General features: G+C 49.3%; 1 protein-coding gene across 1 annotated transcript; it reads right to left on the reverse strand.

Annotated features, from left to right (window-relative positions):
• Positions 1–19884: 19884 nt before the first annotated feature.
• LOC119974342 (multidrug and toxin extrusion protein 1-like) lies at positions 19885–59114 on the reverse strand. Its single transcript, XM_038813114.1, has 13 exons — positions 58860–59114; positions 55138–55294; positions 51372–51473; positions 48739–48807; positions 43112–43260; positions 39793–39835; positions 34098–34142; positions 30471–30568; positions 30257–30354; positions 25803–25916; positions 24591–24658; positions 21530–21638; positions 19885–20036 (listed from the first exon to the last, which is right to left on the reverse strand). The coding sequence occupies exons 1-13, from the start codon at positions 58919–58921 to the stop codon at positions 19885–19887; spliced, it is 1266 nt and encodes a 421-aa protein (XP_038669042.1). The 5' UTR covers positions 58922–59114.
• Positions 59115–65020: the final 5906 nt, after the last annotated feature.

Raw genomic sequence — 65020 nt, forward strand, 5'->3', positions numbered from 1 at the left:
GTAAATCACTGTCAGAAAAAAAGTTACTTGTACAATCACGCAAATGAGTATTCCGGACCAGAAACCTGCAAAATAGTAACGGTGCAGTGAGTACGGAGACAAATGAAGTTGAGTTTTCCTTCCGCCTCTTTTCCTCTGTGGAATATCTCATCTTTATCAGATAGCTGGTGTCAGCCTGCACAGAGCGACTTGTCCCCATTTGGCCTCCGCACCCCTGGAATCCATAGTGAAGAGTTAAGAGAGGGGTCCCATGCCTGATTAGCATGTAACGATCTGTGTTGGAAATGATGTGGAGATGCCGGCGTTGGACTGGGGTGGGCACAGTAAGAAGTCTTACAACACCAGGTTAAAGTCCAGCAGGTTCATTTCAAATCACTAGCTTTCGGAGCACTGCTCCTTCCTCAGGTGAATGAAGAGGTAGGTTCCAGAAACATATATATATATATATATATATAGACAAAGTCAATGATGCAAGATGATACTTTGAATGCGAGCATTTGCAGGTAATTAAGTCTTTACAGATCCAGAGAGAGGGGTAATCCCAGGTTACAGAGGTGCGAATTGTCTCAAACTAGGACTGTTGGTAGGATTTTGCAAGCCCAGGCCAGATGGTGGGGGGTAAATATAATGCAACATGAATCCAAGGTCCCGGTTCAGGCCGTACTCTTGTGTGTGTAATTTGGCTATAAGTTTCTGTTCGACGGTTCTGCTTTGCCGCGAGTCCTTAAGACCGCTTTGGAGAACGTTTACCCGGAGATCAGAGGCTGAATGACTTCTTCCTGTGTTGGAAATGTACGTGTGTGAAAGTTGGACGAGACCCTTGACTCGTTCAGCTGTGATAACTCACTTCCAACATCTATGGTTAGGTGAGAGGTGGCCATGAAATCAAGGTACCCTCTCTAATTGTTCAATTATCAATGTGTTAGCAACTGCATCCTTTGGCAATGACATTATTAAGCCAATTGCATTGTTAAAGGCAGGTGATGATCATTGGCAGAGCTAAACAGTTGGGTGTGGGGAAGTAGACTGTTACTGTGGGGGACATTGAAAAGAGCGCGAGAGGTAAGACAGCCGGGACATTGAAAACAGCGCGAGAGGAGAGACAGCCGGACATTGAAAAGAGCGCGAGAGGAGAGACAGCCGGGACATTGAAAACAGCGCGAGAGGAAGACAGCCGGGACATTGAAAAGAGCGCGAGAGGAAGACAGCGGGACATTGAAAACGCGAGAGGAGAGACAGCCGGGACATTGAAAAAGCGCGAGAGGTAAGACAGCCGGGACATTGAAAAGACGCGAGAGGAAGACAGCCGGACATTGAAAAGAGCGCGAGAGGAGACAGCCGGGACATTGAAAACAGCGCGAAGGAGACAGCCGGGACATTGAAAAGCGCGAGAGGAAGACAGCCGGGACATTGAAAACAGCGCGAGAGGTAGAGACAGCCGGGACATTGAAAACAGCGCGAGAGGAGAGACAGCCGGGACATTGAAAACAGCGCGAAGAGAGACAGCCGGGACATTGAAAACAGCGCGAGAGGTAAGACAGCCGGGACATTGAAGAACGCGAGAGGAGACAGCCGGGACATTGAAAACAGCGCGAGAGGAGAGACAGCCGGGACATTGAAAACAGCGCGAGAGGTAAGACAGCCGGGACATTGAAAACAGCGCGAGAGGAGAGACAGCCGGGACATTGAAAACAGCGCGAGAGGTAAGACAGCCGGACATTGAAAACAGCGCGAGAGGTAAGACAGCCGGGACATTGAAAACAGCGCGAGAGGAGAGACAGCCGGGACATTGAAAACAGCGCGAGAGGAGAGACAGCCGGGACATTGAAAACAGCGCGAGAGGAGAGACAGCCGGGACATTGAAAAGAGCGAGAGGAGAGACAGCCGGGACATTGAAAACAGCGCGAGAGGAAGACAGCCGGGACATTGAAAAGACGCGAGAGGAGACAGCCGGACATTGAAAACAGCGCGAGAGGAGAGACAGCCGGGACATTGAAAACAGCGCGAGAGGAGACAGCCGGGACATTGAAAAGAACGCGAGAGGAGAGACAGCCGGGACATTGAAAACGCGAGAGGAGAGACAGCCGGGACATTGAAAGAGCGCGAGAGGAAGACAGCCGGACATTGAAAAGAGCGCGAGAGGAAGACAGCCGGACATTGAAAACAGCGCGAGAGGAAGACAGCCGGACATTGAAACAGCGCGAGAGGAGAGACAGCCGGGACATTGAAAGAGCGCGAGAGGAAGACAGCCGGGACATTGAAAACAGCGAGGAGGGAGGGGACATCATGAAAGCGCGAGAGGTAAGACAGCCGGGACATTGAAAACAGCGCGAGAGGAGACACAGCGGGACATTGAAAACAGCCGAGAGGAGAGACAGCCGGGACATTGAAAACAGCGCGAGAGGAAGACAGCCGGGACATTGAAAACAGCGCGAGAGAGAGACAGCCGGACATTGAAAACAGCGCGAGAGGAGAGACAGCCGGGACATTGAAAACAGCGCGAGAGGAAGACAGCCGGGACATTGAAAACAGCGCGAGAGGAAGACAGCCGGGACATTGAAAACAGCGCGAGAGAGACAGCCGGGACATTGAAAACAGCGCGAGAGGTAAGACAGCCGGGACATTGAAAAGACGCGAGAGGAGAGACAGCCGGGACATTGAAAACAGCGCGAGAGGAGACAGCCGGGACATTGAAAAGCGCGAGAGGAGACAGCCGGGACATTGAAAACAGCGCGAGAGGAGACAGCCGGGACATTGAAAACAGCGCGAGAGGAAGACAGCCGGGACATTGAAAACAGCGCGAGAGGAGAGACAGCGGGACATTGAAAAGCGCGAGGAGAGACAGCCACATTGAAAACAGCGCGAGAGGAAGACAGCCGGGACATTGAAAAGACGCGAGAGGAGAGACAGCCGGGACATTGAAAAGACGCGAGAGGAGAGACAGCCGGGACATTGAAAACAGCGCGAGAGGAGAGACAGCCGGGACATTGAAAAGAGCGCGAGAGGAGAGACAGCCGGGACATTGAAAACAGCGCGAGAGGAAAGACAGCCGGGACATTGAAAAGCGCGCGAGAGGAGACAGCGGGACATTGAAAAGCGCGAGAGGTAGACAGCCGGGACATTGAAAACAGCGCGAGAGGAGAGACAGCCGGGACATTGAAAACAGCGCGAGAGGAGAGACAGCCGGGACATTGAAAACAGCGCGAGAGGAGAGACAGCGGGACATTGAAAACAGCGCGAGAGGAAGACAGCCGGGACATTGAAAACAGCGCGAGAGAGAGACAGCCGGACATTGAAAAGAGCGCGAGAGGTAAGACAGTCGGGACATTGAAAAGCGCGAGAGGAGAGACAGCCGGGACATTGAAAAGAGCGCGAGAGGAGAGACAGCCGGGACATTGAAAAGCGCGAGAGGAGACAGCCGGGACATTGAAAAGAGCGGAGAAGACAGCCGGGACATTGAAAAGAGCGCGAGAGGAGAGACAGCCGGGACATTGAAAACAGCGCGAGAGGTAAGACAGCGGACATTGAAAAGAGCGCGAGAGGTAAGACAGCCGGGACATTGAAAACAGCGCGAGAGGTAAGACAGCCGGGACATTGAAAACAGCGCGAGAGGTAAGACAGCCGGGACATTGAAAACAGCGCGAGAGGAGAGACAGCCGGGACATTGAAAAGAGCGCGAGAGGAGAGACAGCCGGGACATTGAAAACAGCGCGAGAGGAGAGACAGTCGGGACATTGAAAAGCGCGAGAGGTAAGACAGCGGGACATTGAAAACAGCGCGAGAGGAAGACAGCCGGGACATTGAAAACAGCGCGAGAGGTAAGACAGCCGGGACATTGAAAACAGCGCGAGAGGAGAGACAGCCGGACATTGAAAAGCGCGAGAGGAGAGACAGCCGGGACATTGAAAACAGCGCGAGAGGAGAGACAGCCGGGACATTGAAACAGCGCGAGAGAGACAGCCGGGACATTGAAAACAGCGCGAGAGGAGAGACAGCCGGGACATTGAAAACAGCGCGAGAGGAGAGACAGCCGGGACATTGAAAACAGCGCGAGAGGTAAGACAGCCACATTGAAAACAGCGCGAGAGGTAAGACAGCCACATTGAAAACAGCGCGAGAGGAGAGACAGCCGGGACATTGAAACAGCGCGAGAGGAGAGACAGCTGGGACATTGAAAACAGCGCGAGAGGAGAGACAGCCGGGACATTGAAAACAGCGCGAGAGGAGACAGCCGGGACATTGAAAACAGCGCGAGAGGAGAGACAGCCACATTGAAAAGCGCGAGAGGTAGACAGCCGGGACATTGAAAACAGCGCGAGAGGAAGACAGCCGGGACATTGAAAACAGCGCGAGAGGAGACAGCCGGACATTGAAACAGCGCGAGAGGAAGACAGCCGGGACATTGAAAACAGCGCGAGAGGAAAGACAGCCGGGACATTGAAAACAGCGCGAGAGGAGACAGCCGGGACATTGAAAACAGCGCGAGAGGAGAGACAGCCGGGACATTGAAACAGCGCGAGAGGAGAGACAGCCGGGACATTGAAAACAGCCGAGAGGAGAGACAGCCGGGACATTGAAAACAGCGCGAGAGGTAAGACAGCCGGGACATTGAAAAGCGCGAGAGGAGAGACAGCCGGGACATTGAAAACAGCGCGAGGAGAGACAGCCGGGACATTGAAAACAGCGCGAGAGGAAAGACAGCCGGGACATTGAAAACAGCGCGAGAGGAGAGACAGCCGGGACATTGAAAACAGCGCGAGAGGTAAGACAGCCGGGACATTGCAAACAGCGCGAGAGGTAGACAGCCGGGACATTGAAAACAGCGCGAGAGGAGAGACAGTCGGGACATTGAAAACAGCGCGAGAGGAGAGACAGCCGGGACATTGAAAACGCGAGAGGAGAGACAGCCGGGACATTGAAAACAGCGCGAGAGGTAGACAGCCGGGACATTGAAAACAGCGCGAGGAGAGACAGCCGGACATTGAAAACAGCGCGAGAGGTAAGACAGCCGGGACATTGAAAACAGCGCGAGAGGTAAGACAGCGGGACATTGAAAACAGCGCGAGAGGAGAGACAGCGGGACATTGAAAACAGCGCGAGAGGAAGACAGCGGGACATTGAAAACAGCGCGAGAGGAGAGACAGCCGGGACATTGAAAACAGCGCGAGAGGAGAGACAGCCGGGACATTGAAAACAGCGCGAGAGGTAAGACAGCCGGGACATTGAAAACAGCGCGAGAGGAGAGACAGCCAGGACATTGAAAACAGCGCGAGAGGAGAGACAGCCGGGACATTGAAAAGCGCGAGAGTAAGACAGCCGGGACATTGAAAAGCGCGAGAGGAGACAGCCGGGACATTGAAAACAGCGCGAGAGGAGAGACAGCCGGGACATTGAAAACGCGAGAGGAGACAGCCGGGACATTGAAACAGCGCGAGAGGAGAGACAGCCGGGACATTGAAAACAGCGCGAGAGAAGACAGCCGGACATTGAAAACAGCGCGAGAGGAAGACAGCCGGGACATTGAAAAGACGCGAGAGGAGAGACAGCCGGGACATTGAAAACAGCGCGAGAGGTAAGACAGCCGGGACATTGAAAAGCGCGAGAGGAGGACGCCGGGACATTGAAAAGCGCGAGAGGAGACAGCCGGGACATTGAAAACAGCGCGAGAGGTAGACAGCCGGGACATTGAAAACAGCGCGAGAGGAAGACAGCGGGACATTGAAAACAGCGCGAGAGGAGAGACAGCCGGGACATTGAAAAGAGCGCGAGAGGAAGACAGCGGGACATTGAAAAGCGCGAGAGAGAGACAGCCGGACATTGAAACAGCGCGAGAGGAGACAGGGGACATTGAAAACAGCGCGAGAGGAAGACAGCCGGGACATTGAAAACAGCGCGAGAGGAGAGACAGCGGGACATTGAAAACAGCGCGAGAGGAAGACAGCCGGGACATTGAAAACAGCGCGAGAGAGACAGCCGGGACATTGAAAAGAGCGCGAGAGGTAAGACAGTCGGGACATTGAAAACAGCGCGAGAGGAGAGACAGCCGGGACATTGAAAACAGCGCGAGAGGAGAGACAGCCGGGACATTGAAAAGAGCGCGAGAGGAGAGACAGCCGGGACATTGAAAAGAGCGGAGAGGTAAGACAGCCGGGACATTGAAAAGAGCGCGAGAGAGACAGCCGGGACATTGAAAACGCGAGAGGTAAGACAGTCGGACATTGAAAAGAGCGCGAGAGGAGACAGCCGGGACATTGAAAACAGCGCGAGAGGAAGACAGCGGGACATTGAAAACAGCGCGAGAGGTAAGACAGCCGGGACATTGAAAACAGCGCGAGAGGTAGACAGCCGGGACATTGAAAAGAGCGCGAGAGGAACAGCCGGGACATTGAAAACAGCGCGAGAGGTAAGACAGCCGGGACATTGAAAACAGCGCGAGAGGTAAGACAGTCGGGACATTGAAACAGCGCGAGAGGAAGACAGCCGGGACATTGAAAACAGCGCGAGAGGAAGACAGCCGGGACATTGAAAACAGCGCGAGAGGTAGAGACAGCCGGGACATTGAAAGAGCGCGAGAGAAGACAGCCGGGACATTGAAAACAGCGCGAGAGGAGAGACAGCGGGACATTGAAAAGCGCGAGAGGAGAGACAGCCGGGACATTGAAAACAGCGCGAGAGGAGAGACAGCCGGGACATTGAAAACAGCGCGAGAGGAGAGACAGCCGGGACATTGAAAACAGCGCGAGAGGTAAGACAGCCGGGACATTGAAAACAGCGCGAGAGGTAAGACAGCCGGGACATTGAAAACAGCGCGAGAGGAGAGACAGCGGGACATTGAAAACAGCGCGAGAGGAGAGACAGCCGGGACATTGAAAAGAGCGCGAGAGGTAAGACAGCCGGGACATTGAAAACAGCGCGAGAGGAAGACAGCCGGGACATTGAAAACAGCGCGAGAGGAAGACAGCCGGGACATTGAAAAAGAGCGCAGAGGTAAGACAGCCGGGACATTGAAACAGCGCGAGAGGAAGACAGCCGGGACATTGAAAACAGCGCGAGAGGAGAGACAGCCGGGACATTGAAAACAGCGCGAGAGGTAAGAGCCGGGACATTGAAAACAGCGCGAGAGGTAAGACAGCCGGGACATTGAAAACAGCGCGAGAGGAGAGACAGCCGGGACATTGAAAACAGCGCGAGAGGCAAGACAGCCGGGACATTGAAAAGAGCGCGAGAGGAAGACAGCGGGACATTGAAACAGCGCGAGAGGTAAGACAGCCGGGACATTGAAAACAGCGCGAGAGGAGAGACAGCCGGGACATTGAAAACAGCGCGAGAGGTAAGACAGCCGGGACATTGAAAAGAGCGCGAGAGGTAAGACAGCCGGGACATTGAAAACAGCGCGAGAGGAAAGACAGCCGGGACATTGAAAACAGCGCGAGAGGAGACAGCCGGACATTGAAAACGCGAGAGGTAAGACAGCCGGGACATTGAAAACAGCGCGAGAGGAGAGACAGCCGGGACATTGAAAAGCGCGAGAGGTAGACAGCCGGGACATTGAAAACAGCGCGAGAGGAGACAGCCGGGACATTGAAAACAGCGCGAGAGGAGAGACAGCCGGGACATTGAAAACAGCGCGAGAGGAAGACAGCGGGACATTGAAAACAGCGCGAGAGAGAGACAGCCAGGACATTGAAACAGCGTGAGAGGTAGAGACAGCTGGGACATTGAAAAGAGCGCGAGAAAAGACGGAGAGACAGCGGCGGACATTGAAACAGCGCGAGAGGTAAGACAGCCGGGACATTGAAAACAGCGCGGAGAGGAGACAGCCGGGACATTGAAAACAGCGCGAGAGGAGAGACAGCCGAGACATTGAAAACAGCGCGAGAGGAGAGACAGCCGGGACATTGAAAACAGCGCGAGAGGTAAGACAGCGGGACATTGAAAAGAGCGCGAGAGGAAGACAGCGGACATTGAAAAGAGCGCGAGAGGAGAGACCGCCGGACATTGAAAACAGCGCGAGGTAGAGACAGCCTGGACATTGAAAAGAGCCGAGATAAGAGACAGCGGGACATTGAAAACAGCGCGAGAGGTAAGACAGCCGGGACATTGAAAACAGCGCGAGAGGAGAGACAGCCGGGACATTGAAAAGAGCGCGAGAGAGTAAGACAGCGGGACATTGAAAAAGCGGCGCGTAGAGGTAATCAGCGCGGGACATTGAAAACAGCGCGAGAGAAGAGACAGCCGGGACATTGAAAACAGCGCGAGAGGAGACAGCTGGGACATTGAAAAGAGCGCGAGAGGTAAGACAGCCGGGACATTGAAAAGAGCGCGAGAGGAGAGACAGCTGGGACATTGAAAAGAGCGCGAGAGGAGAGACAGCCGGGACATTGAAAACAGCGCGAGAGGAGAGACAGCCGGGACATTGAAAACAGCGCGAGAGGTAAGACAGCCGGACATTGCAAAACAGCGCGAGAGGTAAGACAGCCGGGACATTGAAAACAGCGCGAGAGGAGAGACAGTCGGGACATTGAAAACAGCGCGAGAGGAGAGACAGCCGGGACATTGAAAAGAGCGCGAGAGGTAAGACAGCTGGGACATTGAAAACAGCGCGAGAGTAAGACAGCCGGACATTGAAAACAGCGCGAGAGGAGAGACAGCCGGACTTTGAAAACAGCGCGAGAGGAGAGCAGCCGGACATTGAAAAGAGCGCGAGAGGTAAGACAGTCGGGACATTGAAAACAGCGTGAGAGGTAAGACAGCTGGGACATTGAAACAGCGCGAGAGGAGACAGCCGGACATTGAAAAGAGCGCGAGAGGTAAGACAGCCGGGACATTGAAAACAGCGAGAGAAGACAGCCGGACATTGAAAACAGCGCGAGAGGAGAGACAGCGGGACATTGAAAACAGCGCGAGAGGAGAGCAGCCAGGACATTGAAAACAGCGCGCGAGGTAAACAGCCGGGACATTGAAAAGCGCGAGAGTAAGACAGCCGGACATTGAAAACAGCGCGAGAGGAAGACAGCGGCATTGAAAAGAGCGCGAGAGGAAGACAGCCGGGACATTGAAAACAGCGCAGAGGTAAGACATCGGACTTTGAACAGCCAGAGGAAGACATGGACATTGAAAACAGCGCGAGAGGTAAGACAGCGGGACATTGAAAAGAGCGCGAGAGGAGAGACAGCGGGACATTGAAAAGCGCGAAGGTAAGACAGTCGGGACATTGAAAACAGCGCGAGAGAGAGACAGCGGGACATTGAAAACAGCGCGATAGGAGAGACAGCTGGGACATTGAAAACAGCGCGAGGGTAAGACAGCCGGACATTGAAAAGAGCGCGAGAGGTAAGACAGTCGGACATTGAAAAGAGCGGGAGGGGACACATTGAGAGCGGCGGGGTGCCAGCGGGAGCAAAGATAATATAAGGCGGGAACCGGAAGTACGGCCCGCGGACTTCTGGGAAGGATTTTCTCCTAGCCAATAAATTGGTGGTGGAGAGATACCCGAGACACTACACGTGTAGTGTCTCCCACCCGGCGTCCTCCTCTAACCTAATAATAAGACCCATTGGGGTGAGCAGGTAAGTGCTATATTATATTATTATTTTTTTTATTTGTTTTATATTTGTTTACTAGAACTTGGTTGAAATTAAGTGGGATGGCAGGGAAGGTAGTGCAATGTTCCTCCTGCAGGATGTTTGAGGTGAGGGATGCCGTTTAGTGTCCCTGCTGATTTACCTGCAGGAAGTGCAGCCAGCCCCAGCTCCTACAAGGACCGGGTTATGGTACTGGAGCTGGAGTTGGATGAACTTCGGATCATTCGGGAGGCAGAGGTGGTCATAGATAGGAGCTTCAGGGAAGTAGTTACACCAAAGACTGGAGATGGATGGGTAACTGTAAGAGGGACTGGGAAGAAGCAGACAGTACAGGGACCCCCTGCGGTCGTTCCCCTGAGTAACAAGTATACCGTTTTGGATACTTGTGGGGGGGGGGGACTTACCAGGGGTAAGCCATGGGGTGCGGGACTCTAGCACGGAGTCTGTCCCTGTTGCTCAGAAGGGAAGGGGGGAGAGGAGCAGAGCATTAGTAATTGGGGACTCAATAGTCAGGGGCACAGATAGGAGATTTTGTGGGAGCGAGAGAGACTCACGTTTGGTATGTTGCCTCCCAGGTGCAAGGGTAAGTGATGTCTCGGATCGTGTTTTTCGGGTCCTTAAGGGGGAGGGGGAGCAGCCCCAAGTCGTAGTCCACATTGGCACTAACGACATAGGTAGGAAAGGGGACAAGGATGTCAGGGCAGGCCTTTAGGGAGCTAGGATGGAAGCTCAGAGCGAGAACAAACAGAGTTGTTATCTCTGGGTTGTTGCCCGTGCCACGTGATAGTGAGACGAGGAATAGGGAGAGAGAGCAATTAAACACGTGGCTACAGGGATGGTGCAGGCGGGAGGGATTCAGATTTCTGGATAACTGGGGCTCTTTCTGGGGAAGGTTGGACCTCTATAGACAGGATGGTCTACATCTGAACCTAAGGGGCACCAATATCCTGGGGGGGAGATTTGTTAGTACTCTTTGGGGGGTTTAACTAATTCAGCAGGGGCATGGGAACCTGGATTGTAGTTTTGGGGTGGCGAGAGATTGAGAGTAGAGAGCTCAGGAGCACAGATTTGACTTCGCAGGAGGGCGGTCAGTGTTCAGGTAGGTGGTTTGAAGTGTGTCTATTTCAATGCCAGGAGTATACGAAATAAGGTAGGGGAACTGGCAGCATGGGTTGGTACCTGGGACTTCGATGTTGTGGCCATTCAGAGACATGGAGAGAGCAGGGACAGGATGGTTGTTGCAGGTTCCGGGTTTAGGTGCTTTAGTAAAGTCAGAGAAGGGGGCAAAAGAGGGGGAGGTGTGGCGCTGCTAGTCAAGGACAGTATTACGGTGGCAGAAAGGGTGCAAGATGGGGACTCTTCTTCCGAGGTAGTATGGGGTGAGGTTAGAAACAGGAAAGGAGAGGTCACCCTGCTGGGAGTTTTCTATAGGCCACCTAATAGTTCTAGAGATGTAGAGGAAAGGATGGCGAAGATGATTCTGGAAAAGAGCGAAAGTAACAGGGCAGTTGTTATGGGAGACTTAACTTTCCTAATATTGACTGGAAAAGATATAGTTCGAGTACATTGGATGGGTCGTTCTTTGTACAATGTGTGCAGGAGGGTTTTCTGACACAATATGTTGACAGGCCAACAAGAGGTGAGGCCACTTTGGATTTGTTTTGGGTAATGAACCAGGCCAGGTGTTAGATCTGGAGGTAAGTGAACACTTTGGAGACAGTGACCACAATTCGGTGACCTTTACATTAGTGATGGAAAGGGATAAGTATACCCTGCAGGGCAAGAGTTATAGCTGGGGAAGGGCAATTATGATGCCATTAGACATGACTTAGGATGTGTAGGTTGGAGAAGTAGGCTGCAAGGGTTGGGCACACTGGATATGTGGAGCTTGTTCAAGGAACAGCTATTGCGTGTTCTTGATCAGTACGTACCAGTCAGACAGGGAGGAAAGGGTAGAGCGAGGGAACCGTGGTTTACCAAAGAAGTGGAATCTCTTGTTAAGAGGAAAAAGGAGGCCTATGTGAAGATGAGGCGTGAAGTTTCAGTTGGGGCGCTTGATAGTTACAGGGAAGCGAGGAAGGATCTAAAGAGAGAGCTAAGACGAGCAAGGAGGGGACATGAGAAGTCTTTGGCAGGTAGGATCAAGGAAAACCCAAAAGCTTTCTATAGGTATGTCAGGAATAAAAGAATGACTAGGGTAAGAGTAGGGCCAGTCAAGGACAGTGGTGGGAAGTTGTGTGTGGAGGCTGAGGAGATAAGCGAGATACTAAATGAATACTTTTGTCAGTATTCACCTCAGGAAAAAGATAATATTGTGGAGGAAATGCTGAGACCCAGGCTATTAGAATAGATGGCATTGAGGTGAGTAGGGAAGAAGTGTTGGCAATTCTGGACAAGGTGAAAATAGACTAAGTCCCCGGGGCCTGATGGGATTTATCCTAGGATTCTCTGGTAAGCCAGGGAAGAGATTGCTGAGCCTTGGCTTTGATTTTAGGTCATCATTGGCTACAGGAATAGTGCCAGAGGACGGAGGATAGCAAATGTGGTCCCTTTGTTCAAGAAGGGGAGTAGAGATAACCCCGGTAACTATAGGCCGGTGAGCCTAACATCTGTGGTGGGTAAAGTCTTGGAGAGGATTATAAAAGATACGATTTATATCATCTAGATAGGAATATATGATTAGGGATTAGTCAGCATGGTTTTGTGAAGGGTAGGTCATGCCTCACAAACCTTATCGGTTCTTTGAGAAGGTGACTGAACCGGTAGACGAGGGTAAAGCAGTTGATGTGGTGGTATATGGATTTCAGTAAAGCGTTTGATAAGGTTCCCCACGGTCGGCTATTGCAGAAAATACGGAGGCTGGGGATTGAGGGTGATTTAGAGATGTGGATCAGAAATTGGCTAGTTGAAAGAAGACAGAGAGTGGTGGTTGATGGGAAATGTTCAGAATGGAGTTCAGTTACGAGTGGCGTACCACAAGGATCTGTTTCTGGGGCCGTTGCTGTTTGTCATTTTATAAATGACCTAGAGGAGGGAGCAGAAGGATGGGTAAGTAAATTTGCAGACGACACTAAAGTCCGGTGGAGTTGTAGACAGTGCGGAAGGATGTTGCAGGTTACAGAGGGACATAGATAAGCTAGCGAGCTGGGCTGAGAGGTGGCAAATGGAGTTTAATGTGGAGAAGTGTGAGTGATTCACTTTGGAAAGAATAACAGGAAATGCGGAATATTTGGCTAATGGTAAAATTCTTGGTAGTGTGGATGAGCAGAGGGATCTCGGTGTCCATGTACATAGATCCCTGAAAGTTACCAACCAGAGTTGATAGGGTCGTGAAGAAGGCCTATGTGTGTTGGCCTTTATTGGTAGAGGGATTGAGTTCCGGAGCCATGAGGTCATGTTGCAGTTGTACAAAACTCTAGTACGGCCGCATTTGGAGTATTGCGTACAGTTCTGGTCGCCTCATTATAGGAAGGACGTGGAAGCTTTGGAAACGGGTGCAGAGGAGATTTACCAGGATTTTGCCTGGTATGGAGGGAAAATCTTATGAGGAAAGGCTGATGGACTTGAGGTTGTTTCGTTAGAGAGAAGAAGGTTAAGAGGTGACCTAATAGAGGCATACAAAATGATCAGAGGGTTAGATAGGGTGGACAGCGAGAGCCTTCTCCCGCGGATGGAGTGGCTATCACGAGGGGACATAGCCTAAATTGAGGGGTAATAGATATAGGACAGAGGTCAGAGGTGGGTTTTTTTACGCAAAGAGTGGTGAGGCCGTGGAATGCCCTACCTGCAACAGTAGTGAACTCGCCAACATTGAGGGCATTTAAAAGTTTATTGGATAAGCATATGGATGATAAGGCATAGTGTAGGTTAGATGGCCTTTAGTTTTTTTTCCATGCGGTTAAACATTGAGGGCCGAAGGGCCTGTACTGCGCTGTATCGTTCTAATGTTCTATGTTTCTGAGAATAAACGTCAAGCTTCAGACTCATTGCTTCACCATATACAATTATTGGTGAACTAGTTTTAATGGACACGGCTGTAAGATTACAGAGGGCTGTTAAACCCTAAGACAGCACTTCCATCTGATTGAGTCCTCCAGTACTGATCGGGAGATGGAATGAACGCTCCGCACTTCAAAGAAATGGATGGTGGGTGATAATGTGCCAATAAAGGGGAAAAAATTTAAATTCCTACCAAAGGCACCAAGTTTGCAGCAAACATCATTGCGATTCCAATGGGGAACCCAGTGAGGTAATATCCCACAGGTTACCGATCGCCCCCAGTTTCTGCTTGCCAGCTCCTCTCAGCACTCCACCGCTTACACTCTGTAGAGTAGACAAACAGAATATATTACAGAGATTACACAACACTTGCTGTGTTTGCACCAAAACCTAGTGTCTTAACAGGTCCTCCAATAATTCAGAGTCATGGGATTACACTTTGAAAAAAATGAAATGAAATCGCTTATTGTCACGAGTAGGCTTCATGACGTTACTGTGAAAAGCCCTAGTTGCCACATTCCGGCGCTGTCCGGGGAGGCTGGTACGGGAATCGAACCGTGCTGCTGGCCTGCCTCGGTCTGCTTTCAAAGCCAGCGATTTAGCCCAGTGTGCTAAACCAGCTCCCTGTGGGCTGGTCACCGGTGTTAATTTGGGAAATGCTCGCGTGGTCAAATCACTTTCTTGGACTGTTGACAGTAAGGACATTAAGATAATATAAACAGGACAAAGGCATGTGCAGGATGGACACAGGTATAAGACCACTTGTTTCCTGCAGGTGAAAACTTCTGGGTAAAATTGGATTGCATCGTACAAAGGAGAAATGAAAGTCCAGGTGTGATGTCAGGAAGTGTGACCAATAGAATCCGACAGCTGTGTGGCTGTGAGTAAAGATTTATGATATGATACAGATCCATTTAAATAAAAGGGTTAACAGTTAACAATAGTGAACAACTGAGATTCCATGTATAAGCTTGCTGCAAGACCGCGTGGTGTGCAGGTTTTGTCACCAACTTTGATTTCAAGGCCTGTATTTATTGAGACATTCCCTAACTGCAGGAGAAGTCAAAATTCCAGGTTTCGGGGTAGGGAAAGGGGATTGTACTTTGGAATGCTGCTACGGTGACTGACGTCTTGGGAAATTAGACTATGATCCCAGGTTGCTAAAGGGGTGACCGTTTTTTGATTTTAAAATGTTTTATCATCTTCTTTTAGGAATTTAGTGGACCCAATTAATTTTTTCCATTAAGGGCAATTTAGAACGTGGCCAATTAACCTACTGTGCACATTTGGGTTGTGGGAGGTGAGACCCACGCAGATACGGGGAGAATGTGCAAACTCCTCACGGACAGTGACCCAGAGCCGGGGATCAAACCTGGGACCTACAAAGAACAAAGAACAAAGAAAAGTACCAGCAGGAACAGGCCCTTTGGCTCTCCAAGCCTGTGCTGACCATGCTGCCGTCTAAACTAAAATCTTCTCACTTCCGGGGACCGTAACCCTCTATCCTCTCATTCCCATCCTATTCATGTATTTGTCAAGATGCCCCTGAAATGTCACTATCGTCCCTGCTTCCACCACCTCCTCTGGCAGCGAGTTCCAGGCACCCACTACCTCGTACATCTCCTCTAAACCTTGCTTCTCGCACCTTAAACCTATGCCCCCTAGTAATTGACCCCTCTACCCTGGGAAAAAGTCTCTGATTATCCACTCTGTCTATGTCCCTCATAATTTTGTAGACCTCTATCAGGTCGCCCCTTAATCTCCGCCGTTCCAGTGAGAACAAACCAAGTTTATTCAACCTCTCCTCATAGCTAATGCCCTCCATACCAGGCAACATCCATACCAGGTAAATCTCTTCTGCACCCTCTCTAAAGCCTCCACATCCTTCTGTTACTGTGGCGACCAGAATTGAATACTATACTCCAAGTGTGGCCTAACTAAGTTCTATACAGCTGCAACATGACTTGCCAATTTTTATACTCAATGCCCCGGCCAATGAAGGCAAGCATGCCGTATGCCTTCTTGACTACATTCCCCACCTGTGTTGCCCCTTTCAGTGACCTGTGGACCTGTACACCTAGATCTCTCTGACTGTCAATACGCATGAGGGTTCTACCATTCACTGTATATTCCCTACCTGCATTAGACCTTCCAAAATGCATTACCTCACATTTGTCCAGATTAAACTCCATCTGCCATCTCCTCGCCCAAGTCTCCAAACAATCTAAATCTTGCTTGTATCCTCTGACAGTCCTTATCGCTATCCGCAATTCCACCACCATTTGTGTCATCTACAAACTTATTAATCAGGACCAGTTCATTTTCAAAAGAAGAACAAAGAACAAGAAAAGTTACAGCACAGGAACAAGCCCTCTCGGCCCTCCAAGCCTGCACCAATCCAGATCCTCTATCTAAAACTGTTGCCTATTTTCTAAGGAACAAAGAAATTCCTCCAAATCATTTATATGTACTACGAACAGCAAAAGTCCCAGCACTGATCCCTGCGGAACACCACTAGTCACAGCCCTCCAATTAGAAAAGCACATTTCCATTGCTACTCTCTGCCTTCTATGGCCGAGCCAGTTCTGTATCCACCTTGCCAGCCCACCCCTGATTCCGTGTGATTTCACCTTTTGTACCAGTCTGCCATGATGGACCTTGTCAAAGGCCTTACTGAAGTCCATATAGACAACATCCACTGCCCTACCTGCATCAATCATCTTTGTGACCTCCTTGAAAAACTCTATCTAGTTAGTGAGGACACGGACTTCCCCTTCAAAAAACTGTGCTGCCTCCTGCTAATACGTCCATTTGCTTCCAAATGGAGTAGATCCTGTCTCGAAGAATTCTCTCCAGTAATTTCCCTACCACTGACATAAGGCTTCACCAGCTCTGTAGTTTCCTGGATTATCTTGCTACCCTTCTTAAACAAAGGAACAACATTGGCTATTCTCCAGTCCTCTGGGGCATCACCTGAAGACCGTGAGGATCCAAAGATTTCCTGTCAAGGCTCTCAGCAATTTCCTCTCTAGCCTCCTTCAGTATTCTGGGGTAGATCCCACAGGCCCTGGGGACTTACCTACCTTAATATTTTTCAAGACGCCCAACCTCGTCTTTTGGATCTCAATGTGACCCAGGCTATCTACACACCCTTCTCCAGACTCAACATCCACCAATTCCTTCTCTTTGGTGAATACTGATGCAAAGTATTCATTTAGTCCCTCAGCCATTTCCTCTGGCTCCACACATAGATCCCCTCACCTGTTCTTCAGTGGGCCAACCCTTTCCCTGGCTACCCTCTTGCTTTTATGTATGTGTAAAAAGCCTTGGGATTTTCCTTAACCCTATTTGCCAATGACTTTTCGTGACCCCTTTTAGCCCTCCTGACTCCTTGCTTAAGTTCCTTCCTACTTTCCTTATATTCCACACAGGCTTTGTCTGTTCTCAGCCTTCGAGCCCTGACAAATGCCTCCTTTTTCTTTTTGACGAGGCCTACAATATCTCCCGTTATTCAAGGTTCCCGAAATTTGCCTTATTTATCCTTCTTCCGCACAGGAACATGCCGGTCCTGAATTCCTTTCAACTGACATTTGAAAATCTCCCACATGTCAGATGTTGATTTACCCTCAAACATCCGCCCCCAATCTAGGTTCTTCAGTTCCTGTCTAATATTGTTATAATTAGCCTTCCCCCAATTTAGTACATTCACCCTAGGACCACTCTTATCCTTGTCCACACACTTTAAAACTTACTGAATTGTGGTCACTGTTCCTGAAATGCTCCCCTACTGAAACTTCTACCACCTGGCCGGGCTCATTCCCCAATACCAGGTCCAGTATAGCCCCTTCCCTAGTTGGACTATCAACTTATTGTTTTAAGAAGCCCTCCTGGATGCTCCTTACAAACTCTGCCCCGTTCATGCCCCTAGCACTAAGTGAGTCCCAGTCAATATTGGGGAAGTTAAAGTCTCCCATCACAACAACCCTGTTGCTTTTGCTCCTTTCCAAAATCTGTCTACCTATCTGCTCCTCTATCTCCCGCTGGCTGTTGGGTGGCCTGTAGTAAACCCCAACATTGTGACTGCACCCTTCTTATTCCTGATCTCTACCCATATAGCCTCGCTGCCCGCTGATGTGTCCTCCCGTAGTACAGCTGTGATATTCTCCCTAATCAGTCGCGCAACTCCACCACCCCTTTGACATCCCCCTCTGTCCCGCCTGAAACATCTAAATCCTGGAACGTTTAACTGCCAATCCTGTCCTTCCCTGAACCAGGTCTCTGTAATGGCAATAACATCATAGTTCCAAGTACTAATCCAAGCTCTAAGTTCATCTGCCTTATCTGTTATACTTCCTGCATTAAAACATATGCACTTCAGGCCACCAGTCCCGCTGTTTTCAGCAACATCTCCCTGTCTGCGCTTCCTCAGAGCCATACTGGCCCTATTCCCTAGTTCTCCCTCAATGTTTTCACCTTCTGACCTATTGCTCCGGTACCCACCCCCCTGCCACTTCCGGTACCCGCCTCGGTGCCACGAAGCAGCAAGTCTAACCATTGTGCCATTGTTCCGGCCCAAAGAGATGAAAGTTGATTCGAGGAAAAAAATAAAAAGTTCACAGAGTTTCAGCAAGAGGTTAAAGGCAGGATATCTATGTGTGTGTCAGGTGTGTATACATTTGTGAAGCTAAGGGTGGAGTAAAGGAGTATTGCGTCACCGTCAAACTTTCGTGTTTAATAAATGTCGTTTCTCTTGTTGCTAAAATTAGTTAGCGGTCCTGTGACTCTGTTCCTCACTGTCTTATGAGCTCGGGTTCCAGTCCATTCCATTCTTCCCACCGCTCTATAAGACCAACTGGGATTGGAACATAGAAAACAGGTGCAGGTGGAGGCCAATCGGCCCATCAAGCCTGCTCCGCCATTCATTATGATCATGGCTGATCATCCAATTCAGTAACCTGTTCCCGCTTGCTCCCCATATCCCTTTAGCCACAAGAGCCATAAGTAACTCCTTCTTGAAAACATACACTGTCTTGACCACAACTGCTTTCTTTGGGAGAGAATTCCACAGGCTCACCACTGTCTGGGTGAAGACATTTCTCCTCATCTTAGTCCTAAATGGTCCACCCCCATAATCACAGACCGTGACTTCTGGGCCGGGATTCTCCCCTACCCGGGGGGGCGGGGGGTCCCGGCGTAGCGGAGTGGCGCCAACCACTCCGGCGTCAGGCCTCCCCAAAGGTGCGGAATGCTCCGCACCTTCGGGGGCTAGGTCCGTGCCGGAGTGGTTGGCGCCACGCCGACTGGTGCCAAAACTGGCGCCAACGGCCTTTGACGCCCGCCCCCCGACGTCGGGCTGGCCAAAGGCCTTCGCCGGTTTGCGCATGCGCCGGTGCGTCAGTGGCCGCTGACGTCACCACCGGCGCATGCGTGGTAGGGGTGTTCTCTTCCGCCTCTGCTATGGTGGAGGCCGTGGCAGCGGCGGAAGAAAAGAGTGCCCCCACGGCACTGGCCCGCCCGCCGATCGGTGGGCCCCGATCGCGGGCCAGGCCCCGTGGGGACCCCTCTGGGTCCGATCGCCCCGCGCCCCCCCCAGGACCCCGTGGGCCCGCTCACGCGCCATCCGCCAATCCCACCGCCACCAGAGGTGGTTGAAACCACGGCAGCGGGATTGGCCTATCAGCGGCGGGACTTCAGCCCATCACGGGCCGAGAATCGCCGCGGGGGGCCCGCCGATCGGCACGGCGCGATTCCCACCCCCGCCAATTCCCGGGTGGTGGAGAATTCCGGCCACGGCGGGGGCGGGATTTCCGCTGGCCCCGGGCGATTCTCCGACCTGCGGGGGGGTCAGAGAATTTGCCCATGTTCTGGGCTCCCCCGCCATCCGTGAACATCCTTCCTGTATCTAACCCTCTCCAGACCTGTTCATATTTTATAGGCTTCCATGAGATCACCCTTCATTCTTCTGAAACTCCAGTGAATATAATCCTAACTGACTCATCCTCTCCTATTGTGTCAGCCCGCTAGTCCAGGAAACAGTCTGGTAAACATTCGCTGTACCCTCTTGGTTAACCTTATATACGTTCATCTGAAACTAAATCTGGTCAGTTGTCAAAAAGCCATGATAACCATTATTCACCTGTCGCAATTGTGATGACCATGATAACACTGCAATATAATGCACAAATAATAAAATACTCAACCGCTATGGAATCAAACAAATGAGCAATAATGCAGATTGGAATATTTCTGCAACTAACTGAAAGTTCACTGGAAAGTGAAAAAAAGGGACATTAGACAGGTTTCAACGGATTTTGAATCCATTTTGTAAATGTGTCTTGTTGAGCTTGTGCGCTTGTCGGAGGTGTTCCTTCACTAACTTGTCATTGGTGAAGATATAGCCCAACACGTCTTTTAATGATCCAAGTAAGATAGAATTTACTAAGGAGAAAAACCCTGGGGGAAAGAAAAAGAGTAAAATATGAGGTACTCTCGTTAAATAGTCCAGTTGAAGTTCCAAGTAACATTTTATTTAAGGACGTTACTGTTCACTGCTTCTGTTTACCCTCCCTTGTCCCATCAGATGACATCCCCCCCCCCCCCCCCCCCCCCCCCCCCCCGCTGTACTGGGTCAGCTCCCTGTACAGGTACAGTCTGATGGACCCTTGTCCCTAACCAAACCATTCCCGTGATCTGCTCCAGGATATCTCTCCCTGCTGAAGATTAGCCGGTGAATGTGACCACCATTTGACTGTGGTGTTGGGTTATCACTGTTGGGTCTGATCTGGTCTTAACCATCAGGAACTGCTTCCGTGACCAACCTTCCTCTCACTGATTCAGATTGCGGGGGCCAATCATAGAACAGTAACTGGCATCCTAGCTAACACGGCACAGATCAAGCACCAAACATGGGATCGCAATATATAGATGAAATGTAAAATAAAGCCCAGCATATGTGGAGGAAGAAACAGAGTTAGTGGGCAATATTTTCTCAGTTGAGGAGAAGTGGGTCAAATTCGGATCATGTGACCAAAGGTGGCGTGGTAGCACAGTGGTTAGCACTGTTGTGCCACAGCGCCAGGATCCCGGGTTCGATTCCCGGCTTGGGTCACTGTCTGTGCGGAGCCTGCACGTTCTCACCCTGCCTGCGTGGGTTTCCTCCGGCTGCTCCGGTTTCCTCCCACAAGTCCCGAAAGATGCGCTGTTAGGTGAATTGGACATTCTGAATTCTCCCTCCGTGTACCCGAACAGGCGCCAGAATGTGGCGACTAGGGGATTTTCACAGTAACTTCATTGCAGTGTTAATGTAAGCCTACTTGTGACTCTAATAAAGGTTATTATAATGGGCCATGGTGCGACATTGTCAGAGATCTTCTCTTCCTGAACAAATTAATATAAGCAATATACTATGGATGTGGGGGGTTGGCAGGGGGTTGGGGGGAAGGACTGCCACTACTCTTTGCAGAAGAAAGTTCTTCTGCCACATATCTTGAATCTTATGTCCCCTGGTTCTGGAATTCTCCACCAAGGGAAACTATTTTATTCTGTCCACTCTTTCTTTTCCCCTCACCTCTTCCCAACTTCTGGCTCACAGACAGGGACACTATCCACGTGCCAAAAGACCTCTACAAAGAATGCATTGCAAGTTCTTCAATAAAAGTAAATATAGTTTAAAACCATAGCCGAAGTGCCTTGTAGAACCATAAAGCCATTGAACCATTGTGTGTAGGCATGAGACCAGGACAGAATCAGTCTCAACTGAGATTACGGCATCAATTACTGCCCAGGCTCATACCCAAAGAATGTCCACTTGGGAAGGCTATGGATACTGTGAACACTTAAGGAGCTGTGTCTGAATGAGGAGCCAAGAGAACATTGGAGAGATTGTGAGGGCTCCATAATTCGAAAAATCACAGGTTTAGTCAGTGAGTTTAAACTGTTGGACTCACCAATGCAGCACAGAGCAACTTTAGCAGAGTTGACAGCCTGCTCTGGGTCATTGGCTCCCAGAGCGTTACCCACATGAACAGTTGCAGCCACACTGTATCCCAGAGGAACCTACAGGACAAAAAATTATCAATAATTACTTGCACTTCATTTTCCATTTCCTTCCCCCTATTTAATCTGTTGCTGATGGTAACTGCCCCATGAAATATAGCTGTGGTTGGAGTTATCGGCAAGCAGGTCAGGAATGTCAGAGGTCCACTGTCTCCTTTGTTGCCTGACCTCAGTTGGGAAGTGGTTGGTTTAACAATTAACCTCATTAACCCCCACCCCTTTCATCACCCTCCGGGTTTCTGAAAGGAATAAAAATCAGTTGGAGTTTCTGTTCCTAATTACTAACTGTTAATGGTCTTGCAATATGTGTCTTCAGCCATGCATTGGAGGCTTCCAGTCGTTAATAAAGAGTTTTATTGATGAAAGACAAAGGCAGTGAAGTAACAGGCACAGAACATGATACAACAGGTCTTAACACGTCTGTGTCCTGTTCCCAGGACTCCGTGCAAACTCCCCATTGGCCGGGGTGCATGCGCTCCTGTATGATTGGCCCCAAGCTGGTCACATGGTCCATGGAGCCCACACCCTTAAAGGAGGTGCGCTCTCACTCAATATTTCCAATAAATGACTGCCAAATGGGTGCAGGGCCTGTCCTGGTTGTGGCGCTGTTCTTTTCATCTTTGCATCCCACCTTCAAACCACCTTGTGAAACTCAATATAATCCCTCCATGGCTACCTCTGTTCTTCACCCTTACAACCAACCAAGAACTCTGTGCACCTTCACTTCTGACCTCTTTTGAATCGTCCAAGTGTATCACACCAACACTGCCGGTCATTACTTCAGTTGCCTTGGCTCTAATCTCTGCAATTCCCTCCCCGTACCGTGTGGGAAAGCCAACAGTTCAATTTGGCTGACACAATTTATTCCGCACATGAGGAGGCAGAGGTGGAAAGCAGCATCACAGTATAATATTGCAGTTTACTTTCGATACCAAGTTGAGATGCATGGCAAATAGAGAGAGGATACAGGAGATTGCAACGAGTGTAGGCAGGTTACCCGAGTGGGCAGGTAGATGGCAAATGAAGGTTAATGAGGGCAAAACTGGTAGCTGTACATTTTGAAACAAACATCAGGGAAAGGATATGTAATCAGATTGTTAACGCACGAGAGAACCAGAGACGTACAGAGTCTGGATAAATAGGTTTTAAAGTGTGGGAGCACATGAGAAATGACTGGAGAAAAACAAATGAGAATTTTTTAACAGCGACATATTGAACGTTAATTGATGTGGAAATTGGTTGGGTCACAACTAAAATATTGCATCCACCTGAAACATTGAATTAAAATTGAGATTTTCATTCCTGGAACAGAAAGGTTAGAGGAGAATCAGACCAAGGATTCTAAAAGTATGAAATGCCTTGAGACACTGGATGATGCAAATCCCTTGTTTCCAGTAACAATGAGGTGTGACTCATGATGAACCTTCCAAGAAGCGTTTTCAAAGGAAATGGTTATGAGAACAGAAGATACTGCTGAGGGAGAGACCATCACCTGAATCGGAATGGAATTGTGTAAGTATTAGAAAAACAACATCAAACCATGTGACAAAATGAGATGAGAGAAGATAGTTCCAGTTGTAGCATGGTAGCCTTGTGGATAGCACAATTGCTTCACAGCTGCAGGGTTCCGGGTTCAATTCCGGCTTGGGTCACTGTCTGTGTGGAGTCTGCACATTCTCCCCGTGTCTCCGTGGGTTTCCTCCGGGTGCTCCGGTTTCCTCCCACAGTCCAAAGATGTGCAGGTTAGGTGGATTGGCCATGATAAATTGCCCTTAGTGTCCAAAATTGCCCTTAGTGTTGGGTGGGGTTACTGGTTTATGGGGATAAGGTGGAGGTGTTGACCTTGGGTAGGGTGCTCTTTCCAAGAGCTGGTGCAGACTCGATGGGCCGAATGGCCTCCTTCTGCACTGTAAATTCTATGATATCTATGAAGAGCTAACTAGCTCACAAATGGGCTGAATGGCCTCTTTCTATGCTTGAGTTTGAATGATCCTTTAAAGGTCTGATTAACAACTTAACAAATTGATTTGTAGTATTATTGCAGGGACATTTCGATTGCACGCCTGAGTTGTAAAGGGCCCGATCACATAGAACGGATGAATCCATTATTGTAAGTGCAGTGAAATAAGGAAAGATACAGGGGCAGGTTTAGCTCGGTTGGCTGGTCAGCTGGTTTGTGATGCAGAGCGAGGCCAGCAGTGCGGGTTCAATTCCTGCATTGGCTGAGGTTATTCATGAAGACCCCGTCTTCTCAACCCTGCCCCATGCCTGAGGGGTGGTGATCCTCCGGTTAAATCAACACCAATCAGCTCTCCCCCTCAAAGGGGAAAGCAGCCGATGGTCACCTGGCAACTTTACTTTAAAATGAGGAGAATATTTCATGTCATGTATGTGATGATATGCATAAACAATCATGTATATAACGATGTAAATGACTCCTGACCAGAAGCAAGTCTGTGCCTCGAGGAGTTGGGAGATAGTCGTGTTAGTGGATTGTCATACTTGCAGTAGCTCTTGGATAATGAAAATCGCTTATTGTCACAAGTAGGCTTCAAATGAAGTTACTGTGAAAAGCCCCTAGTCACCACAGTCCGGAGCCTGTTTGGGGAGGCTGGTACAGGAATTGAACCGTGCTGCTGGCCTGCCTTGGTCTGCTTTCAAAGCCAGCGATTTAGCCCAGTGTGCTAATTTATCAGTATTAGCAGTTTGTAATAGATCTCTCATCGTTACCTCAACCACGCATTTATTTTATAATAAAACACTTTAACTAGTCAAGAACTAGACGTTTGATTTTGCATCATTCCTATTGGCCAAGCAGCAGAACATAACAATGTAATGTTCTTGGTGTTGAGACTAAAACTTTGCTCCCTTGTTGAGTTAAAATCGCTATGCCTCTGTAAACATGCATTAAGCAGGCAGTACTATATTTGAAACTACAGAAACTAGCCTTACCATGTAAGCCACTGTTACAATCATATAAAGAATAGAGTGTGCTCCAAGTTGAACTTCACTGATTGACCCTGTGAACAGGAAGGGAACAAACAGGAAATTAAAAGCAAACTAATATTAATAGAGAAAAATACACTTTGTGAAATTAACTTTTAATAAAGCCCAAACCAATTTTGTGTTCTTTAATGTTGTTGGAGAAGGGCAGGAGTTGCCAACCTCTGATGGCCCTCCCCTCAACTTTCTCCTCTCCTGGGACCTGCATGTGAGAGGGTGGGGAGCTGCCAGGGTTCCAGCTCTCTGCCAGTGTCGCTGTGAAGTCACTTCCAGGCTGCAATAAGAATGATCTGACAATGGCTTTCCCTCCAGTATCCTCCACCCAGCCCCCGGGGAGCGTTGTTTGATCTCCAAGCTGTTACTCCCAAGGGCAGTCTACACGTGAGTTCTTTAGTCCACCAAATTATAGCATTAATCCTTTAGGTGCCACATGCTAAAATAAATAATTTAGTTAATCATAGAACCCTACAGTGCAGAAGGAGGCTATTCGGCCCATCTAGTTAGCACTGACCCTCTGAAAGAGCACCCTACGTAGATCTACTCCCCCGCCCTGTCCCCATAACCCCGAAAATCCCACCTAAGCTTTGGACACTCAGCGGCAATTTATCACGGCCAACCACCGAACCTGCACATCGTTGGACTATGGCAGGAAACTGGAGTACCCGGAGGAAACCCACGCAGACATGGGGAGAACATGCAGACTCTGCACAGTCACAGGCAACAGTGCTGACCACTGTGTTATTTCTGTCGGTTTATGTATGTGGATTTGTAACCCATTGTCAACGTCACTGTTATAAGAGGGTAAGGATGTCCTTGCTTGACTCCCTCGAGTCAATCCTGTTAAGTAATGGATTAAGAGACATTCCAATTAGTTGCCTCATTTATGTCAAGTGTCCAATAATTGACATTGATGTGTAAAGGGGCTTCAGGTGGCCTTTGTGTCAGGTGATGTGATGAGAGAGTTTTGTGCAGAGTCTGTTGAAGTGAAATAAAGATGTTTGTGAAAAGGAGCAGAATATTTGACTCTTTATACAACAGCAGCTAAACGTCTAACAAACCCATTTGCTTTACATTTTGTTAGCTGACACCAGTCGCCATCTCATCCACTTCCCAAAAGTGAAAGGAGTGTTTTTCCTTGCCCCGGGGGGGTGGTTTATTTACCTAGAAGCAGAATTCCAATTTGATACGGCCAACATTCAGCACACACCATGCACAGGCTAGGAATCGCCAATCGTAGAAAGTTTCCCCACTCCTGCAGGCAGTCAGTTGACCATCCTACACAGCAAAAAAAAAAATGGATTTACAAGTTATAGAAAGTATTGGGGAAGCACATGAGGAGCAAGGAAGGTAGGAGAGACAGACAAAAACATCTATATGAACCAGCTCACTGCAGCTTGCACACTGGCCCCTGGGGGTTTCTCTGGCTGCTTCTGTCATGGAATGTGTCTACGTTAGGGGTGATCTTGTAATCTGTGGGAAAAAGCACTCACAGAAAGCATTGCTCTGCTGGCTGGCCCAAGTTATGTGAGGATACATTTGCCTGAGATGTCTGTACTGGTTGCTCTTGAGTACCCTTGTCTAGACAGACAAAAATATTGCTATTCATGCAAGCATCCATAGGAATATGACATAGTATGTTTTGGCAGAAGGAGGCCATTTGGCCCATCGAGTCTGCACCAGCCCTTCGAAAGGGCACCCAACTTTTTTGTTACAAATTTAGAGTACCCAATTCATTTTTTTCCAATTAAGGGGCAATTTAGTGTGGCCAATCCTATCCGGCTGCATCACAGCTTGGTATGACAACTGCTCGGCCCAAGATCGCAACTGCAGAGTGCGGTGAACTCAGCCCGACGCATCACACTAGCTTGCCACCCCCACATTGATTCTGTATACACCTCCCGCTGCCTCAGGAAGGCAGACAGCATTGTCAGAGACCCCCTCCCACCCAGGCATTGCCTTCTTCCACACCCTTCCATCAGGCAGAAGATACAGAAGTCTGAAGACCCGAACATCCAGACATAGGAACAGCTTCTTCCCCACAGCTACATGACTCCTCAACGACTCCCCCCTTGGACTGATCTGTTCCCTGTAAGAACACTATTCACGACGCCCTATGCTGCTCTTACTCATGTATTTGCTTTGTTTGGCCCCTTGTTCTCACTATAATCAATCACTGTTTGTCGATGTACCATTTGTCATTGTACTCTGTTGATTATTCTTTGTCTGCAATGTATGTACTGTGTACGTTCCCTTGGCCGCAGAAAAATACTTTCCACTGTACTTCAGTACATGTGACAATAAATCAAATCAAATCAATCCACCTAGCCTGCACATCTTTGGGTTGTGGGGGGTGAAACCCACGCAAACACGGGAGAATGTGCAAACTCCACATGGACAGTTCTGAGGCGGGAATTGAACCCGGGTCCCTGGAGCTGTGAGGTAACAGTGCTAACCACTGTGTCACCATGCCACATGATTCATTGATGTCCGGCAGGAACTTAGGAACAGGAAGGCAGGAAGGATGGAAATGGAGGTGGATTTACATTTAATGTGGCCCTGTGCTCAGCTTCTTTTCTGAAGCCCACCAACCCGGAACCTGAAAACAGAAGCCCACCCCAGTAACACTCTCTCTACCCCCACCACCCTCACGGACACTCTCTCCACCCACCTTTGATGGTGCAGTGGGAAATTCTGAGGTGAAGGAGCTGGAAGAAAATGTGTTGGCCATATAATTTCTCAATATCATATTACGTTGTTTTTCTATGCATTAATCATTTGAGTCCACAAACGTCAGTCAAAGTATGCTTCTTAATTTAAAAATATTAGCTCCGGTTGGCATTTAATTTTGGTCCATGGATCATTAATCTTTAGTATGGCTAGAATTTCACTATGCAAATGCTTAATTATGCAAATCAAGCCTATTAGAATTTTACTTACTAGCTATGAAACAAAACTGGATGAATAGAGTTAATATACAAATCAGCCATAATGACAGAGCACACACAAAGTACTGGGCAGCACGGTAGCATGGTGGTTAGCATAAATGCTTCACAGCTCCAGGGTCCCAGGTTCAGTTCCCGGCTTGGGTCACTGTCTGTGCGGAGTCTGCACGTCCTTCCCGTGTGTGCGTGGGTTTCCTCCGGGTGCTCCGGTTTCCCCCCACAGTCCAAAGATGTGCGGGTTAGGTGGATTGGCCATGCTAAATTGCCCGTAGTGTCCTAAAAAGTAAGGTTAAGTGGGGGTTGTTGGGTTACGGGTATAGGGTGGATACGTGGGTTTGAGTAGGGTGATCATTGCTCGGCACAACATCGAGGGCCGAAGGGCCTGTTCTGTGCTGTACTGTTCTATGACTGAGTGGACTACTCCTGTTCCTAAGTTCCTGGTAGATATCAATGAATGATGCTTGGCACATTTGTGCATGCGTTCCGGAATCTAGCCCTTTCAACAGTCAATTCAAAGTAATCCAGATCTCAAAAAACTATTAGTCAGCTAAATTAATGGTTTATCCAGTACCTTTATGATTTTCCACAGCATTCTAAGTTGAATATTACCAGGCCCAGCAACTTGATCAATTTTCAGTGCCTCAAACCAAGCTAAGGCCATTTATGCATTTACACCCGAGGAGTCAATATCTAAAGCATTTCTACCTACCACTGTATAATCTTCAATACTGAAAATGGACAATCACAGATTCCCCCCAGCCATGCTAGATACCACCTTCAAGAGATGGAGGCGGGATGGGGACACATTGACGGTCAGGGACATCTACATAGGGCAAGACTGGAAAAACTGACGAGGAAGTGGAGACTAGCAAAAGGACAGGAATTGACACATCTTCAAATAAAGCACTTCCTCCGCAAAGAGACAGTGGGGTACCCCGGGGCCCCAGAAAGCACACTACTAGAGGACCTGATAGGCACAAGCAGCGAGAAGGGGGGGGCTATGTGTGAAAATATACGGACAGCTACTGGACAGAGCCCGAACACCACTGGATGGGACCAGACAAAAATGGGAGGGTGAACTGGGGACAGAGGTAGGATGGGGACTCTGGAGCAAAGCATTGAGCAGGGTGAGCCCACTTCCTCCTGCGCAAGGCTTAGCCTAATGCAACTCACAAGAGAAGAGGAAGGGTGCTGAAGGGCTAAAGTGGGGGTCCTGTTTTCAAGGGCCGGTGCAGACTCGATGGGCCGAATGGCCTCCTTCTGCACTGTAAATTCTAAGATTCTGTAGAACATAGAACATTGTGTTTCTCTCTCCGGTGAGCTGGCGCACACCACTGCTGTAGGCCACAATGGCAATGGCGGCTGCCCCTTGAAAACTTGCAACAGCCAGCTTCGTCACAATGCCAGGATCGGCACACTCCTGAAAGAGCTGGACCACTTCTTGGATGCAAATGGGTCTCCCATACACACATACCCGAATTAACTCTCTTACTCCCACACACACACACAGATGGCAATGAGCCGTTTTCTACTGGGGTGATTGGGGGGGGGGGGGGGGGGGAGAGATGGGGGGGTGAAGGAGAGGTATGGGGTGAGGCAGGTATGGTGGTGGGAGCTGAGGAGAAGGTGGTTGGAGTCAAGAGTGTTAAATGCCTGAAATCCCACTTCCCACTGCCTGGGGAAGGGATTTACAGTTGCGCACCTCGAATTCCACCCCACCCATGTGACCCGTGTCCCGCTCGCACTTTCTCAGATTCACATTCCTGAATGCTGGACACCATCCCCCACTGTGCTCCCATCAGACACTCAGGGCTGGGTTCTCCCCCCCCCCCCCCCCCCCCCCCATTCCCCAACCCGGGGTTCCATACTGACGTCCTCGCAGGGCAGAAGCTCGGCCACAGGCATACCGTTCTGAATGAGTGAATGTCTCCATGGGGCCTGTGCGGAACTGAGAGACACAGCAGATCAGACGAGCCCAGCCCTCTCACATTTACTCGGAAGAGACTTTCGAATTGTGGCCGTGTTTACAATTTCTGTCTCTACCCGAATGACTATGAAAAACATCAATCAGAGGGCTCGCGTTTTGCAGCCCCCCCCCCCCCCCCAAACCTCGGTGTTTATTCCCTGTGCTAGGGCACAGTGTGTTTCATTGTAAATCCATTAGCACCGTGGTTAGCACTGTTGTTTCACAGCGCCAGGGTCCCAGGTTCGATTCCCGGCTTGGGTCACTGTCTGTGGGGAGTCTGCATGTTCTCCCCGTGTCTGCGTGGGTTTCCTCCGGGCATTCCAGTTTCCTCCCACAAGTCCCGAAAGACGTGCTGTTATGTGAATTGGACATTCTGAATTCTCCCTCTGTGTACCCGAACAGGGGCCGGAATGTGGCGACTAGGGGCCTTTCACAGTAACTTCATAACTTCATTGCAGTGTTAATGTAAGCCTACTTGTGACAATAAAGATTATTATGATTATTATTATTATAAATCCGCCCTTGGTAGGAAATACAGCAATAAATGAGGGCCCTCAAAAGAAGTCGGTGTTTTACACAGAGAGGGGACTGAATAAGACTGTCCAATATTTCTTTCCGTGAATTTCAATAGAATGGGGAATTGGATACTACAGTATTTTCATTTCACAACATTGCCCAAGGTGTGAATGACCCCCTCTGAAACCTACCTGGCCAGGTGTTAACGTGCAGCTTCTTCCATCGAATGTATCCAAACAGGAGAATAGCCTGACAGTACTGAGAGATAACATTGGCAGCGGCCGAGCCTCTGAGAAATATCAAATTGTCACATTAAAGATGGTTTCAAATGAAGACAGTGTCATCATTCAGCGAAAATGTCATTCATCAGACCTTTTGAAAATGTTAATGGTTTTTTCTACTTACTCCACTCCCAGTGTCAACACATAGAGGAAGAGATAATTGATTCCAGCATTGATGATGTTGGCTATGAAGCCAGTGACAATCTGGGGCATGGTGATCCCCTGGGAACAAAACGATAAAGTCATTGCTGGAATTACTCTTCAATAAACCAACATGGTGCATGGCATGGTGCCTGGATAGAGGGAAGATGGAGTACAACTGCTCCCCCAATGTCCATGTTTGGAGTAGAACGTCCACCCGATCTAAGATCCTTTTATCCTCACTTGCATCAGGTGCTTTGTTGGAACTTAAGTTTGTAGAATTGGACAACATTCCCGCGTTTGCAGTTAGCTCATCAAATTCATAGTCCCTGTGTTCCAGGGAGCCACTCCATCTCTCACTGCGCTTCCCCAGGGAGCTACTCCATCTCTCACTGCGCTTCCCCAGGGAGCCATTCCATCTCTCACTGCGCTTGCCCAGGGAGCCATTCCATCTCTCACTGCGCTTCCCCAGGGAGCCATTCCATCTCTCACTGCGCTTCCCCAGGGAGCCATTCCATCTCTCACTGCGCTTCCCCAGGGAGCCATTCCATCTCTCACTGTGCTTCCCCAGGGAGCCATTCCATCTCTCACTGCGCTTCCCCAGGGAGCCATTCCATCTCTCACTGCGCTTCCCCAGGGAGCCATTCCATCTCTCACTGCGCTTCCCCAGGGAGCCATTCCATCTCTCACTGCGCTTCCCCAGGGAGCCATTCCATCTCTCACTGCGCTTCCCCAGGGAGCCATTCCATCTCTCACTGCGCTTCCCCAGGGAGCCATTCCATCTCTCACTGCGCTTCCCCAGGGAGCCATTCTATCTCTCACTGCGCTTCCCCAGGGAGCCATTCCATCTCTCACTGCGCTTCCCCAGGGAGCCATTCCATCTCTCACTGCGCTTCCCCAGGGAGCCATTCTATCTCTCACTGTGCTTCCCCAGGGAGCCATTCCATCTCTCACTGTGCTTCCCCAGGGAGCCATTCCATCTCTCACTGCGCTTCCCCAGGGAGCCATTCCATCTCTCACTGCGCTTCCCCAGGGAGCCATTCCATCTCTCACTGCGCTTCCCCAGGGAGCCATTCCATCTCTCACTGCGCTTCCCCAGGGAGCCATTCCATCTCTCACTGCGCTTCCCCAGGGAGCCATTCCATCTCTCACTGCGCTTCCCCAGGGAGCCATTCCATCTCTCACTGCGCTTCCCCAGGGAGCTATTCCATCTCTCACTGCGCTTCCCCAGGGAGCCATTCCATCTCTCACTGCGCTTCCCCAGGGAGCCATTCCATCTCTCACTGCGCTTCCCCAGGGAGCCATTCTATCTCTCACTGTGCTTCCCCAGGGAGCCATTCCATCTCTCACTGTGCTTCCCCAGGGAGCCATTCCATCTCTCACTGCGCTTCCCCAGGGAGCCATTCCATCTCTCACTGCGCTTCCCCAGGGAGCCATTCCATCTCTCACTGCGCTTCCCCAGGGAGCCATTCCATCTCTCACTGCGCTTCCCCAGGGAGCCATTCCATCTCTCACTGCGCTTCCCCAGGGAGCCATTCCATCTCTCACTGTGCTTCCCCAGGGAGCCATTCCATCTCTCACTGCGCTTCCCCAGGGAGCCATTCCATCTCTCACTGCGCTTCCCCAGGGAGCCATTCCATCTCTCACTGCGCTTCCCCAGGGAGCCATTCCATCTCTCACTGTGCTTCTCCAGGGAGCCATTCCATCTCTCACTGCGCTTCCCCAGGGAGCCATTCTATCTCTCACTGCGCTTCCCCAGGGAGCCATTCCATCTCTCACTGCGCTTCCCCAGGGAGCCATTCCATCTCTCACTGCGCTTCCCCAGGGAGCCATTCCATCTCTCACTGCGTTTCCCCAGGGAGCCATTCCATCTCTCACTGCGCTTCCCCAGGGAGCCATTCCATCTCTCACTGTGCTTCTCCAGGGAGCCATTCCATCTCTCACTGCGCTTCCCCAGGGAGCCATTCTATCTCTCACTGCGCTTCCCCAGGGAGCCATTCCATCTCTCACTGCGCTTCCCCAGGGAGCCATTCCATCTCTCACTGTGCTTCCCCAGGGAGCCATTCCATCTCTCACTGCACTTCCCCAGGGAGCCATTCTATCTCTCACTGCGCTTCCCCCAGAGTGCAGGAGATTTGAATTCACTGGTTTGTTCAAGAGCCTGCTGTCTCTGTGTTAAGTGAATCATTCAGCCAGTGCCCTCGATATGCTGCTATTCCACACTCTGAGCTGGGCTCAACAACGGAGCAATAGATAAGCAAAGAAAGGCAAGGGATCCTCCTTCGATAACTGGCTCCCAAATGGATGTGTGCACAGATCCAGTGGTATCAACTCTGAGTATACCCGGAGAGTAACGTACTGTGATGAAAAACAAAATGGCAAAGCGGGTCGCCTGCTCAGTGCCGAAGCCACCTGATTTTATCGTTTTGGTTTCAATGGCGTGAAAACTGGGTGACATTTGCATTGATGATCGAATCCACTCGCTTACTGTCCAGGTTGTGAAGGTGGAAATGATCCCTATGGGCTGAGAAACTGGTTCTGTTTCTTTACTCACAAGGAATAGTTGAGGTGAATAAAACAGACCCAATTCATGGGAAGCTAAAAAAAAATGCACGAGGGAGAAAGAAATAGAAAGAGGTCGAGCGGTATTCGACAGACAAAGGTTAGTCTGCTTTTGGGTGTGTTTGGGGAGGGGGGGGGGGGGTGTTTCTCAGAGGCTGCAGCCTTGAGAATCGTCCCGCTATTCAACAGCACTTTGCCATTTCTTTTAGCCTCGGGGAGTTCCTTCCGGCCGAGGCCGCACTCAGAGAGTTTCCAGCCAGAGGACTGATTTTGCCAGCAGGAATGGCTGCTCGCAGATGGGAGACACCATTTGGATCGGCAGGCCTGATCTCCCCCCCCCCCCCCCCCGCTTTATTGTCCCTTCCCACCCACCCCCTCCCAATGGGTAAGGCCCTCCCCGGCCCAAACCCTGACACTGCGAACCTGCAACCTGGGTGGCATTGCCAGATTGCCAAGGTGACACTGCCAGTGTTCCAGGCTGGCAGGGCCAAGGTGCCAGGAGGAGTGCCAGGGTACTACCCTGCCCTGTCCCCAATCACCCCGGGGGATCTCTAATGGCCATGGGAGAGCCACCGAGATGCCATCACGTTTGTGACGACCAGCAGGAAAGGGCGCCCTGGCGAGCTATCGCCTGTTCAGCCACCCAGCGAGGGTGTGATCCAGATCGTGCCGGGCGGAGCGGGTCAGGTGACTTGCAATTGGCCTAGCACCCGGCCGCGGAGGCCTATTTGGGGCTCTCCCATCAGTCAACCGGCCCACCCGAGTCCACACCGAGCACCAAGCGCAACACAATTGCTGAATCGTGCCCATGCTGTATCAGGTTAGAGAAAGGATGGTGGGAGGGAGCTCATTTGGAGCATAAAACCTCAGCCAGGATCTATTGGGCCTAATGCCTGTGTTGTAAATCGGATACAAGTAAACTTGTAAACTTTCTAAACTAGCTTCTGAATTGTTTCGATTCATTTTCCTGAATGCAGTTGGCCATTGAAATATCCCTACTGAAATAATTATTGAATTTAATTCACACGCCATCACTCAGGGACTTTACCTGACTCTGAAGGTATCGGATCTCTAAGTCATAAAGAAACGCTGCCTAAGAAAGAATATTGACAATAATTAGTAGCAGACAGTGTATCAATCACTAGTGAAATAGAAAAGAAAGTTACATTCAGGCATTCTCCTCAAGTTTCAGGCAGACGCGTGTTGGGATTCCGTTTGGAATTATTGAGTATCTGCTTCACAGGTTCTAAGGTCCACGCTTTAGTTGCCGAGAAATCGCAAAGACCGAGCTCTGCCTGACCGTGTCAGTCAGGAGTCACACTTCCTTCTGAGTCAGATGGTGTGTGTTCATGTCCCATCCCAAAGCAGTGCCTGACACTCCCGTTTCAGGATCGAGGGAACGGCTGCATTGTTGGAGGTGCCAACTTTCAGATAAGATGTTAAAGCGAGGTGCCATCTGCTCCATTAGCTGGGTGTAAATAATCCCAGGGCAGTGATAGGCAAGTTCACTCGAGTGTCCTGGCCAACATTCATCCCTCAATCAACTCGATTAAGAAACCACACAGGGCGGAATCTGACGAAGTGCCAGAGTCAGACCAAAATCCGGCGTGTAGCTCTCCAGTTGCCCAGTTTTCTCTCCTAATATTGAGCCACTTGAAAGAAAAGAAGCAAAAATGAGTGGCGTGGTTTATGCCGTCACTCTGGCAGGGCGGGCCCTGATAGAGCTGGCAACCGGCCTCACAGATACTGGGGCTCGATCGTTAGAGGACGCCTCGATCAGCACTGCAAACTAACGGTTCCCAGCCCCTGCCGTGGAAGTACCGGGGGGCTCGACCCTGCCCACGGCAATCATCGCTAGCATTTCCCACCCCCCCTGCCCCCACCACACAGCGGAAGCATCACCATCACTCAGATTGGCACTATGCCTAGATATGTCCCATCGTGGGCGTGAACCCTGTTGCGTCGCTGACGAAGGACGGGAAATGCGGGAAACGCGATTCCTCCGGAAAGAATCGTGTTTCCCGATTCTCTCTGGATTTTCCGCCCACGTCGCCAATCGTGTGCATGGCTGGTCCGGGCTCACAATCACTCCAATAACCTTGTCATTTATCAAATTGCTGTTGGCGAGAGCTTGTAATGCCCAGATTGACTGTTTATTTATTTATTTATTATTACAAAAGTTGTAAAACCTCACTGTCAGCAAAATGCTTTGACATGTTCTGATGTCTGAGGTGCGATAGAAATTCATGTTTTTCTTCCTTTGTTTTATCTAGATTTAAGGAGCTTCCCAAATGGCTCAGTTGATAAGTATATCAACCAGGAAGGCTGAGGTTTGGAGGGGACCACGGAAGACACATGGAACATTGTTTTAATTAGGACACGGCTGTTCAAACCGATAAATGTAAGAACAAAGTTTTATTTACAAACGGTATATTTACACTCCCCGTTAGACCCCTGCTGGGTCTTCACTGGTTGGTGCCTTGCTGGCCGACATGGCTCGCTGTAGGGTGGGTGGGTGAAAGACTATACGTAAGCGGCCACAATCAGAGTCCAGCGCTGGATCCTCGCAGACGCTACGGCGGGGACCACCTTGTCCTCACGGAAGATGCTGAGCAATGGCTTGTGATCGGTGATGATAAAACAATTGCGAATGTAGACGTATTGGTGAAATCACTTTACACCAAGTACGACCGCCAGGCCCTCCTTTTCGATCTGGGCATATTTTCCTTCAGCCGCAGCCAGCGTCTGGGAGACAGAAGTGATCAGAGGATCACTGCTGTCGTCCATTCTATGGTACATAACTGCCCCAATGCCATAGGGCGAAGCATCGCGCATGACGTACACCGGTTTAGAAGAGTCAAACTGTGTCAATACTCCTGAAGAAGACAATCGCAGCTTCACCTCGCTAAAGGCCGAATCCTGGACCCAATCCCAAGGTTGGCGCTTTTTCAACGGCAAGCGGAGGGGGGCAAATTTGGGAGCCAAATCCGGAATAAAGCCCATAATCATAGTATCATAGAATTTAGGAGGCCATTCAGCCCATCTAGTCTGCACCGGCTCTCGGAAAGAGCACCCTACCCAAGGTCAACACCTCCACCCTATTCCCATAACCCAGTAACCCCACCCAACACTAAGGGCAATTTTGGACACTAAGGGCAATTTATCATGGCCAATCCACCTAACCTGCACATCTTTGGACTGTGGGAGGAAACCGGAGCACCCGGAGGAAACCCACGCACACACGGGGAGGATGTGCAGACTCCGCACAGACAGTGACCCAAGCCGGAATCGAACCTGGGACCCTGGAGCTGTGAAGCGAGTGTGCTATCCACAATGCTACCGTGCTGCCCATAATGATTCACTAATCCATGAAAAGAGCGAAGTTCCGTGACGTCTCATGGAGCGGCGCCATTCTGATCACCCGTACCTTCTCAGCAACCGGGTGCAGGTCATCCCGGTCCACCTGATATCCTAAATATCCTAAATACCACTCCTTCTGCATGAAACATGCATTTTGTGCAGCGCAGGTGGACCCCATATTCGGAAAACCGTTTCAACACCGCCTCAAGGTTTCGCAAATGTACATGTTCTGTTGCCCCTGTGACTAACATACCGTCGAAGTAAATCGCAACACGCGGAAATCCAGGCAGGATGTTCTCCATGATGCGCAGAAAGACTGCGCACGCCAAGGAGAAGCCGAATGTACTCATCCAGTCCCTTGTGCGTTTAATGGTGAAGTTATTCCAGCTCCAGCTGCAGATAAACATTGCTCATGTCCAATGTCGTGAATGTACATCCATCGGCCAATGTTGCATATAAATCCTTGATGCGAGTTAAAGGTTAACGGTCCAATCGTGGAACCATTTTCACTGTCAATTTATAGTCTCCTCAGAGGCGAACTGTCTTACCTGGCTTCATTACGGGGACCACCAATGCCGACCAATCAGCGAAGCGCACTGGCCGAATAATGCCCAAACTTTCAAAACGCTGAAGTTGGGTCTCAACCTCCTCCGCTATAGCATAGGGAAGCAAGTGAGTACGAAAATATCAGGACTGGGCTTCCCGGTCCACCTGGACTTTGCACACAGCCCTTTTAATGGTACCAAACCCAGGCTGGAAAACCTCCAGGAATTTGCTCAGTACCGTACACAAACCACCAGAGCTCACTTGGAGGATATGCTGCCAATCCAATCATGGCCCAACAGGCGAGGGAGGTTTCCTTGCACAGCAATGTGGATATTGTTGATACCGCAGACCAAGCGATCGCGGAGCATCTCGGGCAAAGCAGTTCCATACTTACAAAGCTCTGCTATCTTCTGTAGCCAAGACACAAACTTCGTGACGGACTCACCGGAGGACCTCTCCGCTGTATTAAACCGCTATCATTGATTATCGATGAACTTGGGTTAAAGTATTCTGCCACAAGTGTGACGAGCTGGTCGAATGTTCACGCATCCGGCATTGCCGGGTACGTGAGACTCCGGGTCACTCCTAACGTGTGCGGTCCACAGGCCGTCAGCAGCATGACCGTCTGCCGCTCGTTCTCTCACTCTCCTTGGGTAACAATGGTTACTTTGCAATCAAGACCGAATTAATCCTTGATATAGACAGGCCAACCAAATGTGCAATAATAGTGCAGGGGACAAGTTAATGGAATACATTCAAAATAGTTTTCTAGGTCAGTGTGTAAAGGAACCAACAAGGTCAGTGGTTTTTAAACTTTGTCATCCGTGGTCCTCTTAGCTGGGGAGAAAGTCCCCACGAACTGCCCAAATGGTCCTGAGCTGCCGGCTTTTTCTCGCTGTCTCAAAAAACTAAGAATTGTTTTCTGCTAAATGTAATAAATGTATATGGAGTCACAAAGGTCTGGAGCACATAAAAGGCCCTTTGGCCCATCGCACCTGTACTGGTCAAAAATCACCACCCGGGGGCAGCATGTGGCGCAGTGGGTTATCCCTGTTGCCTCACGGCGCAGAGGTCCCAGGTTCGATCCCGGCTCTGGGTCACTGTCCGTGTGGAGTTTGCACATTCTCCCTGCGGTTGCGTGGGTTTCGCCCCCACAACCTGATGGAACCATCAATTCACTAGACACGTGCTTTCAGATATGAACAGTGGTTTTAATCTACTTACAACAGAGCCAGCCTGTTCCGCGTTGAACTCTCGATGAACTGAACGCCTGGCTCTGAGCATTGGTATTTATACAGCAGTCCAGGGGGAGGAGTCGTGGGCGGAGCCACGGGTGGAGCCCTGTACAAACTCCTAAGCATTCCCAGCGCTACTCCCCCTAGTGGTCGGGCAACGCAACTGCGCTTACAAATGCATGGTCTCATGTATATACAATACAGTGTCAATTACGGAGTTATATTCACCACACAACCCAAAGATATGCAGGTTAGGTGGATTGGCCACGTTAAATTGCCCCTTAATTGGAAAAAATGAATTGGGTACTCTAAAAAAATTTTAAAACAAAAGAAAAAAAAACACCACCTAACCATTCTAATCTCATTTTCCAGCACTTAGCCCATAGCTTTGTCTGCTTTGGGATCGCACATCTAAATACTTCTTCAATGTTACGAGGGTCTCTGCCTCCACCACCCTTTCAGGCAGCGAGTTCCAGACTCCCACCACCCTCTGTGTGAAAAGGTTTTTCCTCACACCCCCTCTAAAACTCCTGCCGCCACCTTAAATCTATGCTCCCTGTCATTGATCCCTCCACCAAGGGGAAAAGTTTCTTCCTGTCCACTCTATCTATGCCCCTCATAATTTTATCCATTTCAATCATGTCCCCCCTCAGTCTCCTCTGCTCTAAGGAAAGTCCATCCAATCTCTCTTCACAGTTAAAACTATCCAGTCTGGGAAAAGGGGAGACAGTGGCCTAGCAGGATTGTCACTGGACTAGTAATCCAGATACTTAGGGTCATGCTCTGGGGAGCTGTGTTTGAATCCCGCCAGGGCAGATTGTGAAATTTGAATTCAACAAAAATCTGGAATTAAAATCTAATAATGACCATGAAACCAATGTAGATTGTCACAAAAGCCCACCAGGTTCACTAATGTCCTTGAGGGAAGGAAATTTGTCATCCTTTTTGTTTTATAGATTTGGAGTACCCAATTATTATTTTTTCCAATTAAGGGGCAATTTAACGTGGCCAATCCACCTAACCTGCAAATCTTGGGGTTTTGGGGGCGAAACCCACGCAGACACGGGGAGAATGTGCAAACTCCACATGGACAGTGACCCAGGGCCGGGATTCGAACCCAGGTCCTCAGCACCGCAGTCCCAATGCTGTCCACTGCGCCACCGTGCTGCCCTGGAAATCTGTCATCCTTACCTGGCCTGGCCTACATGTGACTCCAGCCTCACAGCAATGTGATTGACTCTTAAATGCCCTCAGGGATGGGCAATGAATGCTGACCCAGCCAGCGACGCCCGCAGCCCATGAACAAATTAAGAAAAAACCATCCTGGTAAGTCATTCATATTTATTACAAATCTAAAGTCAATTATCGATTCATGTCAGAAATTAATGTACCACAAAAGAGCACATTTTAATTTGTATTATAAAATCAGCACAATAATCTTCTTCCAAGGAACAGATACTTATCTCACAGCCATATTAATCAGAAACTATCTAGAGCAACATAAACCTTGCTTATAAAACTGCATTGCTCGTGACGACTTGTGTCACGCACGTGGGAGCCTGTCTGGGTTGTGACACGCGCTACCTGGAATAATTTACTTACAGGCAGACCAGGAATATATATCTTCATGTAGAGTTGTGTTAACCTGCAAGAGAAGTAGAAAAAGCAGGTAACAGCAGGGAAACCATGGTGCATCACCACCTGGAACTAAAGGTAAACCCAAACTGAGGTGGCAATGTGAGCCATTTACGAGATGCATTTCAACGACTCCAGGTTTCTCCCAACTCATCTTCTAAACCTGGGACAGCTAGCATCTTGAAGCACAGGGAAAATATGAACACGGTGCAGGAGCAACCATTCAGTCCCTCGGACCAGCTCCGTCATTTACTATGATAAATAAATTCTCCTTAAATGGGCAACCGCTTATTTTTAAGCAGTGACCCCGAGTTCTATATTCTCCCACAAGAGGAAACATTTTCTCCAAATCCACCCTGTCAATAACCCTCAGGATCTTATACATTTCAATCAAGTCGCCTCTTACTCCAGCGGATACCAGCTTAGCTTGTCCAACCTTTCCTCATACGACAGCCCACCCATTCCTGGTATTAGTCTGGTCAACCTTCTCTGAACTGCTTCCAACGCATTTATACCCTGCCTCAAATAGGATGACCAATACAGTGCACAGTACTCTAAATGTGGCCTCACTCTGTATGGTCTTGCTTTTCTTACATTCAATTTCTCTCGCAATAAATTATAACATTCTGTTAGCTTTTCTAATGACTTGCATTCAAACCTTTTGCAACTCATGTACTAAGACCAAATCCCTCTGCATCTCAGCGCTCTGCAATGCCTCACCATTTAGATAATATGCTTCTCTTTTATTCCATCTACCAAAATGGATAATGTCAGATTTTCCCACATTATATGTGATTTTCTCCCTCACTTAACCAGGGTATGTATTTTTGCAGCCTCTTTATGTCTTCTTCGCAACTTACTTTCTTAATTATCTTTGTGTCACTAGTTACTTTGCCAACTATCCCATGTATTCCTTCATCCAAGTCATTTATATAAGTCTCCCAACACCAATCCCTACGGCACGCCACTCATTATCATAGAATTTACAGTGCCGAAGGAGGCCATTCGGCCCATCGAGTCTGCACCAGCCCTTGGAAAGAATCATCCTTCCCAAGCCCACACCTCCACCCGATCCCCGTAACCCAGTAACCCCACCCCGCCTTTTTGGACACTAAGGGCTATTTAGCATGGCCAATCCACCTAACCGGCACTGTGGGAGGAAACCGGAGCACCCGGAGGAAACCCATGCAGTCACGGGGAGAACGTGCAGACTCCGCACAGACAGTGACCCAAGCCAGGAATCGAACCTGGGACCCTGGAGCTGTGAAGCAACTATGCTAATCACTGTGCTACCGTGCTGCCCCACCAACCTGTAAAAGACCACTTTATGTGTACTATCAGCTTCCTGTTAGCCAGCCAATCTTCTATCTATGCCAATATTTTATCTCCATATTATGAAACATTCTATAATAACCTTTGAAGTGACAGTTTCTCAAATGCCTTCTGGAAATCTAAGTATAGTACATCCACCAGTTCCCCTTTATCTACAGCGATTGCTACTTCCTCAAAGAAAGTTGGTTAACCATGATTTCCCTTTCACTAAACCACATTGACCATGCCTCATTAGCTTAAAGTTATCCAAATATCCTGCTAGAATCCTTAATAATGGCTTCTAACATTTTCCCTGTGACATACGTTAAGCTAACTGGCCTGAAGTTACCTGCTTTCTGTCCCCATCCTTTTGGAATAAGAGAGTTACATTTGCTTCCAATCTGTTGGGACCTTTCCCAAATCTATTGAGCTTCCGAAAATTAAAACCAATGCATCAACTATCTCACTAGCCACTTCTAGAAGAAAGTGCCTTGTAATATAATTTACTCCAAGTTGCCCGCCAAATTACACACCGCCCTGACCTGGAAATATATTTCTTTCACTGTCGCTGGGTCAAAATCCTGGAACCCACGATCTAACAGAACTGTTGACGTACCAGTGCCACACAGGGGGGCAACAGTTCAACAAGGTGTCTCAGCACCATCATCTCAAGGGAACTTAGGGATGAGCAATAAATGTTGACCGTGGTCATAACACCCGCATCCCATGAACGAATAATACAATACACACGCAATCTATGAGAATGGTTTTAGGAACATGGAACTACACTTCAGTGGCCAGATTGGAGAAGCTGGAGTTGTGATCCTTAGAGCAAAGGTCAAAAGGAAATTGAGTAAATGATTGGGTAAGAAAAGAAAATACCATCCTTTTGGGGAATGGTCAGACAGGAGGGATAAGATTGCCCTCTTTTTGTGCTGTACTGACCCTAATCCTATGATCTGATTTATTTTCTAAATAGACAACAATCAGGTGCTCATCTCAACTTTGTATTGAATTCCCAATAAGGCATGAGTTTGAATCACAGGATCACTCCGTCGCAATTTCTCCATTTTCAGTCAGGCTGCAAAGGATTCTGGGAGAAAGAACAGTAAGTTGACCTCGTTCATGAACTCCACCCTGTCACACAGTGACCCTGGCAGAGTTTGCGGAGAGGTTGGGACGTCACAGGAACCCTCCTGGAATCCCCCCTGTCCCAAGGTCTGAAATCCACTTTCTTAAACCTGTCGTGTTTCTCACCCTGGGGTAACACGGACTGCAACAGGATGCAGTTGGACTGTAAAGCATACACCAAACGTAGGCGTTGGTTCAATACGATTAATTGAACTTCTGTAACAATGCACACAGCTGGCTGTGGGTTGACTCTCTACGGCTCTAAGTGTACTAACTCTAACTATCTAGACCAGGCTAGCTCTGATCCACGTGTAGAAGGTGCTGACTGATATATACACCCTGACTGTCACTACAGTTGTCACCAGTGGAAAGAGGCGGAGTGCTGATGCCTCATGTGTTTTATAGTAGGAAGCCCCCCTCTGGTGTTCTGTCTGGTGATTGGTTGTGTTCTGTCCTCTATATTGATTGGCTAACCTGGGTGTCTGTCACTGCCTGTTTTTACATCACGATGTGCATGGGTGCATATTATGACAAAACCTACAACTGGGCTTTTTGATGGCATTATTTTGAATTTTTAAGTTCATTTTCACGCCCATCACGCCGGGTGGTGGCCACTGTAAGGTGGTTCTCACTATTTATTTGGCTTTCTCCCTATTGAAAGGACCAACTGATCTCTGCTTGCCACCGAGATTAGCCCCTCACTAGCTGTAAATATGCAAATTGGCACCTCCTTCCTGATATTCCTTGACCCAACGCTAACACACTCTGCCATTGGGTCAAATCTTTCACTCAAATCTCGTTATTTTAATCTCTTAGTAATTAGAAAATTAAACAAGGTTCTCACTTGGCCAATGCCGGAGATTGTTTGAAAGCCAGTAAAATGTGCTCGATGTTGATGGAGAGGGCCCAGCAGGGAAAGCAGGTTATCATGAGAATGAGGATCCCCCTTTGGAGAATCACTCCGATTCGCTTCAAGTTCTTGCTGCCAAATGTCTGAAAAATCAGAATAAATATTAAAGTGAATTCTGATGAACACCATGGCCAGAATTTTACAGCGAGGAACTTTCAGTCGGCGAGGGTGGGTACCAACGACATAGGTAGAATGAGGAAAAGTGGTTTGACCGAGGGATTCTGAGCTACGGGGCTACATTGAAAAGAAGAACCTCAAAGATAATGGGCGCGCTTCTCCGTTTCACAGACTAGAGACGACGGGACAGAATCGGTGGACTTCTACGAAAGCAAAATTGGTGCTGCTCCCAGTACAATTTAGTTAAGGGGCTAGCGCCGGCGCCACATGGAACACGCTCGACTCCAATAAAAAACGCAGTCGGATTCACCAGGGTCGGGATTGGCACTCGAGAGGCTGACGAGCCACATATTAACACTCCACTCCCCGCACACACACCCATCCCAGCCAACAAGATGGCACTGATTGCGCTGGAGCGCTCCCATCCTGTTGATGGATCAGCTCGGGCCAGGGGGTACTGAAGGGGTGGCCTGGGGGGCACCCATATGGCACGTGGCACAAGGTTCGCAGCGCGCAGGCTGCGGCAATGGTGTTCCGTGCCGTCCACCCTAACCCAACAGCCCACATCCTGCAGCAACCCCCCCCCCCCCCCCACTCCCCACCCCCGCTACTCCATCCAGCCCTAGCAGAAGCACCCGGCCAGCGGCATAATTGCCAGCACACTATGGCGATGATCACTTACGGTGCCCTCCTCCCTCTCCCACTCAGCAGCCACGATGCCTGTTTCCTGGTTTTTGAAACCGTAAATGAACCTCACCATCAGTAAACCCTCCCGGCAGAGGCAGAGTATCGCGGAGACCCCCAGAGAATACCGGATCACGGATCAGGCTCGCTAATGATATGCCAATGGCATTTACTATACGTGCGGAGTAGAACGCATTGACGCTGCTGCCGAGGCACGGGAGCATGACATTCTGCCCGGCGCCCAGCGCCAGCCATCACTCTGGCCTCACGACAGATTTTCCACCCAATCGGGAGCCTTTCCCGCTTTCGGCGTTGGCTGACGGAGAATCCTGCCCAATAATCCTTGAATGACTCCTTGAGCCAGAAGCAACTTGGCGTAGGATAACTAAGATTAGAGGGTTAAATACTTGGCTCAAAGACTGATATGGGTCAAATGGGTTTTAATTTATGAGGCAGTGGTACCAGTTCTGTGGAACAGGAAAGCTGCACTGTTGGAACAGTCGTCAAATAGACAATGTTGGGACCAATGTTAAAGTGAGTCACATTACTAGGGCAGTACAGACGGCTTTAAACTAAATATCGGGCGATCAAGTTTGGGAAGATGTGTCAAATTACTTAGAGAAGAAAAGGTAACAATAAGAGAAATGATGAGCAGAGGATGGCAGGAACGGTTAAGTTTACGTCATTGGTTGGGCGGGGGGGGGGGGGGGGGGTGAAATCCCACCAATGTGAAAGCCGGTCTGTCACTCATCCTTGATTCTCCGCTCCTCCTGCCACTCCCTTCTGCCAAAAACGGGTGATGCAAACTCCCCTCTTAGTCAAAAAATGGCAAAGTTGCACCCACAGTTTTAGGTAATTCATCAAATCTGTTAGAATTCTTGGAGGAGGTATCAAGGAGGCTAGACAAAGGAGAACCAGTGGATGTGATCTATTTAGATTTCCAGAAGGCCTTTGGCAAGATGCCATGTAGGAGGCTGTTAAATAAGTTAAGAGCCCATGGTGTTCAGGGTAAGATCCTGGCATGGATAGAGGATTGGCTGACTGGCAGAAGGCAGAGAGTGGGGATAGAGGGGTCTTTTTCAGGATGGCAGCCGGTGACTAGTGGCGTGCTTCAAGGGTCGTTGTTGGGACCACAGCATTTCACAATGTACATTAATGATCTGGAAGAAGGAACTGTTGCTATGTTTGCAGATGATAACAGAGATATGCAGAGGGACAGGTAGTACTGAGGAAGCAGGGGGGGCTGCAGAATGACTTGGACAGGCTAGGAGAGTGGGCGATGAAGGGGCAGATGGAATACAATGTGGAAAAGTGTCAGGTCATGCACTTGGATAGGAAGAATGGAAACATAGACTATTTTCTAAATAGGAAAAGGCTTAGGAAATCAGAAGCACAAAGGGACTTAGGAGTCCTAGTTCAAGATTCTCATACGGTTAACTTGCAAGCTCAGTTGGCAGTTAGGAAGGCAAATGCAGTGTTAGCATTCATGACTAGAGGACTAGTATACAAGAGCAGGGATGTACTTCTGAGACTGTACAAGGCCCTGGTCAGATCCCATTTGGAGTATTGTGAGCAGTTTTGGGCCCCGTATCTAAGGAAGTTGTGCTGGCTTTGGAAAGGGTTCAGAGGAGGTTCACAGGAATGATCCCTGTAATGAAGATATTTTTAAAGAAGAGCAGTTGAAGACTCTGGGCCCGTACTTATTGGAATTTAGAAGGATGAGGGGGGATGGTATTGAAATTTACAGGATACTGAGAGGCCTGGGTAGAGTGGACGTGGAGAGGATGCTTCCACTGGTAGGAAAAACTAGAACCAAAGGACACAGTCTCAGACTGAAAGGGACGATCCTTTAAAACTAAGATGAGGAGGAATTTCTTCAGCCAGAGGGTGGTGAATCTGTGGAACTCTTTGCTGCAGGAGACTGTGGGGGCCAATTCACTGAGTGTATTTAAGACAGAGATAGATAGGTTCATGATTAATAAGGGGATCGGGGGTTCTGGGGAGAAGGCAGGAGAATGGGGATGAGAAGAATATCAGTGACGATTGAATGGCGGAGCAGACCCGATGGGCCGAATGGCCCAAATCTGCTCCTATACCTTATAATCTAACCTCTACTTGTGTTTCCGTGTGTTGGGCCTGAATTACAGCTTTAAATTTAAGTTTTCTACAGTTGTGTGTCAGGGAGGCTTGAGTTTTAGTTTCATTGCCTGCCATTTGATGAGGTTTTACATCATAAATGGGGGAAAATTGCTGTTGCCAAGAAACCTGGGGCCCACAGAGGCAGTTTCCGTTCAGCTGGGGGTAATGCTCCATGGTGAAGGGAGCAGTTGCAGTCTCTCTCTCTAGCTGGACATGCTAGCAGATTGCTGGGGAAAGTAAGTCTAAGAATGTTAGATGAGTTGCTCTCGAGTGAAAGTAATAGTGAATGTCGAGTCAGTTCTGGATCTCAAGGGAGATACCAAGTGTTGTCAAGCTCCTGGGAATGTTTCTCAAGAAACAGCGGAAGTCTCAAGACGACTTTCGAGTCAAAAGGGAAGAACAGGAGTTTGGGAAAGGCCCTGTTAATTGAAGTTAAGAGTGAAAAACAGAGGCTTCGAGTTAAAGAACAGGGCTGCGGGTTTGCAGACCTGGAAAAACATAGGCTTATGCGAGGCCAGAGTTCCAAGGAGCCAACTGAAGGCCTGTGACTCCTAAATAATAATATTTATTACTGTCACAAGTAGGCTTACATTAACAGTGCAATTAAGTTACTGTGAAAAGCCGCTAGTCGCCACATTCCAACGCTTGTTCGGGTGCACAGAGGGAGAATTCAGCATGTCCAATTCACCTAACAACACGTCTTTCGGGACTTGTGGGAGGAAACCGGAGCACCCGGAGGAAACCCACGGAGACAGGGGGAGAACGTGCAGAGTCCGCACAGACAGTGACCCAAGCCAGGAATTGAACTGAGACCCTGATGCTGTGAGGCAACAGTGCTAACCACTCTGCTACCACGCCGCCGAGATCGGGCCATGTGAAGCAACAACGTTCTGTTGACACGGCTGGGTAGCTGAGAGATTGCGTGGGAGCCAATGCTTGAATGCATGTGGCAATCCAGGGGAGAAGAACACTGGAAGGAGAGGTTGAAACCCTGGAGCTGGATTCTTGGTGAAGACATCCGCGAGAAAACATCGTTTGGGAAAAGATTCCAAGGCGTGTTCTTCGAGAGTGGGCTTGGAAATCTTTGAGTGAAAGGCAGAGGCTGGAATTTGCTGTTTCCTTTCTCACCAGGCGGGTTCAACAACAGAAGCAGAAAATATCACAAGGTGTGCAAAGTCATGTTTTATGTTGACATAAACGCATGACATAATTTCCCTTCCCCCCTCCCCGTCAGTGACGTCAGCGTTTCCTGATGTTCAATGTCTGGAATATTATTTAAATATATCACCGTGCAAGTATCGGGGTCCAACGCTGGCATTATCCTCTCCCCCGTCAAAAATATCTGTCCACAGTGGGGTGATGGCAGCACGGCGTAAGGACCAACAGGTCTCCGAAGGTGTGAATCTGGCGAACATACATGCCAAAGCAGTTCAGTTGAGTGCAGTGCGATGGCGAGGGGGGAGGGGGGGGGGGGATGAGAGAGGGTCATGGCCAGGCCTGAGAGCTGACACTACCCAGGCAACTTACCTGGCATTGCCCAGGTACCCCTCTGGCACTGCTTGGGTGGTTCCCGGACAGTGCCTGGGGGTGCCTGCGGGGGGGAGAGGAGTGCCAGCGGGTATTTCCAGGGTGAACTGGTTTGGTCGCTGGGGAGGCCTTTAAAAATGGCGCACCCATCCTCGCTTCTCTAAGTTACTGGCGGGCAGGGCAGACCGGGGGCGGGGTGGTATATTGTGGGACCGATTCTCAAAGTTTTTCTTTCTCCGTCCCGGACTATATGGCGGAGAAAACCACCATTGCCGTCGGTGGCTTCAACTCCGCTTTTCCCGCCCAAAATCGGGTTTTGCCGTTTTCCAGGAGTTCCAGTGAGACCAGTTGACGCACAGTGTGACAAGCCTCTAAAATCCGTAGAGGTTGTTTTGAGTGGCCTCTGCCACTTGATTTCAGGGTGTGTATGTTTGATCACAGATCGCCGATAGGGTTTGCATGGGCCTTGTGAATGAGATAGATTTTGTAACTTGTATTATCCTTACAGATTTGTATTTATCTGTATAGGTATAGTTGGGATGAAGGAGTAGTTAATTATGTTTCATCTTTTCTCGTTTAATAAATGTTTAGTGGGCCCACTCGCGATTCTCTACCTCCGATAGGCCAGGTTTCCGACGGCGCAGTCCACGGTGTGTGGGGGGGGAGGCGATGGGGGGCAGACAGGAAAGTGGGGAAGCGACCACATCAGATCAGCCATGACTTTTGTGACTGGCAGTAGATGCTCAAGGGGCCAAATGGCCTCCTCCGGCCACTAATTTGTACGTCTGTAGCAGGGACAACAGAACTCTGGACAAATAAGAATTGCACTGGGATCTTCACTAAACGCATCAAACAACTCAAGTATCTGCCCATTGTATTCACTTGATACATTCAATTACATCACCAATTGCAGTAGTCAGACAGTCCAACTTTGTGTTTTTGAGATCAACATCCCCCATAAAATATCCTTGTACATGTACCCCAAACTTAGGTTAAATGTATTACCATATAAAGAGCGGTGCTTAGAATGGGAATAGTGTATGAAGGTGACTAAGACACTCAACCTTACGCAACCTGGAGTTAGCTTCACCTACCTGAGATATGAGTGTGTCACATGCTGTAGACAACCCGACATATATGGAGGTAGCTGATAGAGTTACCACCTGTCCAAATTAAGGGAAAAGAAGCACTTAGCAATATCATTCTCAATGCTACCAAGGTGTGCAAGTTAATACAAATGAGGATTCTTTAATGTAAATGAATAAAATATCTTTGTGAATATCTTTACAGCTCCGTATCCTTCCTTTTTCTCTCCTTCTTCTCATTGGCTGCCAACTCTTGATACTCCCAGACCTGTTAATTCCAATACTTGCCTGTCAGCCTCCAATCTTCCAAACTCCGTAAACTGGAGTTCATTAAAAACCCTGCTGCCCACATCCTAATTCCACCCAACCCTTCTTTGCACATCTCCATGTGCTCATTAACGTACAATGGCCTTCTGCCCTCTTCTGTCTCAAAGTTAGAACTCTGCTCCGAGGGTTCAAATCCTTGCCATTCCCTATCTCTATTACATGTTCCATCCCTACAGTCCTGCAGGAACTCTTGGGATTCTCCAATTCGGGCCTGTGGGTGCGCAGTTCCTTAGGGGGGTGCCCAGTTCCTTTTCCCCCACCATTGACAGCCATGCTTTTAGCTTCCGGGATCCTAACATAGAACAGTACAGCACAGAACAGGCCCTTCGGCCCTCAATGTTGTGCCGAGCCATGATCACCCTACTCAAACCCACGTATCCACCCTATACCCGTAACCCAACAACACCCCCCTTAACCTTACTTTCATTAGGACGCTACGGGCAATTTAGCATGGCCAATCCACCTAACCCGCACATCTTTGGACTGTGGGAGGAAACCGGAGCACCCGGAGGAAACCCACGCACACAGGGGGAGGACGTGCAGACTCCACACAGACAGTGACCCAGCCGGGAATCGAACCTGGGACCCTGGAGCTGTGAAGCATTTATGCTAACCACCATGCTACCCTGCTGCCCCCTAACCTCTGGAACTTGCATCCTAAACATCTCTGCCTCGTTAACTCGTTCCCGTCTCTGTCGTCAGTAAAATTGTCAGACACTCCGACCAGTTTATTACTCAATCATTTTACCCAGGTGCCCTTAGCTGCACGATGTACAAAGGACAAATACAAGGTTGTGATTCAACCAAACTTATTATTGAACACAGTAAAACAGTCACCTTCCTTAAATTATCCCAAACAATAATAATAATCCCAAGACTCTTAATACTACCCTTGCCGATTAACTCAAGTGGAGCTGGGGATCCGATTCGCTGAGTCTCGATTTCCTCAGGGCCTTCGTCCGCGAAGGTGGGTCCTGCCCCCTGTGTCCTTCCCTCTAATCTTCTCCGCTACCTCTGCGAGTCTTCACTGTGGAGGGTTCTTATGGTTGATATTTAATACCCCTCTTCTCATCTTGTCAGAAAGTTCTCTGGCCCTCAGCCAGCGAGGTCTCAGGATGGAGCTGGCAATACTCAATGATATTGCCGATTGCAACTCTGCAGAAACCCAAACCCAGGGGTCCATTCCGAGGTGTATTATTCGCATTCAACCTGATTCCATATAGGGTAACTGGGTGCCAAAAAGTCTAGCTTTATCTACTCGATCCAAAACAATCAATCTATATGCATCGGACCGATTGTCTCCTGATGGATGTTTGACAGGACAGGTCCAGACATGTCCTGGTAGTTTTTATGTGTTTAGTGTATTCGAACTTGGCCAATTTAGAATTCCCATCAGGCCTGCCTGTGGTTCTGACTATGATTTGATTTCAAATGTCCAATTCTTAATTTGAAGTGTCTGATTTTATCGGGCTTAAAATACAGGCCGCTGTCCATTTTACCACAGCTCCTACAGAGACTCCCCTTAAAACCTACCTCTCTGACCAAGTATTTGATCACCTAACCTGATAGCTCGTTCTTTCCCCACGCCAAGTTCTTTTGGCTGCTTATTCTCCGGTGGAAATCTGACTTTGTTTATGTTAAAGGTGCTACATTATTGGTGTCGATACAGTCCTTTGGGCCTCAGCAGCCCATGAATAACTTGCACAAGTGACCAGCCCTCATGTGTGAGCCAGGTGCCTGCCAGAGGATTGATTATCTGTCCATGAAGAGTATTGAGGCTGAGCCCAGTCTCATTCCCACCTAATGTCCGCACACATCGGCCTTCCAGGACAGCTCATTGACAATGGTGATGAGCTGGAATTCCGAGCTGGCATTCCTGTTCTTTAGCCGAGAGCCACTGAAGTATCTCTTGCTCTCTAGTTGCCCCTCCCCTGAGAGCAGCAGGTAAAGGCCAGACTTCTTTACAAGGAGCATTTCATCAGCTGATAAAGGCACTGAGCGCGAAACTGATTGAAAGCAATCCAAATCCACCATTATTTAATCATAGAGTCATAGAATCCCGCCAGTGCAGAAGGAGACCATTCAGCCCATCGAGTCTGCACCAATCCTCCAAAAGAGCACCCTATCCAGGCCCACTTCCCTACCCACACCACCCTAACCCCGTAGCCCCGTAACCTAACCAGCACATCCCCAGGCACCAATTGGCAATTTGGCGCGGACTACGCACCTAACCTGCCCATCTTTGGACTGTATCTTTGGTCTAATACAGGATGCATAAAGTTGAATAAATGTGCACATTCCGACGGAAAACTCACCGCTGTGGCAAGGCTAACTGCGTCCAATTCAACTTTTCCCAAATGCCCACAGAACGCGGAGCTGACAACATTTATAAGGAATATCATCAGCTGTGTTAAACACTGTGAAAGGAAAATGAATAAATATTATACGCTTAATTTCAATCAAACTTTTTTATATCCAAAAAATAATCAAACTAAAATGAGTATCTTTCTTACACAGTTGTTTTTTCTTTTCTTCAAGAAGGGTGAGCCTAGGCACATAAGAAGCAGGAATGGGAATAGATTTTTCAGCCCAATGCTGATCTGATGGCTGATCTGATATGGCCTTAACTCCACTTTCCTGCCCCCCCCCCCCCGTCCCCCATCCCCCCGTCCCCCACTCCCTTACACCATTACCCTTGACTCCCTCATAAAAAAAGCCACTTTGGCTTCTTATGTTTTTCTATAAATTAAACCTCACATTCTTTGAGGTTGGAGGACAGGTGGTGGGTGACAAGGGTCACCAGGAGGACCAGAGGGGACCTCATCGTCTCCAGATTCTCATGGCACGAGGCTGCTTCCATCAGCTCAACACCTCCCCCCCCCCACCCTCCAATCGCCCCCTGCCCTCAAGTCCCTCTTTTCACCAATCCCCCTGCTCCCTATTTACCTCCTTCACCCTCTCACAATCCCCCTCTCCTTCCCAATTTCCTTCCTTTCCTCCCTCCCCTCCGATCCCACCTCCCCCATTTCCACCTTCCCCCCCCCCCACCCATTTCTCTCCTCCCTCACTCCCCCCAAGTCCCCCTCCCATTCCCCTCCTTCACCCCACCCCCCAATATCTCCTCCCTTCCTATTTCCCCTCCCCAGCCCCCATCACACTGGCTCCTCCCCGACCACCCTGCACCACCCTCCAAGGGTCAGTGGAACATCACCCCAGGGTGATGGGCCTGTGTTGGCACTGACAGCGGGGTCACTCTACAAGGCAGGAGGGTGTGTCATGTGAGAGTACCTTTAAGAAATGGATGGTTAAGCAATGTACCTTTAAGAAATGGAGCAGCTCATGTTACTGAAGTGATGTCAGAGTGGGGAGCTGAGCTGAGATCAATTCTGCTTTTTCTGCTTTTAGTTTCAGTTTGAGAAAGCAGCTGAAAAGTGCCTGGCTGGTTTGCTGTGAGCTGTTTTGAAAGGAGAAAGCCAGTTTGGAGAAAAGAGCTTGGGTGTGTCTGTGTTTGCAGTGAGCTGGATCTGCTGTGATCTCTGCCAGGAAAGACTATCTCTGAATCATTTGGGTGATTTAAACTCATAATAGTAATGTCTTTATAACCTGATGTGTTTCTGTTTAAAGGTGTTAAGTCTTTTGGAGGTTTGAAGGAACATTTTGAGGGATTATTTAGTGTTGTATTATTTTCGGTCTTATCTATGAAGGGGTGTTAAGGGATCCAATGTTTATTTAAGAAGGTTAAGTTGACTTCATGGAATAAACATTGTTTTGTGTTTATAAACCCACGTGTCCATAATTGTAATACCACACCTGGAGAACAAGCCGTGTGCTTCAAAAGCAACAATACATTAAAGGGGGAGATTGGTTGAACTCCATGATACATTTTGGGGTTCTGAAAACGCCGCTCCCATAACAGGTGATGATCTCTCGCTGTGAGGAAAGCTCTGTTGCTGCTCAGTATCTGCTGAAGTCTGATCCTGTCTTTCTGCTGACAGCGCGCTGACACCCACCCCCATGAAGGGGTTGTGCTGGTGTGTGCTGAGGAGCATGCATGAAGTTTGGATGTGGGGAGGATGCGGGGTGTCAGCCAGTGATTTGTAGGGGTGGCGATGGGGGGGGCGGGGTTTGAGAATTTGGGAATGGCAGGCGGACCTGATGCCAGGAGAGAGGTGGTAACCCACCCTTGCAGCTCGGTGGACGTCATTGGCCCTCTTCCGACATTGGATGGCGGTCCTCCTGGTCATGTTGCCTGGACTGACAGCCGCAGCAATTGCCTCCCTGCTGCGGGTCCTCCGACACCCTCGGGGGAACAGGGTGGCCCGTCTCTCACCACAACGTTGAGAAACTTGGTCAGGCGGGCATCGTCAATGCGAGGAGCAGGGCTGCGGGCTGCCATGCTTGTGTGTTGGCCGGGATTGAGTGATGAAGGAGCGTTTAAAAGCAGCTCCCCCTTGTTAGCAGTGAGATGCTGAGGCTCCAGTCAGGCGAATCAGATAGTGAGACAGCCAGTACAGTCAAGAACCGCGTGGGGGGCTCTTTCTTGGCACTAAGTGCCGTTGAATACGGGCCGTCATCTCGAGAATGCGGACATGAAGAAACATCCCGCCAAACACGCCCAAAATTACATTTTAAAATGTTTCCGTTAAATCTTGCCCACAATCTTTGAAGCATTAATTCAAAGTCAAGTTGAAGATTTTCACCTTTCGGCTGGGGGTAGGATGTTGGGGGCGGGGGAGTGGGGGGGGGGGGGGGAGGTTAGGTTCACAGGGAAGTGGGTGGATGGACCCTTTCAAACTAGATTCCATGAATCAAATACTACAAATGGATTTAGTGCGAGACATTCTATATACAGGCACGTGAAGACAGTTGTATAAATGGATTTACCGAAGGGTGTGATACAAATGGGGCCCGGGAAGTGAATTATACCAATGAGTTTGTTGAAAGAGAATTTCTGAATGGGTGTGGTAGACAATTAGACATGTTGAAATTGAAAGAGGATTGTTGGAAAATCCCCCTCACTTCCCATATATTTAAAACTATCAATCCCAAAGAGCTGACATTGATGGAAAGGTGCGCCATTAACACCAGCGTGCCAACTCAGTCTATGGTAAATTACGCATTCGTGTTTTTGAGAAATCAAACTCGGCCCGAAATTGAAAATGTATCTGACAGTGGAGCTCCTCACACCTCTCCAGAGCGCTGAAACTTAGACAACTTCCTGACAAATGGGATTGGATCTATTGGGCTCCGATGTCAACGGAGTTTCTCGTTGAATGCAGCCCTCACCACTGGGAAACCTGCGGTGGGGATACACTGGTGGCGGGACCGGAAGACCCCGCCAGCGTAAACACCTGGAACCCCCCCCCCCCCCGCCAAATCGAGACCCTGCAGTAAGTGACCTCACCAAACTGCCCCAGGAGGATCTGGTGAATGAAATCGGAGGACAAAATAACAAACGTGATCATTCTCCAAGACCCAGAAATGCCAAGTACAGAGGCCATGATCACCACGGAAGCTGGAATGGAGGGGGTTGTCTTCAGAATAACTCCAAATAGATGCTCTACTTTGACCACACTGGGGCCAAAGGAAACATTGCAAAAACAATGGTCAAACGGCCCATATGGTCCGCTCTATTAATGTCGACACATGGGAAGCAAATGACCATTTGATACCAAAACGGTGATTTGTCTTTAAAAATGATGTTGAGGCCTTCCAATCACCAAGGGGACCCACAGAGAGGGAAACGTGAGAGAGATATGGGAAGAGAGAACAGCTGCCTGAACCAACAGTATACCATCACCTCTACTGGCCGACAACCAATATCATCACTGTGGGAGAGTTTGGAAGGCGAAGATAGCGTTCATAAGCCATCTGTGAATCCATAGCCAATACTGACATCTCACATCTACCCAGTCGTCCACATGGATCACTCTTTTTTCGACAGGAGGGATAGATAGCTGGATTGGTTCGATGGACAGGCGGATGAACGGACCCTTTGATGAATGGACGGACAGATGGATAGAATTATGAAGAGGGTGGGTTTGAAGGATATTATGGGATATTAGGCGGGTTTAAACTCACCACTGGCCCAGCCAGTTTGGAAATGCGTTTCGTTTCCTGCCAGAAGTTGATGGGTTTCCATCTCCTTATTTTCCTCAGGAACTGGCTACCACAGCTTCCAGGGGTCTGGGCAACATTTTCAGAATTTGGTTTCTTTGTATTCTCCATTTTTTCAATTCTTCACCACAAAGGAGAAATAGACCAGTTACTATACATCCCTCCTTGAGATATCTCCCTCCCTCACAGATCCATCCAATCCCAAGCATGTTCCCCACTCCATTGGGTTCTATTACCCCCTTCTGATAGAACAAATGGTTACAATCCTAAATCTACTGCACCACCAGTCATGGTTAATTTTTGACAATGGTCCTTTAAAAGCTGAAGGAGTTGCACCATCTACGCTCTATCTTACAGGCTTTCTACGTATAAGTAATTAATTATTAATAATCTCAAGTTTAGAAACTTCCAACAGAGCTAACAATAAAGCTTAATGAATAAGTAATTCTTTAAAGTTGCAATGTTGACTGGCGTGCACGATGAGGTAGAATAAAGTTGAAGACCATGGTCAATGTCCTCCATAGCCTGTGAACTACACTGAGGAGATCTATTTATATATAATGAAGTGGCTTAAAGTTCAAAGGTAATTTTTCATAAATTTTGACAGAGCTAAATCTTTGTTTCTATGGTAAAGTCACTGTCATAATATACATCCATGTATATGATGGAGTGCAGACAGGCAGTGATTGACACACAGGATGACCAGTGAACACACAGAACACAGCAGCCAATCATCAGACAGGACAAGACCACTATAAAGCCAGAGGGCACCAGTTTTCCCGTTCTCTCGAGGACCAGCCTCTGAGACAGTCAGAGCTCGTGAGCAGCAACTAGAACAAACACCATGTGGTAGTAAAATAGTCTGGTCAGGTTAGCCTCAGGTCTCCAGTCAAGTCAGCATAGTGTCAACCCACAGTTAAAGCATGTATGATAGTTAAGAGTTCAATAAAATCGAGTTGCATTTCTTCAAGTGTTGGAAGCTTGTCTCTCTCACCACTGCAGTCAACGCAGTCCTCGCAGACCCAGCTTATCCAACATATCATGGTACCAGGAGTGCGGTTTTGCTGTGCCGTTTCTGCCGCCTTGATATGGGAGTACCGGTTGTTAGCATTCTCGTGGAGGATGCAGGTCTCGATGGCGATGGTAAGGGTGAGCTGCTTAAATTGTAGGAGCTGCTGGCGGAGGGGATCGGAGTGGACCCCGAAAACGTTCTGATCCCGGATCATGGAATCGGAAGTGGAGCCATAGTTGCAGGACTGCGCGAGGATGCAGAGATGGGTTAAAAAGGACTGAAAAGGTTAATCCTTACCCTGAAACCTCTGTTGGAACACATAGCATTCAAAGCTCTCATTGACTTCGATGTCACAGTGGCTGTCGAACTTCAGCAGGACTGTTTTAAACTTTGTCTTGTCCTCGCCTTCAGCAAAGGTGAGGGAGTTGAAGATGTGGATAGCGTGGTCCCCGGCTATAGAAAGGAAGAGCGTGATCTTCCTGGCATCCGATGCGGCTTCGAGGTCAGTGGCTTCAAGATACAGCTGAAACTTCTGCTTGAAAATCTTCCAGTTAGCACCGAGGTTGCCAGCGATGTGGAGCTGCGGGGGAGGGCGGACGCTGTCATTGTTACCAGATGCAGATTATCTCAAGTAGGTCCATCAAACTCGAGCATAACTCACTGGTACCATGATGTATTTGTGTTCAGTGGCATTTGTTTATTTGCTTTTTATTAATTCTCATGATATGGGCACGGCTGACAAAGTCCATCAGTTTCAAATCCTACTTTTATCCAACGGTTCAATTTATTTGGGAAAAGAAATGAAAGGGAGTGAGAGTTTGAATAAGACCATAAAGCCATAGACGTGAGCCATTCAAGGCCATCGCGTCCGCTCCACCATTCAATGAGATTGTGATTGATCTGATGTGATAATCCTGAACTCCACTTTCCCGCTTTATCCCATTACTCTTGATTCCCTTACTGATAGAAAATCTGTCTATCTCAGCCGTGAACATAATTAATGATCCATCTTCTACAGCTCTCTGCGGTAAAGAACTCCACAGATCCACTATCCTCTGAAGGAACAAATTCCCCCTCATCCCTGTCTCAAAGGGGCAACCCTCACTCTGGTCCTAGACTCTCTCACAAGGTGAAACAGCCTCTCAGCATCTCTCCTGTCAGGGCCCCTGAGAATCCTGCATGGCTCAATAAGGTCACCTTCATTCTTCTAAACTCCAATGAGTACAGCCCCAATCTACTCAACCTCTCCTCATAAGAAAGTTCCTCCATAACCGGGATCAGCCGAGTGAACCTTCTCTGGACTGCCTCCATTGCCAGTAAATCTTACAGGTATCCGGTATCATTGTAATATGGCCAATAGAGGTAAGGGGCTGGATTCTCTGATTTGGAGACTATGTCCCCACCACCGGCGAGGGAATGGTAGCGTTTTACGGCAGGTAACGGCCTCCGATTCCCTGTTTTGCTGGGGGCCAGCAGGGAGTCAGCGTAGAGCACACGGTTCTAGCTGCTGATACGCCCCGGAGAATTGCCGGGTCCGTGGCCATGCACAGTGCCCCCAGCCCCGAAAATGTCCGACTGTGGCGGCGCTGGACTGAGTCTGCAGCCACCACGCCAAGTTCCCGGCGGGTGAGACCACACGTGTCCCACGCCATCGGGAACTCGGGGGAGGAGCATCGAGGGATGGGCCTCAGGCAATGGCATGATGCCATGGTTACGTGGAGGGGGTGGAGCATCGGGGGATGGGCCTCAGGCAATGGCCTGATGCCATGGTTACGTGGAGGGGGTGGAGCATCGGGGGATGGGCCTCAGGCAATGGCCTGATGCCATGGTTACGTGGAGGGGGTGGAGCATCGGGGGATGGGCCTCAGGCAATGGCATGATACCATGGTTACGTGGAGGGGGTGGAGCATCGAGGGATGAGCCTCAGGCAATGGCCTGATGCCATAGTTACGTGGAGGGGGTGGAGCATCAGGGGATGGGCCTCAGGCAATTTTCTGATGCCATGGTTACGTGGAAGGGGTGGAGCATCGAGGGATGGGCCTCAGGCAATGGGCTGATGCCATGGTTACGTGGAAGGGGTGGAGCATCGCGGGAGCGGAGCCGTCCCCGATTCCGTCGGGAATTTGGATTCTCCGACCCGTCGCCGAACGCGGTTGGAGAATCCAGCCCAAAAATTGTATTTGCTCATATGAAAACCCAGGCGTCCCTTGTAGGTGAATAAATGCGAGTTTATTGCAGACATGGAAAACAGCTGCTACGGCAGCTCACATTCTAGAAACCCCTGTCAGGACTGACCAGAATGCCAGTCCCTGACCAGGCCGGCTTTTGCATAGCCCGCTAACGAGCTCCAGCTGGGCGGGCGCACTAACAGGGAAGCTCGCATTCCACGAGTCCCACGGGGACATCGATTAACGCATCCCCCTGGGCCTTGTGAGGGTTATTGCAACTAAAAACAAAAATAAAAAGATGTGGAAGATGTTTTAGGGAGGGTCAGCCTTGGAGAAAGCCACCTGGAAAGAATCACCCAATCACAGTTAAATGTGAAGAATCGTATTGCGCCAGTGCACCATTTGGTATGGGGTGGCGCACCCCGAAAGTTACAATCACAGCTCGCTGTGATAAATAGGAAGTCATAAATCTCAGATGCCAAGAAGTGTCACATTCAAGTCCAAACCTTAAGCTCTGTTTCTCTCTGCACAGAAGCTGCCAGTCGTTGCTGCTGAATCTTTCCGGCATTTTCTGTTTTTAATCCAGATTTCCAGCCCCTGCCGCATTTTGCTTTTATTTCAGGGACATTGGAACTTGCAACCAAAGTGTTATACAAGCAGCATGGCCAAAAATAGTCACACGTGTAATGTAACAGAAAGTCACGGCAATTTAGCCAATGGTTTCTGATGTGTTAGGCAGGTTGGTTCGACGTTGACTGCAACTGGATGCAGGGAAGCTAGAAACAAACGTCTGACACCGGAGATGATCCAACACTGTTTTATTTAACTAGTGAACGGCTGTACATATTCAGCTGTGGGTTGACACTCTACTAATCTAACTGATGATCTCTTACCGGCTCGACCAGACTTACTAGCTACCGCATGATGATAGTGTTCACGAACTTGTCGACTCTGACTGTCTCAGTAACTGGGTCCTGAGAGAGGGAGAGCCTTAATGCCCTGTGGGCTTGATAGTGGTGGTGCCCTGTCTGGTGATTGGTTGTTCTGTGTTCATTGGTCATCCAGTGTGTCAATCACTGCCTGTCTGCATCTCATTATATACATGGGTGGATATTATGACAGTTTCTAAGGGGGTTTTTAACTGTAGACCTTTTCCATTTTCAAATCTGTCATTTTGTAGGGCTAACGTGTGTAAATGCGGATGGAATCATATATATGCAATAATACACATGACGACAATTCAACGCTCTTGCATTTTCCCCAAATCCTGAATGCTATGTTAGTTTATCCTAATCTGCATCAATTATGGCTTGTTTGCCGACTCCAGAAGCGCAGGCAGTTTTGGCTGCCAATTTCCGCTTGTCCCCCACAAGTCAAATGCAGTAAGTTCCTGTTTGCACGGTGGGATTGGGGGGGGGGGGGGGGAGCAGCGCTCGTCAGCGATCCAAGAGTGGGACGAGAAACGCCAAGGAGAGCCGAGTGTGGCTTATCCTTGCCCACGGTGTAGTTCCGCGGTTCCCCCTGCCCAGTCCGACCCCCCCCCCCCCCCCCTTCCCAGTGCAACCGACCTTTTCCTTGATACGAAGTTGAGCAGTCTTCTGTGTCCCTCTGCCACAATGCGTGCGGATCGGAGATCGTTGACCGCTGGAGTTCGATCTCCAAAACCGTGTGCACACAAGACAAGACCAGTAAGGGTACCTGTTCATTTACGATCCGTGCCTTCTCGGCCTTAATTAACTTGGTTGACTTATTAGGAGCGGAGGCTTTCCAGGTAAAAGGAGCTGTGGTGGTATGCACGCCCAAGCCCTCTCTTGGGTATTTGTGGAAGTTCAAAACTGTTTCAAGGCAGACAAAAGGCTATTTGCGGGTTGCTTTGTACTTTGAAACTTGCCCGTTATTTATTACATCGTAGGAAGTTCAGTTCACAAATGCATAACCTGTCAATTGATATTTAAATTCTTTTAAGTTAGAAAGAAGATAAGAAAAAGGAACAATCAGCTATATTTGAGAGGAAGACACTTGTCTAAAGCCATCCTGCGCTTCTCCGGCAACGTAATGATGACCGACACGTCGGGTGGGATTCCTGGGTCCCTGAGACTGAATGTTGACGCCAGGGCAGGATTCGTGGGCTTTCACGACAGCAGCGACCCTGGACTGATTCAGCAGCTGTGGAGGGGCTAGCACCGGTGAAGCACGTGGAACACGATCGACTCCAGGTGCGAGATTCGCCGGGTCCGTGATTGACACTCGAGTGGCTGACAAGCTGCAGCCGCATATACACATTACACTTCTTCCAGACAAACTCACCACAGCCAACAAGATTCCACTGGTCGTGCTGGAGCGCGCCCATACAACTGATGGGTCGGCTGGGGCCAGAGGGCACTGAGGGGTGTGGCCTGAGGGGGGGGGGGTGGGGAACACCTGTACGACCCATGGCCCTAAGTTCACAGTGGGCTGTCAACTGCATTGCTGCCTTGCCGTCTGCGGCAATGGTGTGCCGTGTCCACCCCGATCCCACAGCCCACCTCTTGGCCACTCCCCCTCCCCCCCCCCCTGCTTTCTCCCCCAGCCCTGGCAGGAGCCCCCCCCCTCCCCCCCCCCCCCCCCCCGGCCAGCGGCACAGCTGTCAGCAAACTATGGTGATGTTGGACACTTTCCCTACCCCTCTCTCCCTCAGCAGCCACAAAGCTAGTTTCACGACTTTTAAAAGCACAGGTGAACCCCGGCATTGGGAACGCGGTCCATCCGGGGTGGAGAATCGCGGAGAATATTGTCTCAAGCCCGCAAACGATATGGAAACGATGTATACTGTACGTGCATTCCGGTACGCATTGACACCGCTGTCAAGGTGACGGAGAAATGCGATTCGGTGTCAAAGCGATTTTGCCATCGGAACCTATTCTCCGGCCAATCGTGTTTCCTGGCTTCGGTGCCAGCCAACGGAGAATCACGCCCCTCCAATTCCGATTCGGCAAATCCAAGCCTTCCGGACACAACTTTAGACAGTAAACTCCCCATACTAAATTGCCCACCCCCTCATTTGTAGTTTGTTAATTGTGTTGCAGCTCCCTGGCCTGCCCCACCACAACCCCACCCCGCCCCCACTTGGCCACCTGTCCCTTACTGTTCAGTCGCCCCCATTAACACGTTCTGTTATTTCACTTTTTGCCACTATTAGAAGTCTTTATCCCGTAATGGCAACATGAATACTCCCCTTTGTCTTATGCCCATGGCAAAATTTGGCAATAGCCTTTCAGCAGCCGCATTACCCGCGGACGGCAGTGCCGTAATGGTCAATACACCTCGTGAGCAGCCAAAAAACAGGATTTGCACCGGCGAGATCTCAGTTTGAGACCTTCCCCAACCCCCCCTGCCAATAATTTTGAATACATTTTTATCTAATTAATGGGATTGACACCATAATGTCTGCCCACAACGTCACTTCCCCTGCCCGCCCGGTGGCACGATGTCACACCAGCGCGAATCACTACAGGTTTTCAGGCCGGGAATATGTGGGCCCTGGGGTTGGGGGACGTGCCTGGGCATTTCCCGCTGGCACCCTGGCATATATCCCCTGGCATGAGGCACTGCCAAGGGGGCACTGCTAAAGGGACACATGAAGGAGGCACTGGCATGAGGCACTGCCAAGGTGGCACATGAAGGGAGTCTTATTGGATTGGATTAGATTTGTTTATTGTCACGTGTATCGAGGTACAGTGAAAAGTATTTTTCTGCAAGCAGCTCAACAGATCATTCAGTACATGGAAGAAAAAAGAATTAAACAAAATTCAAGAAAATACATGAGAATACATAATAGGGCAACACAAGGTATACAATGTAACTACATAAGCATTGGCATCGGTTGAAGCATACAGGGTGTAGTGTTAATGAGGTCAGTCAATAAGAGGGTAATTTAGGAGTCTGGTGACAGTGGGGAAGAAGCTGTTTTTGAGTCTGTTTGTGCGTGTTCTCAGACTTCTGTATCTCCTGCCCGATGGAAGAAATTGGAAGAGTGAGTAAGCCGGGTGGGAGGGATCCTTGATTATGCTGCCCGCTTTCCCCCGGCAGCGGGAGGTGTAGATGGAGTCAATGGATGGGAGGCAGGTTCGTGTGATGGACTGGGCGGTATTCACGACTCTGAAGTTCCTTGCGGTCCTGGGCCAAGCAGTTGCCATACCAGGCTGTGATGCAGCCAGATAGGATGCTTTCTACAGTGCATCTGTAAAAGTTGGTAAGGGTTAATGTGGACATGCTAAATTTCCTTAGTTTCCTGAGGAAGTATAGGCGCTATTGTGCTTTCTTGGTGATAGCGTCTCCATTGGGGGGGTTCCCATTCTGCATGTGGGTTGGATCGCCTTATCTATGGGGGTGTTGAGGGTCTCCTACTGCAGTAGGGGTTGGGGCATTTTCCGCTTGCTCATGGTGGGGGTTGGGGGGGGCGGTTCCCTGATGTCCATGGTGGGGTAGACCCTCATGTCTGTGCGGCAATGGCGGATGGCGGGGGGGGGGGGGGGGGCCTGATATCCTTGGGGTTCATCCTTAAATTTAACTTTGAGATCCGGGCGCCCTTTAACAATGGTATCCCGATCTCAGATTCCCAGCATTGCCAGTCTGTTTATACCCTGCCTCTGCAGCTGGCTGTGTGATCCTCGCCAGCACTTTGAAATTACACAGAAAACCGTTTAATCAGGCGAGAGAAGGTGGCTGTGATGCCGATGGATTTCACACAGCTTTTCTCGCCTGATCCAACACTCTGTGCCATTTTGGGAAGATTGCAACCAATATTCCCTTTGCCCAGGCCTATCTCTGGTCTTCTATCCTGCCCCACCTCCTCTACCCCCTTTCCAACTATATAATTCTGTACCGTCCAGATGGAGGCCATTCGGCCCATTGAGTCTGCACCAACCCTCCGAAAGAGCACTCTATCCAGGACCATTCCCCTACCCTATCCCCATACCCTCTCAGCTCCCACCTAACCTTTGGACATGAAGGGGTAATTTTAGCATGGCCAATCCACCTAACCTGCACATGTTTGGCTTTCAGTTCTGTCGGAGGATCATTTAGATCCAAAATGTTCGGTGCGATTAAACGGCCCCATCAGGCTCCAACGTGGTGTCGAGACGAGGCTGTTGAATCTTTCGGAAGGACTGTCACAAGATTTGCGACGCTTGAAACGTCTCACAAGATTTAACGTAATCCTGCGAGACATCGCGACCTGGATCTTGCCCTCAAATGTGGACCAGTCGTAATGGCACCTGGCGGGGGTGGGTGGGTGGGGGGGTGGGGGGTGAGGGTGAGTCTCCCAGGCCTTTAGACGCTTTTGAGTGGTCGGGGACAGAGGAGCGTGGAATCCTGGGTGCCCGGATGGCAGGTTGGCACTGCCAGTGATCGAGCCTGGGGAAGGTGGGGGGGGCCTTACCAGATGGAAGGGGTGGGGGGTTCTTGAGTGCCTCCCAAAGTTTGGAAGGATCGAAAACCCGGGTGAGGGGCCTGAAAGGGGGAGATTGGGGAATCAGGGATATCTCCCTTGATTCACTTTGAAATCATGGATTGTGGTGTTCTTTGTGTTGCTTATTTAGGATGGTTGGCGTAGTGTTTCACAAAGACCACAGTTTAGCTTTTACTTAAACAAAGCTATGATTTTATTTACACTACTGGGTTTCGACACTTAGTCCCAGAAGGGGCTGGTTTAGCTCACAAGGCTAAATCGCTGGCTTTTAAAGCAGACCAAGCAGGCCAGCAGCACAGTTCGATTCCCGTACCAGCCTCCCTGGACAGGCGCCGGAATGTGGCGACTAGGGGCTTTTCACAGTAACTTCATTGAAGCCTACTCGTGACAATAAGCGATTTTCATTTCATTTTCTCATTTTTAGAATGCAGAACTGATCAATAACATCTCACTACGCTCACCTACTGCTAATTTCACTCACTGGGATAAACTATAGTCTAACCTTCTTACACTATCTGCTGTTATGAACTTCATTAGCTGTCTGCTGCATACACTCCTCCCCTAAGGTCTAGCATCACTGCTTTGTAGAGAAGTATCTGCAGCTCCCTCTAGTGGTTATTCGCGGTACTACATTAACCCTTGTAATGCTGATGGCTATGATAATACCACATTCCCCTTTCTTTGAGAAAGAACATTTTATTACAGCGGTTACAATATTTCCGTTTACTTCTGACCTTGTAGGCGAATTGCTGTCTTAATAACTAGTAACTGCCACGATCTCATTACAGTATCATATAATACAGTATTTATGTGATGACAGTTACATCACTTCGATGAGTATAGGTTAAATTACAATCACAAGTTCAGTCTCTCTGGGGGTCGTATTCTTCTGGTAGAATGCTTCAGTGGAATGTTCAAGACCTTGGTTGCTCTATCCCATCTTCTAGCGGTGTTAGTGCTAAACTTGAATCTGGTAAGGCAATGTCTTTGAATATGTTGTCATGTGGAACAACTTTTTCCCGTTGAGTTTGAACCTTGTGCTTGACACATAGTAAAGCTCGTCTGTTTCTCCTCAACAGCGATCTTTATTATGTTTGTACTAAGTAGAAACTAGGTGTTACCTGTTTCAGAACTTTGGCAAGATTTGGCCAACCACCTTCTGGATTCGAATCCTCACAAATTCCCCTTTGTGAAGCTCAGCTAGAGTCTTGGTATGTC

This window comes from Scyliorhinus canicula, chromosome 12 (genome assembly GCF_902713615.1).
Source record: "Scyliorhinus canicula chromosome 12, sScyCan1.1, whole genome shotgun sequence".
NCBI classification, from domain to species: domain Eukaryota; kingdom Metazoa; phylum Chordata; class Chondrichthyes; order Carcharhiniformes; family Scyliorhinidae; genus Scyliorhinus; species Scyliorhinus canicula.

Excerpts from the sequence above, each read along its gene's own strand:
- LOC119974342 (XM_038813114.1), bottom strand. The coding sequence starts at position 58,921 with ATGCCGGAAAGATTCAGCAGCAACGACTGGCAGCTTCTGTGCAGAGAG. Across the intron at positions 48,808-51,371 it reads CAGTTAGCCTTGCCACAGCG|GTGGTAACTCTATCAGCTAC; the intron begins GTGAGTTTTCCG and ends TAATTTGGACAG. Across the intron at positions 20,037-21,529 it reads AGTTGCTCTGTGCTGCATTG|GGTTTTTCTCCTTAGTAAAT; the intron begins GTGAGTCCAACA and ends TCTTTCCCCCAG.